Source organism: Polypterus senegalus, chromosome 3, assembly GCF_016835505.1.
Source record: "Polypterus senegalus isolate Bchr_013 chromosome 3, ASM1683550v1, whole genome shotgun sequence".
Taxonomy (NCBI): domain Eukaryota; kingdom Metazoa; phylum Chordata; class Cladistia; order Polypteriformes; family Polypteridae; genus Polypterus; species Polypterus senegalus.
The window spans coordinates 31,236,138-31,308,226 of record NC_053156.1 but is presented as its reverse complement, the minus strand read 5'-3'; the positions used below and the strand labels follow the sequence as shown (position 1 = coordinate 31,308,226).

General features: G+C 39.3%; 2 protein-coding genes across 2 annotated transcripts in view; both read right to left on the bottom strand.

The window, feature by feature from the left end:
- LOC120524988 overlaps nucleotides 1-2,978 on the bottom strand; it is an 11,959-nt gene extending 8,981 nt beyond the window's left edge. Inside the window, exon 1 of the mRNA XM_039746906.1 lies at nucleotides 2,607-2,978. Coding sequence (XP_039602840.1) covers nucleotides 2,607-2,969 — 363 coding nt within the window. The 5' untranslated portion in view covers nucleotides 2,970-2,978. The remainder of the gene's footprint in view (nucleotides 1-2,606) is intronic.
- A 29,482-nt stretch (nucleotides 2,979-32,460) lies between these two features.
- On the bottom strand, nucleotides 32,461-59,254 carry LOC120526449 (endonuclease domain-containing 1 protein-like). Its single transcript, XM_039749615.1, has 2 exons — nucleotides 58,892-59,254; nucleotides 32,461-33,045 (listed from the first exon to the last, which is right to left on the bottom strand). The coding sequence occupies exons 1-2, from the start codon at nucleotides 59,252-59,254 to the stop codon at nucleotides 32,461-32,463; spliced, it is 948 nt and encodes a 315-aa protein (XP_039605549.1).
- Between the last annotated feature and the right edge of the window lie 12,835 nt (nucleotides 59,255-72,089).

The following is a 72,089-nucleotide window of genomic DNA, read 5'->3' as shown; positions in this document are numbered from 1 at the left end:
TTTATATAATCTGTAAAACATTTCCAATTAGTACATTAGTGTGTTATTCAGTGTGTATTTATGTCTCCATGTTCTGGTATTAATAAAAATAATATATAAATAAAACATGCTTTTTGGGAGACACTTCAGAGTAATCTTTATAAATATAATCTTTATATTTGCACTGTCAAATATACTGCAATAATGGCTGCATCCCCAGGAACTTTCTAATAAAGAAATGATTAGAAGATTTCTATCAGCTGAGTTCCATTTATTCTGATATTACATTAGCTTAAACACAAAATTAAATGCGACAAATACAAGAAAACTGCAACACTAAACCACCATGCAGTATGTTTATTTGACAATACTACTACAACTATAGATATATTATAACCCATGGCATCATATAAGGCAAGTTTATGCATCTGTGGGTTTAGCAGGGTACTGCTGCTGGTCTGTGCCCTACTTCTTGGAGAAAGATGCTCTTTCTTATGAATTTAATGGATAAGAGGGCCCCAAATATGGTGAAATTGTCTGCTTTCAATCATTGCAAGACTACAACAGGGTCTTTACCTGATCTGCTATCATCTGATTTCTATGTTTCTTTAATTCTTCAGACAGATGGATGTAAAACCAGCCAGGGTGCCATGTTTAGTCTGATTGTTGACAGCGTCAAGCATTCTTTGATGTACCCAAGTCAGAGACTGGTGGGCTGGGACACCAATGGAATCGGAGACTCTTGTTATTAAATGGGCAGTGACCCAACTATACTATTACCTGCTGGGTTGGGAATTTGCCCAAGTGATGAACCATGCAAATAAAGATTTTAACAATAGGGTTATCCGATGCTTCCTGGACCCACAGACCTACAGGTTTGTTGTCACCCATTGCAAGGGCTCCCTCCATGCCAACACAGATGCCCTGTCCTGTATCCACGACCTTAGGAGCTTTCCGTATATGTGGGTGGTTTTTTCTCAAAATATTTCTGTTCTCTTATCATACACATTATGTTAGTTAGCCACTCAAACTTTGCCACATATACTGTACAGTATGTGTGTGTGTGTACAGTATGTGCATATACTCTGTGATGGACTGGCTCTGTGTTCACTAAAACAATACAGATGTTTTATTTAAATCATCTGTACTGTTCTTGTTCTGAGGATGCATTGAAAGGCTCCAGCCTCCAATATACTTGAATTGGAGTAAGGGGGTCTGTGAATGTCCTATTGTATTTATTTAATTTACAGTGTCTATTAACAGCATTTCCCCCCTTGGAAATGTTCACATTTTATTGTTATACAACATTGAATCAATAGTGGATTTAATTTGCCTTTTTTGACAATAATCAACAGAAAACAGACTCTGATTGTGTGACTACTAGAAGACACCCAAAACCCCAGGCACAAGTCCCAGTTTAATAAAATGGGTTATTTTCATTAATATCTTACACAAAGATTCCAAAAGTGCCATCAACTCAAAACAACAATTCCTCTCTCTCTTTGTCTGTTTCACTCTTTCTTCTCCTCCTCTACACCTCTACTATCCTTCACACCTGACTCCAACTTGCCTGGAAGAGGTTGAATGGTTTGTTTTATCTCACACCCAGGACTACTCCCAGTGCTAGGGCATAGCCCAATGGAAGCACTTTCAGGTCAATTGAAAATCCCATAAATTACAAAGTGTAACTTCCTGCAGCACCCCCTGGTGGCACCCATGGACACCAGCGGGGCTGCCGCCACTGGACTAATGTTCCCAGCATTCCCTGTGGGTATTTGAATGGGTACCAAAGCCCAGGGATGCTGCCAACTAGTAGGTCAGGGGAGCATACAACTTTGAAACACAGCCTCCTCCGATGTCTCTGTTATACTGACCTCCTGGGGAATTAGGCCAATCCTGGACAGGACACTAACCCATGTGCTGTCCTTACAGTATTTTAAACTAGTCAAGCGTTTATCACACATAAAGCATGCTAATTCTTGAATCATGTATTGCAAATGTGAAAAATAATTACAAAGTACTCAGGGCAGGGAATATACATGTGAAATAGTGTAGATGTTACTAAAGAAAAAAAAAACACTATTGTTTCTTCAAGAAGTTTTTTTCATGGTGTTATTACTACTGACTACTGACTGTTGTGAGTTGTGCTCAATGCCAGCAGCAGCCAATGTGATTTAATGCAAATAAATATTTCTATGCTGACGTTCACTTCAGTCCACTCATATGTGTAATAAATTCCTTTGTGCCAAGCTCACTCTACATGCATGCGTGTGTTTGGACATGATTTAAGATGTAACGTGAATAATACCCACTAAGCACTACTGCAATCAGCTAGCATGCAGAATGTATGTAGTATCTGATAGATATGGAGGTACTGGACATACTTAAGAAGAATTGATACATTTTTGTAAAAAAGATTTATGCTAAAGGAAAGGAAATCAATCAACCATTCAATGAGTCCATCAATTTATTTATCAATCAGAACACTTTTCATTCAGTCTTAGTTTGAAGGCCATTATAATATCAAGTTTCTCTTCTACTGCATAGTAATCAGTATGATGCTTTTATTTTCTATCAGTTTAAACAATGGAGTAATGTTTTCTAAAGAAGCTTAGTTACAGACTTACCTGAGGTTCCAAACGAAAGTAACCTAGTCGTTTACCACAAGGTTTGCCTTTTTCTACCAGGTAAGCAGAGTAGAGAGGAATTCTCCGGCCCCTGTCGTATAAAGTGGCAAAATAATACTGGTTGCCTTTTGGTATCTTCTGGCAGATATAAGCGGGTGAACTTTGCTGATAGGCAGCTAGACATTGGGGTGCATTGCTGTCTGGGAGAGGCTCTTCTGGAACAGGCAAGGCAGTCTTCTCAAAGCCAGTTGGGGGTTTTCCTCCAAAGAAGTAATCAATACAAGAGGAGAAGTCATTCATCACCTCTGCTGTGCCTGAGGCAACTAAGGCAACAGCCACAATGAGAAGATAAAGTGGCTGCATGGTGCTGCTTCAGCTAAAAGGAAGGATCTGTTCTGGAGGCAGTAAATGGTTTTTCTTTTATATACTGTACGCTGAGAGGAGCTTCTGCTGTGACGTAAACTGATCTTCATTTGCAAAAGGAAGGTGTGAAACAAGTGGATAAGTACAAAAAACAAAAATACCCATGCCTGAGGCGAAGCACCCAAAAATGCAAAACAGGAATCAATTTTTGTTTAAATCATCAATTAAATCATTTCCAATTATTTAATTATATTTAGTGTGTATTTATGTCTCCATGTTCTGGTGTTAATAAAAAATAATACATAAATAAAATGCACTTTTTCGGAGTTACTTCAGAGTATTCTTTATACTACTGTCAAATTGCAATAACTGCAGCATTTCTCAGAACCTTTTAATAAGGAAATGATTAGAAGATTCAAATCAGTTGAATTCCATTTTTTTCTGATAATACCTTGTCTTAAATACAAAATGTAATGCAACAAGTACAGGAAAACTACCACATTAAAACACCATGTAGGAAAGACTTAAAACTTGCATTAATGTAATCTCTATCAAATTAAATTGGAATATATTGTATTAGCTAGCATTAGGTTCTGACAGTGTTAAACCATTAAAAACTTATGCCTGAATTTTATTTTTTTTTCTTATTTTATGGAAAGCCACCATTATTTACCAGCCCTAATTAAGGAATGTGAAAAGTGATTTGGTGGACATAGAAAGGTGATTAGGTGAAGGTCATTCTTTGGGTCAGGAAGGTAAATATGTTTTGGTTTTAAAAAATAATGGAGGTAGGTAAAGGGCAGAAAAGCAATAACATCTGAGTAAGCATGAGAATATATTGGTGATACTGGTAAAACTTTTCGAATGAAGGATGTATGTTCTTGGAGTCGAAAATGATGAAAAATGTTCATGTGCAAAAAACATACTGATAAGAATTGTAATAAATGTGAATAGTTTTCTCAATGATTGGTACTCACTTCATTGAACTGAGACGGTTTTGTGCATTTTTGCAATTAAATCTCATCCTGCTTGCTCATCCCGAGACACCAAGTGTTTCATTTGAAGTGAAAGTGAGTCCATTCTCCACAACAACCATGCAGTATACTTATTTGACAATACTACCACAACTATAAATATATTGTCATGCATGCTTGTCAGAGGGTCACCATTCAGGTTCCACCCAGGTATGTAATACCACCATGGGCAGAGAGAAGGCACTGCCACTATCAGCGTCGTCTGCCTTTGTTTCTAAAGTGCTGAGAAACCTTAAAGGCCCAGATACCCAGAAGGAGACATCACTTGTTGATTGAAGAACAGAGGAGATGGAGCTCCTGCAATCCCAGAGAAAGAACCCAAAAGAAGCCTTAGTAGGTAGTGTCTGTATTTATTAGAACTCCTGAGGGTGATATTTTTTTGCCATTGAGCGCTGTTTAATTTTTGTTTTCTCAAGTAAATGAGGAAAGCCAGGTTGGCACCCTAACCTTTGTCTTGCCTTTTGATTCATCATTCCCTTGACTTATTTGATACTGATAGCAGAAAAAAGACTTTAATGTCAAACAACAGTCCTCTGCAAAGTGGTCTAAATTAACTAATAACGGATGATTACAAAGGGAGGCATGGCAATGCTAAAAGGTGTGCACAAACTTGGAAAACAGATTTTCTGTTGACATCACTCACCTGCGAACTTGCTTGAAGTGGAATAATGAATAAGAACCTCAGAGATGAATATCCAAGGTATATTCACAAACTTAAGAGGACTGCTGCATAGACAGCAACAGGAAACTCAGCCCTATGGAGATGTTCACTGATGGGCCAGGCAGGGAGGTATGTGCCATTACTGGGTTTGATCAAAAAGGGAATGACTTACAGTATTTCTCATGTCTTGTAGCTACCTGTACCTTGTAGCAAGAAAGTGGCATACTATCTGCTGGACTTCCAAATCCCCAGACAAGATGGCGATGATACACTGAGGGTGGGACTATTATCAAAGTCCTTGGTCCAACATTGGCAGATGTTGAGCAAATGTGAAGAACCCTGGGAACATCGTAATGACAACTTGATCCCAGATCTGTTACTTCCTGAGCCAAATACCAGTGACGAAACCTATCAAAGACATTTTGTTGGTGACTGAGTTTTGAACATATGTAATATTAAAGAACGGGATTCCAGCAGCCATTACTATATGCACTTCAGAACAGGTCATCCACCTAAAGCTAAACATGTTCAGGCCCAGCTAGTACTTGGATGGGAGACCAACCAGGAATAGCTTGGGTTGCTGCCGGAACAGGTTTTGACGAGGCAAGTAGGGGTCACTTACCCTGTGGTCTGAATGTGTATCCCAATGCCCCAGTTCAGTGATGGGGACTCTGTGCTGTAAAAATGATGCTATCCTTCGGATCAGATATAAAACTGTGGTCCTCAACCTTGGTGGTCATAAAAGATCTATGGGCATCCTTTGTAAAGGGTAGGGTGTATCCCGATGTCCTGGCTAAATTGCCCACCTAAGCCTAGTCATTCTGAATAATCTCCTGTCTCTAACTGGCTAACTATCTCTCACCCCTTTGGTACCTAATAGCTCAGCGTTTCTCAACCTTTAATTATTTGTTACCCGAGTTTTCATAACAGTTTTAATCGCGCCCCCCTAACATTTTTTTGAAACCCTGATAAAATGTATTCCTATATTTTTTGCTGCTGATACACCGCTACAAGTTTAAAAATTCCTTACAAATAGCGAAATTACGCCACATATGGCAACACTGCCCACCTCTTCTTATTTCTCGCGCTTTCACGGAAAGTTTCAATCTTTGCCGAGATCTTTACTAGAGATGCACCTGCTAGTATAAATGTAAACTTCGTCTTGCCGAGGCCATATTTTAGCCTGGTTGTTTGACTTAAGTACTGGATATTGTTCGTAGCAACTCGAATATATGTTGTAGAAACCACACATTTTTAAGCTCACCACCATGGGTACATTTTTAATTGGGCGCAAGCGAGCATCGGACAATTGTGAAGCATCAACAAGCGTGGAGAAGAGCATCGTTGCGAAGGTTAAATCAAGAAAATATTCTGAAGAGTATTTAAATCTAACTCTATATTTATTTTTTTAGTATCGGAATGTAATTTAAGTTAATTTGTTTTAGTTTTAATAGATGTATTTTTTATATTTTCGATTCTTGTTTTCTTTGTGCCCCCTTTTTTGTTACTTTTTGCCCCACAGTTTGAGAACCGCTGCAATAGCTCATGTGTAGTCAGCGTACTGGTGCAAAAATAGCCAACATCGCATCATTCAGGAGGATGCAACACATTAGTGGTGGTTGTAGTGGCTCCCCACTCACTATATAAAGTGCCCTGAGTAGTGAATAAAGTGTCAAATATAAATCTAAAGAATTATTATTATTATTATTAATGATGCTGGGTTGGTCATGTGAAACACCACCAAAATTAAAACTGGATATGAGGTATGACTTGAACCTGGAATTAATAATAATAATAATAATAATGATACATTTTATTTATATAGCGCCTTTCCCATGCTCAAGGCACTTACAGAATAAAAGAAAGAACAGCAGGGTATACAGTATATAGCATAGTACAAAGCAAATAAATAAATAAGAAGATTAAGACAGTAAATTCAGAGAAAGCCTAACACACACCATAATTGATGGTCTAGCACACACACATACAGGTTACATGAGCATCTTGACAGAGAGGTAAACTGAGAGAAGGGGAATGAAGTCAAGTAGAGCTAAAAGCCTTCCTGAACAGATGAGTTTTGAGCTGTTTTTTAAAAGAATTCATGGAGTCAGCTGACCTGAGTAATTTCGGTAGGTCATTCCAGAGTCTGGGCGCTATACAGCTGAAGGCCCTGTCACCCATGGAGTGTAGATTAGTGTGGGGCACAACAAGATTTCTAGAATCAGAGGACTTTGTGGGCGGGCAGACACATAGTGATGGAGAAGGTCACTGATGTAGTTTGGCGCGAGGTTATTTAAGGCTTTGTAGGTTATTAATAGGATTTTATATTCGATTCTGTAAGACACAGGGAGCCAGTGAAGACGGAGCAGGATGGGTGTGATGTGCTCGCTGCTGCTGGTTCGAGTAAGGACTCTTGCAGCTGAGTTTTGAATAAGCTGGAGCTGTGATATAAGATTAGAAGGGGCACCTGCCAGCAGCGAGTTACAATAATCTATGCGGGATGTGATAAAAGCATGGACAAGTTTCTCAGCATTAGAAAAGGAGAGGAAGGAGCGAACACGGGATATTATAGCCTGTGTAGTTGTGTCAAGGGATTGGGGCTCAGTTAGTGGTCATAGAGGTTAAAAAATATAAAACATAAAATTACTGAAAGCATAAGTATTCACGGTCGGCACAGTGGTACAGTGGTAGTACTGCTGCCTGGCAGTAAGGAGACCTGGGTTCTCCTTGTGTCTGCATGGGTTTCCTCCGGGTGCTCCGGTTTCCTCCCACAGTCCAAAGATATGCAGGTTAGGTGCATTGGCGGTCCTAAATTGTCCCTGTGTGCTTGATGTGTAGGTGTGTGTGTGTGTGCTCTGCAGTGGGCTGGTGCCCTGCCCAGGATTTGTTCCTACCTTGCTCCCTTTGTTGGCTGGGATTGGCTCCAGCAAACTCCCGTGACCCTGTGTTAGGATATAGCGGGTTGGAGAATGACTGACTGATTGACATAAGTATTCACACCTAAATCCTCAATGGTGCAGGCATTTGGGTTTAGAAGTTTCAAAATTAGTTCAATGTTAATCACCCATGTGGTAATTCAGCTGGCTGTTGTATAAATGCACTTGTATTTGGTAGAGCCTGTATAGTGGGCTAATCTACAGAATGACAAAAGAACACTTCAAGTAACTCCATGAAAAGGGATTGAAAAGCACAAATCAGGGGATGGAGTCAAGATAATATCAAAGTCATTGAATTACCCTTAAAGTCCAGTTAAATCAATCATTATGAAATGGAAAGAATATGAATATGACACACCTGTAAATCTCCTGGAGCATGTCTGAGTGATCATTCAAGGAGAAAATGGGTGAGGAAGGCCACCAAAACACCTGTGAGATTTCTGAAGGAGTTACAAGCTACATCGATGTAGATTGGAAAGACTTTTCAGACAGTTCTTGCTTCAGGGCTTCACCAGTTGCAAGTTTATGGGAGAGTAAGAAAGACTAAAAATGCATAGGACATCTTGGCTAGAGTTTGCCAGAAGATACACAGGGGACTCTAAAGGCAGCTGGAATAAGGTTCTACGTGTTTTGGCCAACTAAATAAATGTGATGATTAAACACTGCTGTTATTAAAAAACACCATGCTGACTGTGAAGCATGATGGTGGCAGTGTCATACTGTGGAGATACTTCTCTGCAGCAGGCCCTAGAAGGTTTCCAAGGGGAAAATGAATGCTACGAAATACAGGGAAATCTTGGAGGAAAAGCTGATGGAGTCTGAATGTCACCTGCATCTGAGGAGAAGATTTGTTTCCCAACAAGACAACAACTATAGGATAGAGCCAAAAATATGCAGGCTTGGCTTAAAAACAACAATGTTAATTTCCTGGAGTGGACAAGTCAGAGTCCACATCTCAATCCAACTAAGTGTTTGAGGCTGGACATCACAAAGGTTGTACACTCACAATCACCTTGTAGAATGGGGAGTCCAGATGTGCAAAGCTGACAGAGAGAGACCTGTACAAACCGACTCAGTTGTACACGCAGACTCTACTGAATACTGACTTTAAGGGGGTGAATACTTTGGTGACAAATATTTTCAATTTTATTGTAAATAATTTAGACCACTTTGTGGAGAAGCCAAATTAAAACCTCTGTGATTTAATGTTGTATAAAAATAAAATATGAAAACTTCCAAGTGATGAATACTCTTTATAGGAATTGTAATGTATCCATAGATTTTTTTTATCTTCTGTGATGGGTTGTGTGCAAAAACTATGCCACAAAACAGGCACTTGGGCTCAGCAAAGTTATTAACAAAAAAGAGTAAGTGTACTAGAAATGCACACAGGCACACAGTCAGGGGACAGTAGACCCTGTGAGTTTACAAGATGTTCCCCAACTGCAACAGCATGGAAGAGACAGAGAAAGTGGCAATGTGGGAGGAAGGCACTAGTGTTTTCCATAATACTCATAAGGGCAGGTAGACCCATCAGTTGCTAGAGATATAATGCTAATTTTGTGTAAGGCCAGTAAAGGTTGACAGGAATACATTCTAGTCAATAGAAGGAATCACTATAATAAGACGGAGAAGCTTCTATCTGTGGCACCTCTGCAAGAGAACCACCTCTTTCAACCTTCACAAACATATGCAGTTTTTAATATCTGGAAAAAATTTGGAATTAACTTGCTTAGAGATCTTTATATAGACAACGTCATTGCATCCTATGAACAAATTCAAATTTTCCAAATTTAACATTCCAGCTACACATTTCTTTCACTATCTTCAAATCAGGAACTTTGTTAAACAGAACCTTCCAGATTTTCCTCGTCTTGCACCCTCAACCATGCAGGAAAAAATATTGCTCAATCTCAGGGACTTAGACTCCATCTCTACAATATATAAAATCATTTTAAAATCCCTCCCTTTCAAAGATACAAGAGGACACTGGGAAAAAGATCTCTCAATTAATATATCAGAAAAGGAGTGGAAAGTAGCAATGCAGAGAATTCACTCGAGCTCCATATGCGCAAAGCATACAATTATACAACTCAAAATTATATATCGAGCACATCTGTCTCGACTAAAACTCTCCAAAATGTTTCCAGGGCATGATCCAACCTGCAAACGTTGCAATCAAGCCCCAGCCTCACTAGGTCACATGTTCTGGGCCTGCACCAAATTAACATTTTTCTGGACAAAAATTTTTAATTACCTGTCAGACAGCCTTGGACTCACAATTCTCCTAACCCATTAACAGCTGTGTTTGTTGTTCTTTCAGAGGGGCTTAAAGTGGAGAAAGACAAACAAATTGTGATTGCATTCACTACACTGTTGGCACGCAGACTTATTCTGATAAACTGGAAGAACCCAAACTCTCCTCTTTTAAGTCAGTGGGAAACCGATGTGTTATATTATTTGAAATTGGAAAAAATCAAATACTCAGTTAGAGGATCTGTACAGATTTTTTTTAAAAACATGGCAGGATCTAATCAGTAATATTTTAAAATAAGCTCATAAAGCACAGAGAATTTATTAATTTAGGTATGTTTACAAGCCTTAAATTTAACGTTGTTTGGCTTGCTCTCTCTCTCAGGGGTGGGGATCAATCTGTTCTTAACTCAATTTTTCTTTTTGTAAAATCTTGATTGCTTTGTATGGATTGTAATAAAATGAATAAAAATAAAAATAAAAAAAAAAAAGAAGAAGGAATAACTCCACTGCAGGTTAGCAGAAGTGGGATCTTGTTTCCTTTTTTAAGGAGGAGGCTAGGAGGACTGACAAAGTGCCAACTCATTAGTTAGCAGCGCACAGTCCTGAGATGAAAGAAAACTAATAAAACTAGCAAATTAGGGGAACAAATTAATGTGGTCTGAAGAAGCCACCAGAAGGTACTCTGATGCATTGACCCTGAAACATCATAGATATCAAATCAAACTGTGCAAGTACTACAGGATTTGGTTAAAAGTGGCTGTGTGAAGCTTGAAGCCACCTCAAATTATAGACCACAGAGCTTAAAGCCGTGATCGGACCTGGGGTTAGGGCTTACTGACTGGATTAAAAGAAGGAAGAATAAGTACAGAAGAAGAGAAGGAAGGTAAGAGAAGGGAGTGCTTTATATGTTGCAGAGGTGGGGAAATGGCCAAAGAACTCTTTGTGGTAGAAAAGGAGTTAACACCCAAAAATATAGGCTTAGGCAGGCTGTAGTTGTTTTCCTATTGTTACTTTGTCTTAGTTCAAATTTACCACTTCTGTGTAATTTTTCTTCCTTGTTATTTAGTTTAGGTTTAGAAGGTAATTATTGAGGTCCCCTCCATTTACAATCCTAATACGTTTCTTAAAGTGTTAGACAACATTAACAATGGCAATCAAATGAGGGAAAATTCCTATTACTGAACTGACCATATAAGCATAGGGATATATAAACTCAGATCTGAAGAAACCCAGTATTGTTGGCTTAATGCATCAGAACAGCAGTCAAAGTGGGGACCAGATAACACACATTGGGAAGGTAATACAGCGCAATCCAAAAAGTATTCACTCAAGGTTAGTCTGAAGCCTGTGATTCATATTGTGAGTTGTGATTTGGTCAGGACAGTAAAACGCTGCTAAGAGCTCTTAGAGGGTCTTAAAAAACCTTGAGGAAACAGATGTAGTTGCTTTATTAGTATTAATGCAATTTGGAATTAATTTCATCTAGTTTAAAGTGAAGTATGTTGTATCTGTTGATTTGCTTCCTTCTAGTGAAGTTTCAAAGCTGTATGTTGTATTTGTAGCGCACATATTTAGGGGTTCATTTGTGCGTTCACTCCCAGCACCCCCTTTTTTCCTTGGTAGTGTTAATTAAAAGCAGAGGAACTTGTGTACAGTTGTAACAGTACTACATAAAAGTAAACCTGCAATAAGTTTATTGTAAGTTTTCTCCAAGCCTTTTTTCTAATTTTACTTTTTATCTGAATTGAATGTTTTCTGAAATCACAACATCACACTTTGGTGACATTACTGGGGGGAAGTGTAGGTGGATCATTGTGTCACAGGTACCATTTAAGCAGAAGGAATGTAACAGCTTGATGCCAGATCATTTTTTTACAAAGTATTACAAGAGCAGAGACTACCAATTTATAGAAATATCCATCCATTTTCAAACATACTTAATCCCTTGCAGGGTTACAACGAACCTGAGCCTAACCCAGCAAGCATTGTGTGCAATAGAGTATCACACACGTGTGCATGGGAGGCAGCTTAAGGGCTTCAAGGTAGCTGAATGCGCTAACTCTTTCTCTTGCTTTTCTAAAGACCGTTTATGGGTAATTCCACCTGGCCCTGATGACGTCATTCCTCGTTCCGGTCCCTTTGATGTCACTTTTAGGTGAGAGTCTAAGGATTAGGACCTTCCGGTTCCTGCCCCTTTGATGTCACTACCTATACTGACTTTTAAAGCCGCCATTTCCTCCATCCCCTCAGTTCTGTTCTGGACTCCAATCTGTACCCATCATTACAAACCTTTAAGCCATTTTGCAGCCAGGGAATAATATGCGGGTGGCTGCCCCAAACCTTTCTGTGGCTTCTTTGATTTTGTGACAGGAGGAACAATCTCTGGGCGAAGTGCTAGTCCATAATAAGTTGAACACACATGTGCACAAGCCAATTTACCATCACCAATCGTTTTTTTTTTACCGTGTGAGGAAACTGGAGAACACACATGGAAAATATAAAAATTCCATGCAGGGAAGACCTAGGATGTGAACCCTGGTCTTATTACTGCAAGGCAGCAGTGCTACCACTGAGCCACCCCTAGTTGAAAGCATTTTATCAAAAGATGTTGAAAAATATATCAAATTAAAGGAAACAAATGAAAGGAAACAGTAATTTGTTTAATGTTTTGTTGCAAAAAGAATAGAGCAGTTCAAGATTTTATCCTTAACTATTTAGTGAACTGATTTAGTTTTAATTGTTCAAATTTCCTTCAAGGAAGCCCAAGTGCCAGTGTTAGTTGAGAATTATATTTAGCTTATTTCTGTAGCTGTTCTGTTTCTTATAGATTTACTGTACCTGCCCTTTTTGTGGGTTCTGATAGTTTGCCAATAGATTTTCTGATATGAGAGATCACATTGTTTAGTTCCTGTAATTCAGATCTAGCATTTGTATTGGAGTCCTAATAATTTCAGGATGAACCAAATGTTCCTGCCAAAGACAGCTAAGTGAATTTGCATTTTTAGGCCCCAACTTTCAACACGAATGCCAATGTGAGGTGTTGCAGACAGGGTGATATATTTTAAGCCACAAGCTTGCTACTTCCTTTCCCACCTCTGAACCTTGCTACTTCATTTCTCACTTCTGAACCAGAGTGAGGGGCCTTTTCTGATCTTGACTGTAAAACAGTATATTGTGACAGCGTAGAGCAACTCTGGAGATGATTCTGTATCCAGAATATAACATCAAGACATTCAAAAGAAGTATTAGGAAGATAATTATTAATGGTAACATTATGGTTAAGATTAGGGTGGGGGGAGAGTTATCTGACTCAAGATAGGTAAACCAGGTGACAAATGCCTGCAATCCAATTGGCTGTCCTGGGGACCTACTGAATAGAGGAGCTGCGGACCTCTTCAGCTGGACCCATATCCAAGGAGTACTTATGGTATCACTCTATCCTACCAGAAAGAAATCCCATGTCATTTCTGTTCCCACAGAGCCCCTCCCGTCCGCCAAATTCTACATTTCAAAAGCAGCTTCTATGGGACCTTTAACTATTTCAACAAAAGCTCAAGCTGACTAGTGATACGAGGTGCTTATGCTCCCATAAAGCTCAAACCCCAGGCAAAACTCTGTGATGTGTGCTGTCTCACCAATCCCTCCTCCTTCTGCTCTCGTTCATAATATATACTGTATATATGTATGGTCACAACCACAATCACTGTCTGTCTCTCCTGTAGTCTAAAGTAAAAGGGACATGGGAGAAAGATTAGAAGCTTAACTGTCATTTCATCCACAGCCAGTAAGATCTCAACATGCTCTGGAAGTGGTGTGACACCATCAAAGATTTGCCTTCCAACTGGCCTGATCTGGTTGATCTGCCATATAACTCAATTGCAGACAGTCATCCTTAGTGACCAGGCCAAGGGAGCCAATACATCTGTAGCCACTAAAACTAAACTGTTTTCAGTAAGACAAAAAACAGACAATGTGGTTATATATTTCTACTCAACCCTTTTTGATATCTCTCTTTTGTGGTGTAAAAGTGCCCAGGAAAGGCATTTTAACCTCTGAAGTTTTTTCTATATTGGTAGATAAGTTAATACTGGAAATGCCTAAACTGTTAGCCTTGATTCACACATAAGTCATGCAATATTTATCTGTTGCTTGTCGATAAATGGTGAATGGTAGACTTGGAGAAGTTTGCAGAATATTGGGACGCATCGTCAGTAGTGTTCCTCTGGCTCATGGTGTGTTTCGGCCTTTCACACTATACACCCTCACCAGAGGCTATAGGGTAATCAGCCCTAAGCTTGTGTCCCATGCCCAATTAGTCATGAGAGTGGTTTTGATGTCAAATGACTGACATCTCATGAACCTATGTATAGCAGCTTAAGCTTGTTACTTGGGGGCCCAGCAGGGGAAATTCCTCTTCATCCAAAGCCACTGACTACTTCTTTCCGCTGCCTCTGATGCAGCTTTGATGGCTGTGCGCTGGCTCTGGCTCCTAATACCCAGGTCTCTCAGCAGTTTGATGGTAGATGTTGCCACAAACCCTCTGCATCCAACTTCCGCTGGGCGAACTTCCATGGTCCAGCCGCGATGTTGCTCTTCAGCAGCTAACTCAGAATATCTCAACACTCACAAAGGCTACCTCAACTTCGATAGCATACCAGAGGCTAGAAGTGCTATGTAAAAAACCTTCTTCCATCTTCAAATGATGCAGAAACAGAGCCCAAGAGTTATGCACAAATGTCTCAGTTCATGGAGTGAGCATTCAATTAAACAATTAATTTGCTTTTATGATTTTTTCTGACTACATCAGCTTATATAATATATCAAATCCTCGAACTCTTAACCAATCAACTAACACCACCAGTAATTTCTGACTCTTGTTGATTCTCCCATTATTCTAAACACCGCTTCATTAAGAAGGGTGTTTAGCAGATTGTCCCATTGATCTTAGCATCACTCTATAGAAGGGGTGTTTGGGCTTTTCCATCAGTTTATCCCTGATTTCTGGAGGGGTGTTCATTACTCATTTACCTCATGCACTTAAGCTTTAAGTTACATTTAGTTAACCCTTGATTACATTCAGTCCTTTTCCTCATGTTTAATAACTTATTACCTTATAGCTTCATATGTTTATGTATGTATACTTGTAAAGATTATCTTATATTAACTATAACTAAAAATTTCATATAGTTCATATATAGTTCACTAGCAGAATACCTGCGCTTCGCAGCGGAGAAGTAGTGTGTTAAAGAAGTTATGAAAAAGAAAAGCAAACATTTTAAAAATAACGTAAGATGATTGTTAATGTCATTGTTTTGTCATTGATATGGGTGTTGTTGTCATATCTATCTATTTATATATATATATATTTATATATATCTGTATATATATATATATATCTGTATATATATATATATATATATATATATATATATATATATATATATATATATATATAGCAAAATACCTGATTGGCACGGAGAAGTAAAAAGAAAAGGAAACATTTTAATAATAACGTAACATGATTGACAATGTAATTGTTTTGTCATTGTCATGAGTGTTGCTGGCATATATATATATATATATATATATACACACAGACACATATATAAACATATATATACATTGTCACACACGCGCGCATGGGAGGCAGCTAAAGGGCTCGAGTGAAGGCAGTTCTGAGCCATGCCGGGATGTGGCAGAGCGCACTAACTCTCTTTCTCACTTCCCTGTAGACCTAACCGGGAGGTTCCACCTGTCTCTCTGGGCGTCACTTCTGGGACCGAGCCAATGGAGACAGACCTTGCCAGCTCCGGCCCCTGATGTCACATCCGGGACTAAACCAATGAACAATGAACCGTGCCCGACCCTTATGACCTCACTTCCTGTCTCCCCTTTAAAAGCCTTCCCTTTTCCCTTCTGAGTCAGTCTTGTTTTGGACTCTGTTGTAAGCACTACAGTGCTGGTATTTGAAAAGAAAACGAAGTTGCAGCCAGGATACCAAATTACATGGGTGGCTGCCCCAAACCTTTTTCTGTCTTTGACTCGTTTTGTGACAGTGGCGTAGTCGGCAGGATGGAGAAGTCCCAGAAGAGAAGGGGACAGGACCTGCAAAACACCCAGGTGGGAGCGTACCGGGGCCGAGTATTCAGGCGGGGAGGGTGCCCCGTGGTTCGGCGAGACCCGGTGCGGGCTCCGCTCCCAGCACGCAGAACTAGGCCGTCTAGAGAGGCCAGGGTGTGCGGGTGGGGCTCACCAATGGGCTGCCCTGGAGGTGGGATACAAGAGGGACTCAGTATGCTCTCTTGGGGGAGAGTGCCTGCCCCCCAGTGAAACCACAGCCCCTTTACCACCTTGGGGTGCCCCAGACTGGCAGGTGAGTAAAATAGCAAGTGGAGGTTGGACCCTGAGAGGCCGACCAGTAAACAAGCCTGGTCCTTATGGGCAAAAGTATGGCAGTGGCTACGGCCCTTGGAAAACAAGCCCTACCAGGTCATTGAGCAGGTAGCGTGCTATCTGCTCCTGAAAGCACTTCCCCAGGGCTTCACCCAGCGGTCTGGGGCGTGCAGTTTAAGAACATGTCTGAGCTCATAGAGCTTCTGGAAACACAGAGGCGGCCTCACACTCTGGGAGAGCAGAACCGTCCTTCTGCCAAACTCAGCCGGGTATGTCCCAAGACCTAGCCCCTCCCTGTATAACCGGAGCTTGCATCGGCGTCCGCGGCTGGCACGCAAAACCGCTTGGAGGCGAGGAGGAATGCAGGTGGAGGGGAGGAGGGCTTGGTGTGCTCTGACAAACCCGCTGACGGTCCCGCATACAGGCGTGGTGATCGTTAGCGGGTTTAAAACTTCCGCTTGCGATTCCGGCAGCAACATTTCCATTGTTGCCCGCCGCTTTGTGCTACAGCGACAATGGCTAAAATTCAAGACCAGTATAACCTGTGTCCACGGGAAACCAGCTGGTACAGCACCGCCGCTGTGTCATTAGCTACGGAGGATCAGTCCAGAAAGTAACCGTGGCAATCCTTCCTGATCCTCCGCACCCGGTGATACTAGGGCGGGACTGGTCTGACATTAAAAGCGGTGAGACACATACCACTCCGGGGTTAAGTTGGGCCTCGTTATGGGACGGAGATGAACCGTCTCAAGCTGCCTCCACGCCGTGTAATCAGCCGGCAGAGAGGTGAAGCAGCCGTCCTGGCTGGCGTGGCAACTCCGGGCCGTCGCAGGCTGACCGTCATCCACCAGCGCCAGGCGGAGCGGGGAGAAACCACGCCCATTGAGGTCGGCGCTGACCCTCTCTCCGTGTTGCGGTTTCAATTTAAAAGGCGCCGGCTTCTTTCAAAGGGAGCAATGGAATGACGACTCCCTGAAGTTTGTAAAAAATGCAGTGGTCCTTGTCAATGGCCAGCGCACTAGTCAGTCGATGCCCCAGGGCCCCTACTTTTTGTTAGATAATGACCTCCTTTACCGTGTAGCAATGCATGGCGGGCAGGAGGCGAGGCTGCTGCTAGTGCAGCGTACCTTCCGGCGGCAGGTCTGCGAGCTAGCACACGCCCACCTCCTAGGTGGCCACCTGGGCACCGAAAAACTCTGGAGCGGATCAAGCTCGGTTTTACTGGCCAGGAATTAATGAGGAGGTTAAATGCTTTTGCGCTTCCTGCCGGAGTGTCAACTGCGACAGATTCCTAGGAGGGACCGTGCTCCTCTTGTTCCTATTCCCTTGATTGGCGTTCCCTTCCACAGAATGGGGTCGACCTGGTGGGACCTCTAGAGCCCTCAGCCGAGGACACAAGTACATTTTAGTCCTCGTGGATTATGCTACGATACCCGAAGCTGTTCCGTTGCGCTCAGCTACCTCTAAAGCCATCGCACGGAATTACTAGGGGTATTCGCGTGGGGATCCCCAAAGAAGTCTTGACAGACCAGGGGACCCCTTCACCTCGGAGCGTTCAAGGAGACTGCCAGATTACTGAAAATAAAGCATTTAAAACCTCGGTGTATCATCCTCAAACCGACGGATTAGTAGAGAGGTTTAATCAAACTCTCAAGCAAATGCTACGTAAGGTGGTCAGCGAGGATGGAAGGAACTGGGATCAGCTCCTCCCCTCGTCCTTTTGCCTATCGGAAGTCCCACAAGCCTCCACGGGGTTCTCCCCTTTGAACTACTGTATGGCGACAACCTCGGGGCATATTGGATATTTTGAAAGAAGGCTGGGAAGAAGAGGCTCTTCCCACCACTAACATACTGGAGTATATGGCGCAGTTCTGCGATAGATTTGGAAAGATTGGCCTGTCCTTAAAAGTCACATGGAGGAGGCTCAAGCAGCACAGGTTAGCTACTACAACCGCGACGTCTCTTGGGAGTTCCACCCGGAGATCGGGTCATGGTCCTAGTGCCTACCTCCCACTCTAAGTTGCTTGCCCACTGGCAGGGCCCCTCTGAGTTAAGGAGAGGAAGGGACTGGTCGACTATTTGGTGAGTCAACCCAATCGCCGGCCAAAGGCGCGGTATATCATGTGAACCTGCTGAAACCGTGGAAGGACAGGGACCCTGATCCCTCCTCCGGCCAGCCCGCTCACTCTTCTCACACACACACGACCTTAACTTTGGCGCAGACTTGAGACCCAGGCAGCGGCAGGAGCTGGAAACAGTTATCCGGACCGTTCGAGAGGTAGTCAGTGAACACCCGGAAGGACCTCTCTGATTGAGCACAACATTGTGACAGAGCCGGGGTTGTTGTCGAGAACGCCGTACCGTCTTCCCGAGGCAAAAAGGCTGAAGTGGAGCTGAGATCAAGCGCATGCTGGAACTAGGTGTAATTGAGGAGAGTTATAGTCCCTGGTCCAGCCCCATTGTGCTCGTCGGTAAGCCTGGCGGGAGTTGGAGGTTCTGCAATGACTTCCGTCGGCAACCAAGTCTCCCAATTTGATGCCTATCCAATGCCACGCGTGGGCGACCTCCTCGAGAGGCTTGGACAGGCTCAATACCTGACCACACTTGACATGACAAAGGGTACTGGCAGGTTCCTTTAACGGACTCAGAAGGAAAAACGCGTTTAGTACCCCTAGCGGACACTGGCAGTATCGTGTCCTTCCATTTGGGTTACGGGGCTCCAGCAACCTTTCAGCGTCTGGTGGACAAAGTGCTTGACCTCATAACTCATACAGTGCTGCCTACCTAGATGGCGTGGTCATCTATTCCAGCACATGGAAGGAACACCTACAGCATGTCCAAGCGGTATTACGGACACTTGGTGAGGCGGGCTCGGATTAATCCCAAGAAATGTTTCTTTGGATTAAGCGAGGCCAAATATTTAGGCTACCTGGTGGGTGGGGTACCGTAAGGCCACAGTGCTCCAAAATTGATGCCATTCTGAAATGGCCCGTCCATGAACCAAGCGGCAGGTCCAAGCCTTTCGGGTTAGCGGGTACTACCGCCCGGTTTGTACCCGGTTTTGGAGAAAGCGCCCTTGACTGATTTAACAAAGAAGAGGGCCCGAACATTGTGGTATGGACTGCAAAACAGGCGCTGCATTTGGTGACTTGAAGAAGGCCCTTACGTCCGCACCTATTTTGATGGCACCTAACTTTTCTTTGCCTTTCATCCTCCAGGCGGACGCCGGACACAGGCCTGGGAGCCGTGCTGAGCCAAAGTGTCGATGGTGTGAACACCCGTCATGTTCCTGAGCGGAAACTGTTGGACCGGAGACCAGGTATGCGGCGGTGGAGAGGAGGCTCTGGCGATTAAATGGGCGATCACTCAGCTGAGGTACTACCTGTTGGGCGTGAGTTCACCCTTGTCACGGACCATGCACCTCTACAGTGGATGGCCCTGCACAAGGAGTCGAATCAGCGGGTCACCCGGTGGTTTCTTGACCTGCAGCCGTACAAGTTTTCGCCGTTCATCGTCGGGTGCTCTCCATGCCAGCGCCGATGCTCTCTCGGGTTTCGACCTCTCGGTTAAGGTCGCCCGACCCGGGGTCTGGGCTGAGGGGGCCTTGTCACACACGCGCATGGGAGGCAGCTAAAGGGCTCGAGTGAAGGCAGTTCTGAGCCATGCCGGGATGTGGCAGAGCGCACTAACTCTCTTTCTCACTTCCCTGTAGACCTAACCCGGGAGGTTCCACCTGTCTCTCTGGGCGTCACTTCTGGGACCGAGCCAATGGAGACAGACCTTGCCAGCTCCGGCCCCTGATGTCACATCCGGGACTAAACCAATGAACAATGAACACGTGCCCGACCCTTATGACCTCACTTCCTGTCTCCCCCTTTAAAAGCCTTCCCTTTTCCCTTCTGAGTCAGTCTTGTTTTGGACTCTGTTGTAAGCACTACAGTGCTGGTATTTGAAAAGAAAACGAAGTTGCAGCCAGGATACCAAATTACATGGGTGGCTGCCCCAAACCTTTTTCTGTCTTTGACTCGTTTTGTGACAACATATATACACATATATATATATATACATATATACACATACTGTATATATACACACACACATATATACATACTGTATATACACATATACATATCTACATATATATGTATATACACATATATATACAAATCTACATATATATATTCACATATATATATTAGGGGTGGGACGAGGCTGTGTAAGAATTAATCTTGATTAATCGTATGTAATCGCACACACAAATTTGCCCCAAATCGCAAATGTTTTTTTTTTTTTTTAATTTAAAAGGGTTTTAGTGGGTGACAGAATCAAATAATAGACATGGACATGAATATTGTAAACTGAAGCTGTTTTAATTTCTGAAAAAAAAGCCTTTAAACTGCATTTGAATTCAAAACAGAAACAAAAATATCATCCCTGGTTAAAATTGGGCAGACTTAAAATAAAGTGGTAGTTTAAGTACTTTAAGTAGATTTTCAGAATAGCATTGTCTTTAAATAATAATAACCAAAATTTCAACATAAAGTGCAGTTTTTCTTCTTAAAAAAATAAGTCAGAAACATAAAAGGTAATTTGACCAACTTAATCTTTAAACTCTGAGTAACATTAGCCAAAATTATTTTGTACATTAGGCTAAAACAGTGTGATCATTGAACATTTTGTAATTTGATGTAATTAGAATTACTAACGGTCCGCGAAGTCCAATGATCCCCAGTAAGAGCCACAAAGTCCGCTTTTCTGTAATGCATCTAATTTTGCTTGCTTTTCAGTGTGCACAAAACCATGCTTTTATCAAGGCTTCGCTCGGGTAGTGAAATGATCAGTCTTAGGAGCGCTTTATTCCGACTCTAACATTTTTGTAGCTGTGATGTGTGCATCAGTGTAATGGATGTACCAGGAAATCATGCATTGACAAAAGTTCCCGTTTGCTTGGAATTGAAAGTGTGATTAAATACGTTATTTTTAACGCGTTATGGAGTACATGCATCGAAGCTTCTCAGCTGTGCTTGTGCTAATAAAGGGAAACATTTTAAAATTAACGTAACATGATTCTGAGTTAACCGAATATTTTTTCATACGTCCCAAACCAAGGAGATGCGAAGGTAAAATGAATTGGGTAGGGCGCGTACATAATCAGTGCATCCCATCTCGGGAATCGAACCTCGAATGTCGGCATTAGAGACGAAGACTCTACAATTGCATCACAGCGTGTGGCTTGTCTATGCGGAGTATGTACTGTAGATCGGGGTATATATATACATTTATATATATATACCCGCGTATCGCAGTGGAGAAGTAGAAGTTATGAAAAAGAAAAGGGAACATTTTAAAAATAACGTAACATGATTGTCAATATACAGTAATTGTTTTGTGAGTGTTATTGAATGTTGCTGTCATCAAGGATTTGATTATCATTATTTCTTTCAATCAGGGTCGTATTTGTATGATGTGTTCATGTTACATTCCGTGTTTGTCAATCGTTGTAAAGATAAGAGGTTTCATTCATCGATTAGTTTCTTACTGCATCAATAAACAGCTCGTCTTCCTCTTTATCTGAGACGTGACAAACTGCATGCACGGGTTTTTTTTACACTGTCTTCCTTTAGCGGGACATTCACTTTTTCCACCGTGTGCTTTGTTTCCGCAGTAGCACTCTTATAAAATATGATTGTATGTATCAGAGGCTTCATATTTTTTTGCTGCCTTCTCAATTGTGTAATTCGGTTTTTGTTCAGCACTCTTTGGAACTGTTGCTTTTTGTCTGTGCACTGCGTCAGTTCCGCGTGAGCTGCTTGGTGTTCTTGCATCGAAGGTTCCCAGCTGTACTGGTGCCATCTTGTGTAATGTCAGCTAAGACCCGGCACTTAAAAGTTTCTCTCGCAGTTTCAATGAGTCTGTGCCAAACACCACCCTGACCATCTCATCTTCCTCTGCATAAGCACAGTCCTTCACACGTGAATATTTACCGGCAGTGTTTGTATTGGATTGCCGCTGATGGACGGCCTTATATGGGCAGGCACTAAATTACAAACGCTAGTGGCAGCCTGTCTATGAACTTAATTTAATATAAACTTACGGTTCACGCCGTGCTTTGCTTCCGCAGTAGCTGTACTTATGAATATGCTTGTATGCATCATTTGCTTCATAATGTTTTTCTGCCTTCTCAATTGTGAAATGGCATTTTGTGCTCATCGCTGTTTGGAGTTCTTCCTTGTTCTCTACGTACTTACGTAGGAGGCGTGATGATGTCACACGAAACTCCACCCCCCACGGCCATCTCCAACTCAACTCCATTACATTATATGTAGAAAAATAGGTTCCAGTTATGACCCTTACGCGTAGAATTTCGAAATGAAACCTGCCCAACTTTTGTAAGTAAGCTGTAAGGAATAAGCCTGCCAAATTTCAGCCTTCTACCTACACGGGAAGTTGGAGAATTAGTGATGAGTCAGTGAGTGAGTGAGTGAGGGCTTTGCCTTTTATTAGTATAGATAGATCCATGAACTTGTATAGGGTATACCACAATGATCTATTCTGGGCCTGCAGTTATTTTCAATCTGCATGCTTCCATTAGGCCAGATTATCTGTAAACACAAGATGAACTACCATAGCTATGCAGATGATACACACCTATCTATAGCACCTGATGACCCTGGGCTCTTTCATCCACTTCTAGAACTGATTTTATAATACCATTAATTGTATTTAAAGCTTTAAATAATATTGTTCCTTCCTATATTTTGGAGTGCCTGTCTCCCTACATTCCAAGTTGTCACCTTAGATCTTCTATTAGTGTTCTGCTTATTATTCTAGGAGCCAAGCATAAAAGAAGTGATGAGGCAACCTTTTGCTGTTATGCACCAAAAACCAGACTTTTTCTTTTTCAGGACCTGGTCAGAGGTCTCTCCCATGGAACATGGACAACTCACCTAGTTTGAATGAATGTTGTTACGATGTGAGGTAAGACTATTCAGAGTTACGGGTGCATTACGTCTACCCTTTTTAAGTTAGCCCATGATGTTTAATGCTGTGACAGTAGAGTGTGTATTTTCTTTTTAACTGTGATATTCTCTTAAAATAGAAATTAGGGCTGAGAGTGGACAATGGGCACATTTCAGTGAAGCATCTCAAGTACTGCAGAACCCACACTAAATCACATTCACATGTTAAACACATGTGTGATTACAAATGCCCCTTTAGCCAACATAGCAGTGGAACTCAAATTCAGTTCTGGAGGCCGCTGTGATCGCTGTTTCTTTGTTTTTTTTTTCATTCCAACCATGTAAAGAATTACTTCATAGCATTGCTTGCATGTGTCTGTTTTTCTAATGTCGGCATGTTCTCAGGGGGCAGCCACTTGGGGAATACATGAATGTGCCATGGTGGGCAACATGGCAGACATGCTGGGAGACGGTTTTTAAGAAAGCGCCAAGAAAGTTGTGATGTTGATTTTGTGGGTGCCTGAGTGGCAACTACTCATTACTTGAAATATGTGGATGTAATGTTGAAGGTGAAGCAGAGTGCTACATCAAGTGGTACACCATTTAATGGGCTAGAAATTGGTGTTTTCAATGCCTAGTCTTTAGATTAAGATGTCATCTCAAAAAAGAATGGGAGACTGTTATGGGCTAGAAATTGGTGTTTAAAAATAGACATTTCTGTGTGTTGCTCTTAGGAAAAAAACATGTAAATAGTAAATGTTAAAGCTAATTAATGAAGATGTAATAGGCTCCTTGATAAGTGAAAAGGTAAATTTCCTGAATAATTCTGTTACTGGTTATTGTTGATGTCTGTCTATAAGACATAGATATATACCTGTCTTGCAAAAGAGTCACCTGCTTTGATTGATGTCTCACCAACATGCAGCATTGTGATAACAGAACTGGCTCCTTCTTTAAATGATGTTTGTATTTACTTGGTCTGAAAATTAACGTGTTTTGGGGACATCTGTCTCTAATCAATATATAGTGTTATATCTACTTATTGATAGCAGCAACAATATTGTTTAGTCAATGGATCTGTGTAAGCACTATTGTTAAGCAAATAAATTGGTATGTTCCTTTGTTAAACCAATTATCATGTTGACCTAGGCAGAGATTGAAGCAGTTATATATCTCTAGGCAAATCAGAATCAAGTGAAGTTTGGTCAGAGATGTCTAACGTCTGCATGCTTCTTTTTTGCTTTTAGCACCTTACAACTGTGGCTACAACCTGTAGCCACAGTGGCTGGTACCTTGCCCAGGTTACCCAAGACCCAAATAATGTATATAAGCCCCCAAATCTAGTCAGAAGGGGCTGCTTTTCTGAAACTCTTGATCTAGAAGAAATGCTTGCCTGATTTTGTTGGAGGCTGCTAAAATATTTCTATTCTCAGAAGGAAGCAGGAGATTGTAGGACAGTGGACTTTTCTGAAGATGCTTTTTTTTAGCCCAGTTTGAACTTTCAAGAAAGGGAAAATTTTATTATGTTAGTCTGATTTTCTTTCTTTTTTTTTTTGTATTTACAATTATGTTTACTGATTACTTCTTTTGACATTTACAGTGGATTCAGAAAATTATTCTGACCCGTTCACTTTTTTATATTTTGTTATGTTGCTGTGTCGTGCCCAAATCATTTAAGTTATTTTTTCCCACATCAACCAACACTCAATATTCCAAAATGGCAAAGCATAAACAGCAAATTATATATATTACATTGATGCAAGTATTCAAATTCTTTGCTATGACACTTTGGCCCAGTTGGATTCCATTTTATTGATCTCCACTGAGATGTTTCTACAACTTGTTTGGAGTTCACCTTCGGCCAATTCAAGTCTGCACGTGATTAGGAAAAGCATACACCTGTCTTTAGAAGGTCCTACTGTTAACCTAAAACAAGGCTATGAGGCTGAAGGAATTTCATTCAGAGCTTTGAGACAGGCATAGATCTGTTGAAGGCTGCAGCATTGAAGCTTCCAAAGAGTACAGTTGTCTTCCTAATTTTTAAATGTAAGAAGTTTGGAACAACCACAAATGTTCCTAGAGCTGGCCACCTGGCCAAATTGAGCAATTGTGGGAAAAAGGGACTTGGTAAGAGAAGTGCCAAAGAATAAGATGGTCACTATGCTTCAGAGAACCTGTGTGGAGATGGGAGAATCTTCCAGAAGGACAAGAACTACCACTGCAATACTCCACTGTGGGAATGATAGAAGCATCTTATCAGTAAAAGACACTCGAAAGCCTACATGGAGTTTGCAAAACAGCAACTAAAGAACTCTCAGACTGTTCGAAACAAGATTCTATGGTCTGATGAAATTAAGATTAGCATCATATCTGGAGGAAACCAGGCACAATACTATTCCAATTGTTAAGCTTGGTAGTGGCAGCATCATAATGTGGGATTGTATTTAATAAGGAAGACTAGAAAGGGCTGAGGGAAAACTGCACAGATGAAAGCACAAAGATATCCTTAATGAAAACCTGCTCTGGAATGCTCTGGACCTCTGTCTGAGCTGAAGGTTTGCATTCTGATACGACAATGTCCCTAAGCACAAAGCAAACACAATGCAAGAGTGGCTTATCGAGGACTCCAGGAATGTTCTTCTGTGGCCCATATATCATTTGTAATGAAGGGCATGCAGGAACTGCCGTCCCTGCCAGGATGGACCCCCCTCCCTTACTTGGCTGGAAGGACCAAGTGGCAAATGGACATTAAGAGTGGAAGCTTGTTCAATGCCTTAGCCAGGAGTCTGGCAGAAAATGCCAGTACAGAATTGAGTGTGCTCGCATCCTGGAAGGGTTGGAAGGACAAGGGGAGATAGCCTGTAATCCTGGCAGGGGCCACAACACTCTAGATGGCATCACAGTGCAGAAAATAGAGTTATAGGAGGTAGTAATGCATTAGATAGTGGTATTTCAAGATGTTCTGGTCTGACCTTGACATTTTGAAAATAACTGGTAAAATCTAAATGATGAGTTAATCCAAGCTGTACGGTGTTTTCTTGCCAAATCTCAGCTTGACGACTTTTTGGAAAAAATTAGTGATCAAAAAACAATGAGTTAAACTTAGCTGAATGGTCTGTTTTTGTCAAAACTGTTCATATATATATTCATATACTAGCACCTACAGTATATCCACTGTAACTATTGCAAGTTGACACAGTTTCTACATTCATAACATAATAAATACTGATCACACCAATGTTGGTTTCATCAATACAAGTTTATTTAATGCAAAGCTATTGCTTTTGATAAAAACAGTATTTTGATTGCTAACAATATCACTCTATAAAAGCACTTAAAATGTTTCTACGAGAAAAGAAAATTACACAATTCCATTTCTTGGTTAAGCATGTCCCATAATGGGTAGGTGAATGGATACAAATATCAGCATCAGGTGATTCCCAGGTTCCATTTTAGTGACAAAAGATCCCAGTCACTTCAGTAAACAATTTCCTTTAAACAGGAAGGAGCAGCATAAGACCAGGAAGAAGGCCTCTCAGTGTGAGGTGAGTACTGCCACTGGGCTACTGCAGAATTGGGTTAGTTTCTAAAAGAAAGTAATCATTTACAAATTACTAAATTCTTCTCTAAAATTGCAATTGGAGAGCTTCATCCATTATTTCTTGGTAAAAGTAACCACATTGCTATTTACTTTATTTTACTCTCTATACTACCTAGGGAATCCATTCCCGGACGGGTTTATCCATTCCTGGGAATTTGGGAATCCCGCATGTCATTCCCGGGAATCCCGAGCTTCCCAGGATGACACAGTGCACGGGCATCTCACATGTGAATGGTTTTAAAACGACCAACACTTATTTTTAATAAAACTACTGCAGTATGTTGACACCAATAAAAGACTAACCTTATCTACAAGCAGTTAATGCTGTCATATAAGTACATGTATATAGTTCAGGGGTGCCCAATGTGCGATCGAATGGTAGATCGCAAAGGTAGTGCAGGTAGATCGTGTTGTATTCAAAAACGTTTTTTTTAAACATTAGTCTATCATATATCCTCCCTATGGCATTTGCCACTTGATTGACATACTGGGCAGCCAGTCTGAGATCTCCTTTCTTCAAAGACACTGGTCATCCTGCACTCACGATCAAACGCGTGAGCTACCACAAAACTCCGGCTGTGATCTAGTTAGCCTCCCAATTTATATCGACTGAAGAAGTGATTTTAAAAAAATTGTTTGGGGAGGGTATGGGCTGGATGTGGAATTAGAAGAGGATTTTTTTCTCTCACAATGTCACAATTGAAGTGCGTTTGTCTGATCTGTCAATCTATCATTGCTAATCCAAAGAAGGAAAATGTGGAAAGGCAATTTCGAACTGTTCATAAAAACTATGAAACTGACTTCCTTCCGAAAAGCGACCTGAGAAAGAGAAAAGAGAGGGAACTAAAATCGCAGTTAATCGGACAGCCGTCATTTTTCACTCAGCTGAATTCAAAAGCTCCTTGACTGCATTATTCGGCTCTACTTATTTATGCGAGTCAGCCTTTTCCCACATGAAGATTATTAAATCCAAATACTGTAGTGACCATAAATGTATTGCATTGTTATTGTGCCATAAAGTTTATTCAGTTATGCAAGTGTGTGTATATATATATATATATATATATATATATACACACTTTTTATTGTAGGTAGATCATTTCGACCTGGTTATTGTAAAAGTTGCTCGCAAGCCGAAAAACTGTGGGCACCCCTGATCTAGTTAGTTGCGGTAATAAGAGCGTAGAAAGCATAACTTGTCCAGTGTGCGGTCGTCCAGGCGAGAGAGTACTTCGTGCAGAGTACGCCAGCTGCTGAGAAAGCACGCTTTGCCTCCAATGAAGTAGGCAGCACAGTCATCAGATACTGATACACTTGTTCTAAACAACGCCCACGCTTGCCGTTGCTGAGAAACACCCCCATTTCAGCTGTTACTGATGCATCCAGTTTCTTGTCATCATTCTGTGATGGCAAGTTTCTTGGCACAGATAATGCGGATGCAACAGACTGATGCATTGCAATTTCAAGTTGCTGTTCAAAGCTGTTGTCTGACAGATGTCAATGAAGTCTTCAGTTTTCAACTATAACTCTGTTATTTCTTGATCGATTTTTACACTTTTACACGCTATATATGCAAACTTGGCCGTTCCCGGTTTCCCAGGAATTCCCATTTACCGGGAGCCCGGGATTGGATCCCCTAATACTATCTATGCAATTATATATCAACTGTAAAATATTTGAACAACACCCAAATGTCCATTTGGTGTTTAAATAAACAGAAAAAAATGCCAATAACTGCAACCGTGAATTTAGTGGTTAATAAAGTAAACAACATGCCTCACATTAGCTTTGTGACATTTCAGACATATGAATAGAGGCTGTTAAGCATTTATATTTTGTACATACACAAAGAAAGCATTTACATTTTGTAATTAACTATCATACATTTAATAACAATTCAGATACCTTACTTGTATTCAGAATTCTCCATTTTCACAGGAGCACTGAAGGCAAAAAAATGTAAATGTGTGTCGAGATACAGCACTAAATTTTACAAAACATTCTGCTTACATTTCATTTGATTGGATAGCAAAATTATTTTTCTGCTTTAAATCTGTTTCCTTATTAGCTCTTCGATCCAGAGGCTATAAATCACAAAAACCAAAATAGTAACATAACTATCATATGTTTGACTACAAAGTTGCCCAAGACACAGTGTGGTTTAATTCTCTCTGTTTCTCTTTATCTGTAACTAAATTCTCTCTGCTCAACATGTTTTCTCAACACATTATAAAACTGATAAGTGTTTATCTTGTCATGTCATTTCCTAACCCACTTGGCCTGAACCAGAGTCACAGGGGGTACCACTTTAGTATCACCAATTCACCTAACCTGCATGTCTTTGGAGGAAACCCACACAGACATGTGGAGAACAGGCAAACTCCATATGGGAAGACCCAGGACATGAACGTTGGTCTCCTTATTACATGGCAGCTGAACTACCACTGCACTAGCATGCCACCCTAGCTGTTAGCTTTCAAAGTAAAACTCAAACTGTTCATTCTCTGGAAATGACAATTGTCAACCCCAGTACAATTCTAAAATAAAACAAACAATCAAAAGTGATGGTTTAGTTTGCTTGCTTTTTAGGGTAGGAGTGAACCTCATTTTTCAATTTTTGCACTGCTGCTGTTTTTACTCTCTTAGGTTTGCTGTCAGGGCTCAGCGCATTACTTTCACTGTTCCTAATACTGGGCCTGGATTTTTTTTTCTAAAAAAGCCTGTTAATCCCAGCAAGATCTCTTAGTTTCAGTGGGTGTACAGACTATACTTAATTTCCTTACTACTGGAATCTTCACTGAAAGTGGTGCAAAATCACTAATAACCATTTATGAATTCAGTATATAGTGCTTTACTTGCAGTTGCCTTGGGAAGACCCTCCTGTCTTCTCTTCCTGGTCTGACTTCTCTATTATTTATTTTTCCTGTTAGAAAAGGAACATTCATCTATATTCACATGCTGCCCCCTAGTGGCTGCAGTTGTTCATTTTAGAACAGGGCTGCTTAAGTATGGTCCTGGAGGACCACATTGACAGCAGTTTTTGTTTTTTTCCACACCAATTTCTTAATTAGGAGTCAATTATTGCTGCTGAACCAATTACAGCTTAAGCAACATATTTTGCATTATTATAGAGAACTCATTCTTAAATGTTTCTTTTAGCTATAGTGCCTGTCTGAAATTGCTTCCCATTTTATTAACTAGCTGCCAAGCAAAAGTGAGATGTAAATGACAAAAGAACAAGCAGCGCAATATCTAACATCTTCTCATTTCATCATGGAGGATCTGTTTTAATATTTGCACATTTACATTTATATTGATTTTTTTAGCAGAAGCTTTTATCCAAAAGATTATGAAAGATGTTGACATAATTGAGTACACATCAGTCTACAAGATTGTTTTAGGAACAAGTGCTATGACACAAGGGTACAAAACAGAACTAATCTGCTCTGGGCCACAAATCATTTAGATCAGGGGTCTCCAGCTCCAGTCCTGGAGAGCCACTGTGGCTGCAGGTTTTCATTCTAACCCTTTTCCTTATTAGTGACCAGATTTTGCTGCTAATTAACTATTTGCCTTAACTTTAATTGATTCACAACTTAAGACTTAGGCCCCTTAATTATTTCTTTTTTCCAAACAATATTAAGACTCAAAATGAACCAACACATCAACAACAAACTGTGTCCATCACTCAATAACTGAAAATAAAGAAAGCTGAAGGCTTCAGTAATTGATCTGCTCAGGTCCACAAAACATTTTGACAGCGCTCTTAAAAAACAAAATCAACAGTTTTAGAAATGTCTGCCATGGCAGAATGAGCACCATGGAATTAACTAATGGGTTTAATTAGCAACAAGAATTGGCTTCAAATTAAGAAACTGAATGAAGTGAAGTTGGTTGGAGTTTGAGGCCCAAACTTAGTCAAATTTTAAAACATCAAATTTATATTTAGGTGATGTTTAAGTTAAAAAGAACCAATTCAGCTGTCAGAGTCTCAAGAAAAGTCAATCAAAATAAATGGAAATAGTTAATTAGCAGCAAAAACTGGTCACTAATTAAGAAAAGAGTTAGAATGAAAACCTGCAGTCACAGCAGCTCTCCAGGACTGGTCAAGGCTGGGGGTCTGTCAAAGGGCAGGGCCTATTGGAGACAGACCCTTGATTTTGATGATATCCTTAGGAAGGAAAAATCAGCTACTGAACATAGGAACGACTTTACATTTCAGAATGAAAGCTATAGAATTAAACAATAATTTCCATTAACAAGCAAGGAAATGTCTGTAGCCACTGCACCCCACTAGGACCAGACCTTGGCACCCTTGTTTTAAGCAACACCAGTAAATAAAACATTGCCCAGGTTGTTTCAGTAGTTGATAATTTAAAATTAGTTTTTAATAATATTGGAAAACAGATCTGACTAAATGAACACAAACACTTCCAGAAGCAAATCTCAATCACTGGAACATATATGTTTATAACTACCCAGAACCATATCTGTATGGCAAGAATGAACTTCTCTTTTGAGATTTCTGCTTGGCCTACTCTCACTTATATGAATTTTAGGGTTGATACCTTTTAAAAGTGAAGGATTATTATTGTCTGTCTTATTTTTTGTCTCCTGGATGTTCTATATTCCTCAAAATAATATGAGACAATGCAAAAGAATTCATATGGAGTGGTTGGGAGATGGATATGATGAAGCCAATGTGTTGACTTTTCCACATCATATAGGAGTGTCCATGCTTGCCATGCAAAGATTGATTGATTCCACGACATTGTAAGTCTCTCATTTTTGGTCAAGCAGTGTGGCATAACAATAGCTATGGGACTGGAATCCAATTCACAAGCTTACTTAATCAGTGTCCACTTTTGACTGACTGTGTGTCCCTGAACAGTCACTTTACCTGTCTATGCTCCAATTATGAAAAACATCTAAGCCAGGGGTGTCAATTTCAGATCAGTAAACAGTTCTACTACAGATTTGTACATGTAAAGTGCCTTGTTTGCTATGTGGACAAGGAGATCAAGGCAATCTGGAGATTTGTACTTGTAAATCTATACATTCCTTGACGTTTCTCACATTAGAATTATATTCTATTCTACCTTCATATTATGCTTTGTTTTGTATGGTGCTCTTGCTTGTTCTGTGTGGAGTTTCCATGTTCTGCCTTCTGGAAGGGGCTTTTCTTCCATATTCCTAAGATGTTCCTGTTAAGTCAATTGACAATGGATTTGTTGCACATCCCAGCTGATTTTAATCTTGTACCTGATGATTTCAGAAAAGGCTAAATATTGAATAAGCAGGTTCAAGTAACAGAGTTATGATTGGATGGATGAAGTTGTCTTGATGTAACAGGGAGACAAGAGCATTTCTTATGGGGGGCATACTGGTCGATTATTTTAGGCCAAAGAAGGATTTATACTGGCACGACAGCAAACATTTTCTATTCATTTTAGCGATTAAACGAGACAAAGCACATTAATATTTTGATTAAATCATTTTGCAAAGAAGTCTGTGAAAAAGCCATGTCTTGTATACATTGTAAGCAAGCACTAATTGCTTTGAGCAATGTTTATTTTTTTTTTTATCTATTTAAGGTGAACACTTTTACTTTTATTGTGGTTCTTATGATAGACTTGGACAAGAGTCTAAGTCTAACAACCTTCAATTAGTTTTATCTCGTGATTGTACAAATTGCTCAATCTTTCTTCCAATTGGTTCACTACCATGGTTTCCATTTTCTCGCTGTTGTCATTAGGGAGAAGTACTCCAACTGAATGCATTGTCTGTCCCGTGTTACTAACACAGCAGTATGCACTCCAGATGTACCTGGGCACATAGACACGGTTTTTCAGTTTTTTGTCATTGCTGGGGACAGCTCCTGTGATCACATACATCTGCTCACAACTTTTTCGCATTACTTCTTTTATTTCCTCTTCATGACCTTTCCATGCTTTGCTGAGAACCTTGCTTATCGCAACGATGTTAGTGAAAGTGTTAGTGGCATTGCAGAATTCCTTCTGACTGTGGTGTTGTGGGGGATTTAAATAAATATGGTCATAATTATGCTTCCCTGCATCCTTGTAGTCATCTTCAATGGCCTGGCTTTGCATAAGTTTATTTTTTTCTTGATATTCCTTAACTTTGCCACTGCAATTCTTTCCTTTGTTGTATTCCTCTATAATTTTTATAGCATCAGCCTCTCGTTGTGACTCAGCAGAAAGTTCCCGGTGTACAAGCTGAAATGAAAAGAAGCAGAATAATTTAATTGCCATTTTCTCACTTGTATTTATATCAAAGGCTAGTGTGGTAGTATCTGTCTCATGAATGCAATATCCTGGTCACTATCTGAGTGGACTTTGTATATGGCTAAAGGGCAATACTGAAATTGTCAAAATCGGTTGATTCAGCCAACAGCACCCCTGGAGCAATTTTCAGGTTAAGGGCCTTGCTCAAGGGCCCAGCAAAGTAGGATGCCCTCTGGCAGTCACAAGATTTGAACCAACAACCTCCCAGACACCAGCAGAGATCCTTAGCCTCAGAGTCACCACTCCGCCTGTCAGACTAACAGTCACATCATGTCTGATGACTTTTTGATTATCAAACATATTATCAGCTTTACTGATTTCAGAGAACATTAATTTTCTTATCAGTAACCTCTCTTTAAACTCATTCCTTTAACAAAAGCAGGACTTAAGTCTCGTCACCTCCACATAACACTAATGACCACCTGCAGAATGATATCTATACTAATAAAAGGCAAAGTCCTCACTCACTCACTCACTGACTCACTCACTCACTCACTGACTCATCACTAATTCTCCAACTTCCCGTGTAGGTAGAAGGCTGAAGTTTGGCAGGCTCATTCCTTACAGCTTACTTACAAAAGTTGGGCAGGTTTCATTTCGAAATTCTACGCGTAATGGTCATAACTGGAAGGTATTTTTCTCCATTTACTGTAATGGAGTTGAGCTCGAAAGCCGTGGGGGCGGAGTTTCGTGTGACATCATCATGCCTCTCACGTAATCACGTGAACTGACTGTCAACACAGTACGTAGAAAACAAGGAAGAGCTCCAAAAAGCGCTGAAGAAAACATGCATTATATAATTGAGAAGGCAGCGAAACAATAAGAAGCGAGCGAGTGACATATAAAACCATATTCATGAGTGCTGCTACCTCGGAAAGAAAGCAACGTGTAAACCTAAACTTTAAATTAAGTTCATAGACAGGCTGCCGCTGCCGTTTCTCATGCCCACGGGTAATGCGGGATACAAGTTTAATGAGAGGACGCAGGGTATAAACGAGAGTTTTGATCACTTTGTAACTAAGTTAAAATTGCAGGTGAAGGGGTGTGCTTATGCAAATTTCGAGAGGCTGTGTTTGTGGGGGATTGACAGTTAAGGCGGGTGGGGGAGTCACGTCATCATCTCCCCTCCCATTCACCTCATTTTGCTCTGAGCTGAGCTCCGCGGCTAACGCTGTCTTTCGAAGCAACTTCCGTCACACTGCCACCAAATACTCACAGAAAAATCCACAAGTTAATACACACGCTGTCTCTAGAGTTTCTCCACACTGAATCCTCCAGGCACTACTTACAAAAGGTCACATTGACAATCGTGTTACGTTATTTTTAAAATCTTTCCTTTTCTTAGCACAAGCACAGCTGAGAAGCTTCGATGCATGTGCTCCATAACGCATTAAAAAATAATGAATTTAATCACACTTTGCATTACAAGCAAAGGGGAGCTTTTGTCAATGCATGATTTCCTGGTACACCGATTACATTGATCAGCGCATCCCGATTCATTTTATCTTTGCACCACCTTGGTTTGAGAAGAAGTATGAAAAAATATGAGATTAACACAGAAAAACAGATCACCAATTCAAGCTTTATGAATAATCGATTCGCCATCAATAATTGTTTTGGTAAAGCCATCCTCCTTCCATTTTATAATTTTTCCGCCACAAGCCATGATTAAATGAACGGTAAAAAAGTAAGAGCAAAGCGAGGGTGACTTATTTAGGCAGGCATATATATGACAGCAACACTCATGACAATGTCAATCATGTTACGATATTATTAAAATGTTTCCTTTTCTTTTTCATTACTTCTTTAACACACATTACTTTATATATATATATGAATGACCTCCAAAGAGTGCTGAGACTTTTGATATCGTGAACGTGTCTGCAAAAACTGGGGTCTCTTGCCCAGCAAAAGTCGAGCAGCCGGCGCGCGTGCATAGCTGTGCCGGCCCTTGAGACGCTGACTGCGCTTCTGCCTTAAGTTAAAGTGAGCACTTTTAATTTTATATTCTATAGCCCAGACAAGTGCAAACACAGGACCCGTTTTCTACACCGCGGCAAAATAATATTAAGGCACTTCGCACTTTCTTTTGCACATATACGATTATGAGGTCGTCAGCTCGGATTATGAAGACACGCACACGAGTGGAGGACTGACAGTGCCATCACAGCCAATTAATGGCGGGACGTCTCACCAGTCTACACAAGACCCACCGCGACTGTCCCCAAAAGGCGCTCATATCGTCAGCGAACACATCTATCTATACTATATAAAAGAAAAAGGCAACTTTCCTTTCTTTACACCTTTTTTCCTTTTATCCCAAACCTAAGCCTTTCTTTCTTAACACTGCAGAGGACACAAAACTAATTTTCTTTAATTGCTGGTAATGCCGGTAAGGCACATTACCAGAGGCAGAAATTTGAACGTTCACATAGAAAATGTAATTTTTATACCACAGCCGTCGTGTAGCGCCTTTCAAAAGGGATCAACTACCGAGAGATGATCCATATACATTTTAGCTGCTGTTAGTACTACTTACCTGTTCTGTTACACCGTCTCTAAAATGTAGTTTACCCGCAACCACTCCAGTAGTGCTCAATGTACCTGTACTTCTTAAAACGTTAATGTTTTACTGTTTAATAACTTATAGACTATATTTTATTATTTTTCCCTTGCACTCAGTGACCAAAGCTATACACACACATATAGACAAATACATATATATACACATATATATACCTGTTTGTATGTTTGTATGTATGTGTATATATATATATATATATATATACACACCTATCTACATTATATATATATATATATATATAGTATATACACACACACACACACATATATATAATTTGTGTGTGTGTATGTATGTATGTGTGTATATATGATGTAGATATACTATCTATATATATATATATATATCTATACTAATAAAAGGCAAAGCCCTCACTCACTCACTCACTCACTCATCACTAATTCTCCAACTTCCCGTGTGGGTGGAAGGCTGAAATTTGGCAGGTTCATTCCTTACAGCTTCCTTACAAAAGTTGGGCAGGTTTTATATCGAAATTCTACGCGTAATGGTCATAACTGGAAGCTGTTTTCTCCATTTACTGTAATGGAGATGAGCTTCAACGCCGTGGGAGTTTCGTGTGACATCATCACGCCTCCCACGTAATCACGCAGTACATAGAAAACCAGGAAGACCTCAAAAAGCGCTGAAGAAAACATGCATTATATAATTGAGAAGGCAGCGAAACAATAAGAAGCGCGAGTGACATATACAACCATATTCATGAGTTCTGCTACTTCGGAAACAAAGCACGATGTAAACCTACACTTTAAATTAAGTTCATAGACAGGCTGCGCTGGCGTTTGTAATTTAGTGCCTGCCCATATAAGGCCGTCCGTCAGCGGCAATCCAATAGCAAACTGCCACGGGTAAATATTCACGGGTGAAGGACTGTGCTTATGGAGAGGAAGATGAGATGGTCAGGGTGGTGTTTGACACAAACTCAGCGAAACTGCGAGAGAAAGTTTTAAGTGCCAGGACTAAGGTAACATTAAATACAGCCATGGACATAGCACGAGATGGCACCAGCACAGCTGGGAACCTTCGATGCATGTACACCGAGTGGCTCACGTGAACTGGCGCAGTGCACAGATAAAAGCAACAGTTCCAAAGAGCTGAACAAAACCGAATTACACAATTGAAAAGGCAGCAAAAATATGAAGCGTCTGATACATACAAGCATATTCATAAATCCAACTACTGCGGAAACAAAGCACACGTTGGAAAAAGTCAATGTCCCGCTAAAGGAAGACAGTGTAAAAAACCCGTGCATGCAGTGTGTCAGGTCTCAGATAAAGAAGAAGACGAGCTGTTTATTGATGCAGTAAGAAACGAATCGATGAATGAAACCTGTCATCTTTACAGCGATTGACAAACACGGAATGTAACTTGAACACAACACATCCTACAAATACGAACCTGATTGAAAGAAATAATGATAATCAAATCCTTGATGACAGCAACACTCAGTAACACTCACAAAACAAATACTGTATATTGACAGTCATGTTACGTTATTTTTAAAATGTTCCCTTTTCTTTTCTAGCTTTTTAACACACTACTTCTCCTGCGATACGGGTATATATATATGTATATATATATTCCGATCTACATACTCGAATAATGGATACTTTATTCGCCATCAATGATTGTTTTGGTAAAGCCATACTCAGTGTATTCATTAGATGAGCGGTAAAAAGTAAGAGCGAGGGAGGATGACTTATTGAGGCATGCAGGCTGTAGTGCGCGTCAACTCTATCTGAATTGCGCGATCACATTTGAAAAATATATCTTTTCAAGTTCTATTTAGTCCATATGTGTCAAACTCAAGGGCCACGGGCCACATCCGCCCGTGTGTAATTATATCCGCCCGAGATCATTTTATATACTGTATTATTGTTATTAATGGCCCAGGTATATGAAGCGCTGGTAACACAATAAACTACAGATCCCATAATGCAGCGCTTCAGCTGCCTTGCCGAACACTTACCGCGTTAATCAAGTCTAGCTGCAAGTTATTGCGAAGCTAGCTCACGCGATGCTGGAGAGAAAAGTTAATTCTGAAAATAGAGCCTTTAAAAGCGATGGGAGGCTGAGTATATGTTTACTGAACCCGTGTGTCTCATTTGTGGAGCTAATGTGGCTGTAATTACAGAATTTAATCTAAGACGGCACTATGAGACAAAACATCAGGGTAACCTGAATGCAATGCAGAAGATACAGAAAGCAGAAGAATTAAATAAGAATCTGACACTTCAGCGGACGTTTTACCCGTGCACAATCACAAAGTGATTTCAAGTGAAGCTGCTTTTATGGGAGACACAAATGCACCAGTGCAATTTGCCCCACTTTCCCTGTTGCCAAGTAATGTTAAACCAAGTCGTCACTACGGTGTTCCCAAATACGCACTTTGCTGATAAACTGAGCGCACTGAGTTTGCACGGCGCTTTGGTGACTTTGAAGAACAAAAAAGTCCGTCTACATGCGGCTCGAACCTTGTGCATGTTTGGTAGCACATATCTGTGTGAGAAGCTCTTCTCAGTGATAAAGACTAACAAAACAGCACACAGGAGTCGCCTCACTGATGAGCACCTGCAATCCATCCTGAGAATCTCCACAACACAGAACCTCACACCAAACAGAAACGAACCTGTTGCCAAAAAAAGATGCCAGGCGTCCAGCTCTAAAATGACATATGAGCAAAGACAACTGAATGATTTGATTTGTTATTGCTGAAAGGAACACATTTTATTTATATTTCCAGGTTTTGTTATGCAGCATGTTCATATTTGAATTTGTATAATTTTGACAGGATATATTTTTATGGAGAGCAAAATATTATAAGTTGTTTAAGGTTTGAGTTGATTTATTCACAAATAATATTCCTGTCTGTTTTTACCATTCCTACCAAAGATATTTCTGTCGACTAAATAAAAATTCCTTCTATTTAAAATTTAAATAGAACTTGAACAAATACGATAGTTCATAATATCCACGCAGACTTGCACGTAAGAGCGCGGAGTTATCCGTTTTAACAAGCAGCGTATTGCACTGATCTGAAATAGCTGTGTGTGTATATATGTAGATATGTATGTATATGTATATATGTTTATATATGTGTGTGTGTATATATATATATATATATATATATATATATATATATATATATGTATTTGTGTGTATATATGTAGATATATATATATGTATGTATATATGTGTGTGTGTATATTTATGTGTATATGTATAGATATGTATATATATATGTTTGTGTGTGTGTGTGTGTGTGTGTAAATATATATATATATATATATATATATATATATGACAGCAACACTCATCACTCACAACAGTGACAAAAGAATTACATTGACAATCATGTTACGTTATTTTCAAAATGTTTCCTTTTCTTTTTCATTGCTTCTTTAACACACTACTTCTCCGCTGCGAAGCGCTGGGTATTTTGCTAGTATATATATATATATATGTGTGTATATATGATGTAGATAGGTATGTATATATATATATATTATATGTATATATGTATGTATATGTAGACTCAAACTCATTATGACAGCAGCAATCCAAGCTGTGAGAAAACAGGAAAAAGGAGGCGTGTCAGACGTCGTGGTACATTTTCTGATGCAGCTAGACGAAAACAACTTTGTGATGCTGCCACCAAATACACAAAACAATTACTTTAACAATCATGTTACATTATTTTTAAAATGTTTCCTTTTCTTTTTCATAACTTCTTTAACACACGACATCGCTGCGAATCGCGGGTATTTTGCTATATATATATATCACAGTGACACTCATTTTTATAGTGCTATCGCTAGTAAACGTTTCGAGTATTAACAATGCACACTAGTGTAACACATTAGGAGAGCAACGTGATTTACAGAAAGTTTTCTTAACATGTGTTACACTTGTCAATGAGCAACCATTCACACATTTACACACATTCAAAATGTTAGCATTATAAAAATTGCTAGACTTAGTGTTAGTAAATGAAATCACCAAGTGTTAGCTGTTTCACAGTAAGTAACAACAATAACGTTCATAAAGCAACTGCTACATCAATGAAGCAAAGTTTGCAAAGCTTGTATTTTTACAACTCAGTTTTTCTGCAGTCATGTCCTCGTCCCGGAGTGTCACTCTTTTACTGTTCCGAAAAACAACGTGATGGTCCATCCTCTTCTGATGCCATGCAGTGTAACTTCAAGGCCGTCGGTCGATATGTTGTGAGGAGGACTGTTCGCAGGTGTCGTAATTTTAAGTTTGTGACTGCTATTTGTTACCACAGAATTAAAAAATACCTTATTTTCCCTCATTTTATTCTTCAATCAAAAATCAAAATCTGAAAATTCCTTTCATTTTTGTATTTTCATTTTTGCTTCTAAAATGACATTTCAAATACCAAAAACTACACAGACCAAAATCACACATACTTTTCTGAATTTATTTGTGATTCAAATAATGAAAGCGTAATAGCTCAAAAACAAAAAAATCCAACGCATTTTCATTGTCTGAAACTGGAGGTGGTTCTTCTTCTGCGCAATTTTTGACGACACGTGCGAATAGTCCTCCTCACAACACATGGACTGACTGCCTGAAGTTACACTAAATGGCATCAGCAGAGGATGGACCATTAATGTTGTTTTTCGGAACAGTAAAAGAGTGACACTCCGGGACGAGGACATGACTGCAGAAAAACCGATTCGCATCTTTCAGGTAAAAATACAAGCTTTGCAAACTTTGCTTCATTGATGTAGCAGTTCATTTAGGAACGTTATTGTTATTACTTACTGTGAAACAGCTAACATTTGGTGATTTCATTTACTAACACTAAGTCTGGCAATTTTTATAATGCTAGCATTTTGAATGTGTGTAAATGTGTGAATGGTTGCTCATTGACAAGTGTAACACATGTTAAGAAAACTTTCTGTAAATCATGTTGCTCTCCTAACATGTTATATTTGTGCGCACTGTTAATACTCGAAGGGTAGCCAGTAAAAGTCAATGAGCAACCATTGAAAATGCTAGCACTATAAAAATAACAATAACGTTCATAAAAGAACTGCTACATCAATGAAGTAAAGATTGTAAAGCTTGTATTTTTACCTGAAAGATGTGATTCAGTTTTTCTGCAGTCATGTCCTCGTCCCGGAGTGTCACTCTTTTACTGTTCCCAAAAACAATGTAATGGTCCATCCTCTGCTAATGCCATGCAGTGTAACTTCAATGCCATCGATCAATGTGTTGTGAGGAGGACTGTTTGCACGTGTCGTCAAAAATCGCGCAGAAGAAGAAGTACCTCCGGTTTCAGGCAACGAAAATGCGTCGGTTTTGTTGTTTTTGAGCTATAACACTTTCATTATTTGAATCACAAATAAATCCAGAAAAGTATGTGTAGTTTTAAGTTTATGACTGCTATTTGTAACCACAGAATTAAAAAATACCTTGTTTTCCCTCATTTTATTCTTTGATCAAAAATCTAAATCTGAACATTACTTTCATTTTCGTTTTTTTAATTTATGCTTCTGAAATGAAATTTCAAATACCAAAAAGTACACGGACCATTTTTGTACATTCTGATTTGCTTTTGTGTATTCAATTTGCTTTTACATTTTCTGATTTGTGTTTGTGTTTCCATTTTGTTTTTGTGTTTTCTGATTTGTTTTTGCATGATTTAATTTGTTTTTGTGCATTGCACTTCAGGGCCAACTTATATATTTGAGTTAATAGTTCAAGAAGCTGCATGCATGTTTGTACATAAAGTACACCAAGCCTGCAAGGAGAACATTAACATACTGTCTTTGCAGCAAGCTTTTCAATATTCTAAAGGCCAATATGTTATTTCGTCCACAAGATGTAAGCAAAACATTGTCCCAAGAATTATTTGTGTTTAAAATTCCATATTTCATCAAAACAGTTTAAACTGAGGAGTTAACCATTTTTACGTAGACTACGGAAGCCAAGAGACGGTACAAGTTAATGCCAAAGAGGTCAAGTTCTAAGAGGAAAAGTGTAGTGATTTAGTTAAATAAATGAAGAGGTTACCATTTGTGTTACAATCCTTTTTCACATATGAAATAATGTTTAATGTTTTGTGAACAAATATTTCAAAGGGAAGGGCTTTCTGACAGGATGGAGAAGTTAACCTGGCAATGTTCTGACATTAGTATGTTGAAGAGGTTTAAATAACAAGTTGCTCATTACCTTTCATTCTCTCTGTGTCTTCTTGGACTTAATCATTTAATTTTTTATTAATAAATTACATGCTTATTGTAAATTAGTCTGCATTTTACAATCAATAAATCAAATTATATTTTGGCTTTTATTTTTGCTATTGGTGGTTTACTTCAAATATACAGAGGTGACTCTGACCTTTTAGGACACGTGTAGATTAATGTCCACCATACTGTGGGTTGGTATTAAAATGATTTCCTTTGTATTAGTAATATTGGTCTCTATCAACGTCCCATAACATTGTGGCTCTCATGAAATATTGCTCCATCTGGAAAATTTCTTTTGGCTGTCCATGTCTGTATTGCTTTTCATGAACTTAGTTTAAGTTAAACAGTTGAAACTGCAGGCATATTTTCATAAACCTAACCTGTGATGCCATGCTAAGTATTTATTCATTTGAAAAAGTAATAATTCAATGTCTGCGGTGGGATGGATGGATAATTCAATGTGTGTAAAGAAATTAATTTGGCATTGATCTAAACACATGGATTAAGTTTTCTGTTATGTGGTGCAATTACCAATTTTTATGAGGGGGTCCCCATAAATTCAAGCAATCACTCAATAGCATGGGAGTAAAGTGCAGTTCTAAAGGTTTTGGATATCTACAGACTTATTGATCAGTCTGGCAAATGGCATTTGTGTTGAGTGTGTATTTCTGACATTTATTCTGTAATTGTGAGTATGACTTTGGCATTTTTTTTTCTCCAAGCTGAAAAAAGAATGTCAGATCTTATAGAACATCAAAACAATGATGACTGAGTTTTTACAGATAGACTGACTGATCAATAGAGGGTTTCTCAGTACACACACCATTACACAGCAACATTAAACTAAAAATCTAAGGTGCCACCGGGAAAGCACCAGGAAAAAAAATGTTCAGAGCAGTGGTGTACACAAAACTTCACTTTGCACCATGATAGTGCACCTCCACACCCTGCATTGTAAATGAGTTTTTCATCAAAAACAATGTGGTTGTTGCTTAACACCAAGGGTGGCCAAAGTCATTCCTGGAGGGCCGCAGTGGCTGCAGGTTTGTGTACCAACCCAGTTCCTTAATTAGACAACAATCCATGCCAATAATTTCATTTCATGGCTTGTTAGTGCTTTAATTCTGCAATTTCAGGTCATTCTCATATCCTAGATTTTTGTTCCTTTCTAAGGATATCATCCAAATGATTTGAAGTCTAAAAAGGACGAGTAATTCTCGGACCTTCAATATTTTCTCTTCACTTTCCTTCCAAATATTTAATTAAACCAAATAATGCACAATAAATACACGCAGGTGTAAATGTAAACAAGCTAAATGGAGGAATGCTGGTTTCTTTTTCCATTTGCATCTTTTTGCTAATAAGGAGCAATTAAAAACCAAGAATATAGCTGTTTAAGACTAAAATAAGCAATACGGGTTTAAATTATTAATGAATGAAACAGAAGTGAACTAAAATGAAGCAGAAGTGTTACTTGAGAAATAAGTGCTTCTTATTAAGCAGTTGGGTTGGAACAAAACCTGCAGCCCTCCAGGAACAACTTTGCCCACCCCCTGCTTCACACCAAACTGAATTCTCCATATTTTGCTCCCTCTGGCTTCTTTTTGTTCCTGAAATTAAAACTGAGACTGAAGGAAAAATGATTTCCTACTGTGGAAGAAATCCAGAAAAGTGGAGAAGGACAAACAAACTGCGATTGTCTTCACTACACTTTTGGCACACAGACTTATTTTGCTAAACTGAAAGAATCCAAAAGAGAAACTCTTCTCTTTTATGTCACTGGGTAACTGATGTTATGTTATTTGAAATTGGAAAAAATCTAATTCTCACTTAGAGGATCTGTGCAGAACTTTTTCAAAACCTGGCAGGATCTAATCAATAATATTTTAGAATAAGCCCTTAAAGCGCAGAGGAAGCAGATTTTCTTCCCATTTCTATTTCTTCTCCATTTATCTTTATCCACCTATTAAACTCATCAATTTATTTATTTTTACTAGCTTTAAGTTTTACTCCGTTGGCCATGCTGTCTTTCTCAGGGGTGGGGGTTGATTTGTTTTCAATCCTATTTTTTATAAAAATGGATCTATTTGTATGGAATGATTACAATAAAATCAATAAAAGTTTTTTTTTTAAAAAAAGCAATCCAGAAAAGAACAGCAGAAGGCTCTAGACATAGTAATGAAAAAATGAGTGCAGGAAATTTTTCCAGGAATGAAAGAAATGTATTGCATCTCAAGAGGATTATTTTGACGATGACTAAAACAAAACTGCTGTATGTTGCATAATAAAGTTTTTTGGGAAAGGTGCTCTATAAATAAAAATGTATTATTCATTTATTTAACAATTCCAGCAATTTTTGGTCCCCATCTCATATACTGGCTATGTGTTTGTTGTATTTATTTCTTGACATTGCATAAGTTGTGAATGTTGATAAGACATAATAGGTCAGTTCCAGTGTACCTGAGAGTACCATACTAGCTGCAGATCAAGACCAGACTACATGCTACAGTACTAATAAGAAACAATCCTCAGGTCTACAGTATGTACTGTTACAGTGTACATTGGAACAACATCAATACCATTTCTAACTAATACACAGTCTTATTTTTGAAGAGAAGGCGTCACATAGAGAAAGGTCAGTGAAGTTCTTCAGGGGTCTGTCCTTGGACCACTACTTTTTCTGAGTTATTTTAATGACATTGATTCTGCTATAGTTAGTCAGTCAGTCAGTCCTTACCGAACCCGCTATATTCTAACACAGGGTCACAGGGTTCTTCTGGAGTCAATCCCAACCAGCACAGGGCACAAGACAGGAACAAATCCCCAGGCAGGGTGCCAGCCCACCGCAGGGTACAACACACACCAAGTACTCACTAGGGACAATTTAGGATCACCCTAATGCACCTAACCTGCATGTTAGGACAAATATATGCAGCGACCATCCTTTACCTGAAATAAAGTGACCACTGCATCCTGCCACTGGTTCTGAGGAGGAGCTTCCCCCTGGAATGCCCTCAGAAACAGGGCGATGGGCATTTTGCTAGAAAGCAAACTCTTCTGCAGGGGTTAGGTCTGAACTGCATGGACCTCCACCTGTTTTTTGCTTGTCTGCTTTCTTATTAGCTTTAAAATTAATGTTTTTTATCTCTACTAATAAAAGGCAAAGCCCTCACTGACTGACTGACTGACTGACTGACTCACTCATCACTAATTCTCCAACTTCCCATGTAGGTAGAAGGCTGAAATTTGGCAGATTTATTCCTTACAGCTTACTTACAAAAGTTGGGCAGGTTTCATTTCGAAATTCTACGCGTAATGGTCATAACTGGAACCTACTTTTTTGTCCATATACTGCAATAGCCTGCAGCTCACTCGCTATGTGAGGCGGAGTTGCGCCATCACAACTCCCACGTAATTGAGTGCCTGCCCATATAAGGTCGTCCATCAGCGGCAATCCAATAGAAACACTCTGCCGCTTAATATTCACGGGTTGTGCTTATGCAGACGAAGATGAGATGGTCAGGGTGGTGTTTGGCACAAACTCAGCGAAACTGCGAAAGAAACTTTTAAGTGCCGGGTCTTAGCCAACATTAAATAAAGCTGTGGACATCGCACAAAATGGTACAAGCACAGCTGAGAACCTTCGAAGCATGTACACCGAGTGGCTCACGTGAACTGACTGTGAACGCAGTACGCAGACAAAAAGCAACAGCTCCAAAGAGCCCTGAACAAAAACCGCATTACACAATTGAAAAGGCAGCAAAAAAATATGAAGCGAGTGACGCATACAAGCATATTCATAAGTGCAGCTATGTCAATGTTCAGCTAAAAAACCCGTGTATGCAGTGTGTCACGTCTCAGATAAAGAGGAAGATGAGCTGTTTATTGATGCAGTGAGAAACAAATCGATGAATGAAACCTGTTATCTTTACAACGGTTGACAAACGCGGAATGTAAATTGAACGTCACACATCCACCAAATACAAACCTGATTGAAAGAAATAATGCTAATCAAATCCTTAATGACAGCAACAGTCTTAACAGTCACAAAACAATTACATTGACAATCATGTTATTTCATTTTTAAAATGTTCCCTTTTCTTTTTCATAACTTCATAACGAAGCGCGGGTATTTTGCTATAAATATATATATATATATTTATCTACAATCTACATACTGTCAAATAAACAGACCACACGGTGTGGCGCAACACTAGAGGCTTCGCCTCTAGAGCTGACGTCTGAGGTTCGATTTCCAAGAGGGGGTACAGTGAGTGTGTACGCCTGATGAGCCCAGAATTAGGGTGAAACACATGTCACATACTCTTTGCATCATTTGACAGTAAAATTATTTCTATATATATATATATATACACACACATACACACATATATATATATACACATACATATATATCAGTGCTTCTCGATTCATTTTACCCTCGCACCCCCTATGACGGACGAGACCGACTTTGCACCCCCTTGGTTTGAGAAATATGAAAAAATATGAGGTTAACGGAGAAAGACAGATCACCAATTGAAGCTTTATGAATAATGGATACCTTATTCGCCATCAATAATTGTTTTGGTAAAGTCATACTCAATCCTCCTTCCATTTTCAAATTTTTACGCGACTAACCATGGTTAAATTAACGGTGAAAAAGTAAGAGCAAAGCACCGGAGACTTATTGAGGCAGGCAGGCAAGAGCACACAGGCTCGATGTGCTGCGCGTCAAGTTGATCTAAAATGCGCGCTCAGATTCGAAAAAATATTTTCAAGTTCTATTTGTATATAAGTAGGTTCTATTTAGTCGACACAGATATTTTGGTAGGAATGTAAGTCGAATTTAGTCTTTATGCAATGATGACTAAATTTAACTTACATTCCCAACAAATATATTTCTGTCGACTAAATAAAAATTACTTATATTTAAAATTTAAATAGAAGTTCAACACATACGATAGTTCATAATACCCACGCAGCACTAAGTGCACGTAAGAGCAGAAGTCATCCGTTTTAACAAGCAGCGTATTGCACTGATACGAAATAGCCTGCCCATTTAATTATTTAGGAATGGACAGATAATTAAGAATTTGTACAAATAATGTTTTTCATTTTTCTTCCTTGATGGATTCTGGCACCCCAGCAACAGTTGCTCGCACCCCAAAGGGTATATATATATATGTGTGTTTATGTATGTGTGTATATATGTAGATATGTGTATATATATATATATATATGTATATATGTGGATGTATGTGTGTATATATCTATACTAATAAAAGGCAAAGCCCTCACTCACTCACTCACTGACTTACTCACTCACTCACTCACTCACTCACTCACTCACTCACTCACTCACTCATTCACTCACTCACTGACTCATCACTAATTCTCCAACTTCCCGTGTAGGTAGAAGGCTGAAATTTGGCAGGCTCATTCCTTACATATACTACCATATTCATGAGTGCTGCTACCTCGGAAAGAAAGCAAGGTGTAAACCTAAACTTTAAATTAAGTTCATAGACAAGCTACCGCTGGCGTTTCACATGCCCAGAGATAATGCGGGATACAAGTTTAATGAGAGGACACAGGATATAAACGAGAGTTTTGATCACTTTGTAACTAAGTTAAAATTGTAGGTGAAGCGGTGTGCTTATGCAAATTCCGAGAGACTGTGTTTGTGGGTGATTGACAGTTAAGGCGGGTGGGGGAGTCACGTCATCATCTCCCCTCCCATTCATCTTATTTCACTCAGAGCTGAGCTCCGCGGCTAACGCCGTCTTCCGAAGCAACTTCGTCAGACTGCCACCAAATACTCACAGAAAAATCCACAAGTTAATACACACGCTGTCTCTAGAGTTTCTACACACTGAATCCTCCAGGCACTACTTACAAAAGGTCACATTGACAATCGCGTTACGTTATTTTTAAAATCTTTCCTTTTCTTAGCACAAGCACAGCTGAGAAGCTTCGATGCATGTGCTCCATAACACGTTAAAAAATAATGCATTTAATCACACTTTGCATTACAAGCAAAGGGGAGCTTTTGTCAATGCATGATTTCCTGGTACACAGATTACATTGATCAGCGCATCCCGATTCATTTTACCCTCGCACCACCTTAGTTTGAGAAGAAGTCTGAAAAAATATGAGGTTAACACAGAAAAACATCACCAATTCAAGCTTTATGAAAAATCGATTCGCCATCAATAATTGTTTTGGTAAAGCCATCCTCCTTCCATTTTATAATTTTTCCACCACTAGCCATGATTAAATGAACGGTAAAAAAGTAAGAGCAAAGCGAGGGTGACTTATTTAGGCAGGCATATATATGACAGCAACACTCATGACAATGTCAATCATGTTACGTTATTATTAAAATGTTTCCTTTTCTTTTCATTACTTCTTTAACACACTACTTCTCCGCTGCGAGGCGCGGGTATTTTGCTATATATATATATATGAATGACCTCCAAAGAGCGCTGAGACTTTTGATATCATGAACGTATCTGCAAAACTGGGGTCTCCTGCCCAGCAAAAGCTGTGCCGGCCTTTGAGACGCTGACTGCGCTTCTGCCTTAAGTCAAAGTGAACACTTTTAATTTTTTTCATCCTCCCCCTGCGCTATAGCCCAGACAAGTGCAAACACGGGACCCCTTTTCTACACCACGGCAAAATAATATTAAGGCGATTCACACTTTCTTTTGCACGTATACGATTATGAGGTCCTCAGCTCGGATTATGAAGACACGCACACGAGTAGAGGACTGACACTGCCATCACAGCCGATTAATGGCGGGACGTCTCACCAGTCTACACAAGACCCACCGCGACTGTCCCCAAAAGGCGATCATAACGTCAGCGAACACATCTCTCTATACTATATAAAAGAAAAAGGCAACTTTCCTTTCTTTACACCTTTTTTCCTTTTATCCCAAACCAAAGCCTTTCTCTCTTAACACTGCAGAGGACACAAAACTAATTTTCTTTAAATGCTGGTAAGACACATTACCAGAGGCACAAATTTGAAGGTTCACATAGAAAACTGTACTTCTTAAAACGTTAATGTTTTACTGTTTAATAACTTATAGACTATAATTTATTATTTTTCCCTTGCACTGAGTGACCAAACCTATACACACACATATAGACACATACAAACATACACACAAGTATATGTATGTGTATATATATACACACACACACACACACATACATACATACACACATATATATAATTTGTGTGTGTGTATGTATGTATGTGTGTGTATATATGATGTAGATAGGTATGTATGTATATATATATATATATATATATATATGTGTGTATGTAGATATGTATATAGATATGTAGATATGAAGATATATATGTATGTATGTATGTATGTGTGTATGTATGTATGTGTGTGTGTGTGTGTGTGTATATATATGACAGCAGCAATCCAAGCTGTGAGAAAACAGTAAAAAGGAGGAGTGTCAGACGTTGTGGTACATTTTCTGATGCAGCTACCGAAAACAACTTCGTGACGCTGCCACCAAATACACAAAACAATTACTTTGACAATCATGTTACATTATTTTTAAAATGTTTCCTTTTCTTTTTCATAACTTCTTTAACACATGACATCGCTGCGAAGCGCGGGTATTTTGCTATATATATATATATATATATATGACAGCGACACTCATAACAGTGACAAAACAATTACATTGACAATTGTGTTACGTCATTTTCAAAATGTTTCCTTTTCTTTTTCGTACCTTCTTTAACACACTACTTCTCCGCTGCGAAGCGCGGGTATTCTGCGTGGTGGTACCTTGGTATACGTCTGCTTTGGAATAAGTCCAACTTGGTATACGTCCTGTTTGGACACAAAAAATTTTGCTTGGTATACGACCTTTGTTTGGAATACGACTTGCGTGCTAATCTTGTTTACCTCTCTCGAGATAAAGCCACGGCTGCCCACGAGCATTAGTGCGCCAGTTGCTAGCATTCAGTGAACAACTCGCGCTATAACTCTCTTTGAACTTTCACGTGTGTGGTATAGCGGGTCCACAGCTCCTGTCAAAGTTCAGCTAGAATATAAATAATCACCGCAATTGCAGCTTGGTGAGGGGGCGTGGTGGTTATGTGGCTGAAGGTTGTCAGGGCGATTCTCACCAAAGTGCACTTGTGAGGGACCGTCCGCATTCATGATTGTTCCTGGGGCTGCTTATCTTGATAAACAGAAGTCAGTCAGCTAGCAGGGGAGTAAAAAGAAAGAAGCATGGGGTAGGGCCGCCAGGTAAAAAAGCACCGGGCTTCTTCTTGTTTTTTTTGTTTTTTTTTAAAGAATGCTTCCTGCTGAATTTTAACTTTGTGGTTTTTAAAAAGACTTTTTTCTATTGTTTTTAACCTCCACATTTCACTTCTGATTTTATGGATTATTTATTGGAACTTTGGAGACTGCACTTTAATTTGAACACCTTGTTTTGTTAATTGTTTTAATAAAAGCACTTTGTACTTTTTCACCATCCCCTTGCTTTGATATTACCGATGAGCTAGGGTTCAAGGGCTCCCCGGCAACAGATGGGAGCATACAGCAAACCTGCATCGTCACAACGTGATTTTGTGTTTTTTTTTCATGTAAATTTGAATTGATTGTTGAAAAGTATGAAGGTGGCATGCGTATACGGGACATGGCTGTTGCATACCATTTGCCGAGAACGACGGTATCTACGATTGTGAAAAACAAAGATGTTATTAAAAAGTAAAGTGAGGTAAAATTTTCATTTATTTCATCTAATTGCTTTTGTATTTATGTATTTTAGTATTAAGCAGTGTTTAAATTATTTTATACAACCCCATCAATGTATAATATGCCAATAGCAATAGGATTTTTTTTTTTCATGGGAACGGATTAATCATTTTCCCATTATTTCTTATGGGAAAAATTTGTTTGGTATACGTCCTGTTTGGTATAAGTCAAAGGGTCTGGAACGAATTAAGGATGTATACCAAGGTTCCACTGTATATATATGTATATATGTATGTGTTGTGAACTGGGACCCGGACACAGGCAGACGGACAACATAGTTCCACCACACACTGTTTATTTACACTACTATATACAAATTACGTGCACCACAAACCCCAGTGCCTCTTGCACCGATTCCCCAAAGTCCAGGCCACACTCTCAGTCACTGTGCCTCTCTTCAGCTCTGTCCTCTTCCACCCGACATCTACTAATGACTGGAGGGAGGCGGCCCCTTATATGGGAACCCGGATGGGCTCCAGCTGCTTCCCGGCAATCAATCGTAGCCACACCGCAGTGTGGCGGGTGTCCCTTTTCGTCTTCCCCCCAGCACTTCCTGGTGTGGCAGAAGTGCTGGGTTCCAGGGTTCCTTGCCTGGCGGTGGCAACGGGTCCCTACAGGGCTGGGCTTCCAAGCCCTGTACCCGAGGCCCCCAACAAAACCAGGGCGGATGCCCCCTCGCGGTCTGGAGGAGGCACAAGCCCTCCTCTGGTCCTCCTGGGCGTCCCGACCGGGTCCCACACGGGATATTCTGGCATCGGGGCACCGCCTGGCGGTGGCCACGGGTCCCTACAGGGCTGGGCTTCCAAGCCCTGAACGCGAGGCCCCCAACATAACCAGGACGGACGCCCCCTTGCGGTCTGGAGGAGGCACAAGCCCTCATCTGGTCCTCCTGGGCGTCTCGGCTGGGCTCCAGTCCCGGCCGGGGACCACAGTGTTTATATATATATGTGTATATGTATATATATATATATGTATATATGTATGTGTATATATATACAGTATATGTGTATATGTATATATCTGTTTATATATGTGTGTGTGTATATACATATATGTGTGTGTACGTATGTATATTTGTATATGTATATGTATGTGTGTATATATGTAGATATGTATATATATGTATATATGTATTGTCAGGGATGCCAGGGGCAATGACCCGGCCTGGACACCGTGAGGGACCAGAAGAGAGTCAAGGCCCACCCTGGATCACGTGGGGGCCGCCTTCCTGGTTGCTCTGGGGGCCACGGGTTGAGGGGATGAAGCCCCACCCTGTAGGGGCCCGTGGTCACCGCCAGGAGGCACCCCAATGCCTTGAGGACCTGTTACCTCAGCACTTCTGTCACACCAGGAAGTGCTGGGGGGAAGAATAAGGACGATACCCGGAGAGCTGCCGGGAGAACAGCTGGCACTTCGGCCACGTTGGGGCGTGGCCAATGGGGGAGTGTCTGAAGCACATGGAGCTCATCTGGGTCATGTGTAAAAGGGGCCGTCTCCCTTCACTCGAGGCTAGAGTCGGGTGGAAGGAGGACAAGGCAAGAGAGGAGAGTGGAGGCGGCCCGAAGAAGAGGCATTTGTGGCCAGGACTGTGTTTGGGGTGTTTTGTGCACTAGTGGACTGGGTCTGAGCGACCATATTTGTAAATAGTTGTAAATAAAATGTGTGGTGGTTTGATGAACAACATGTCCGCCTGTTTGTGTCCGGGTCGGCTCCACAGTATATGCAGTATATGTGGATGTATGTGTATATATATATATATATATATATATGTATATATGTATGTGTGTATATATATATGTGTATATATGTAGATATGTATGTATATGTATATATGTTTATATGTGTGTGTATATATATATATATGACATCAACACTCATAACAGTGACAAAACAATTACATTGACAATCATGTTACGTTATTTTCAAAATGTTTCCTTTTCTTTTTAATTACTTCTTTAACACACTACTTCTCTGCTGTGAAGCGTGCGTATTTTGCTAGTATTATATATGATTTTTTATGTCAACAATTCTTTAAACAGTTATATACCAATATTTACCAGTTTGAAGTATATTCTTGTACTTCACTTTAAACTGTTCCCATATTCTCCTTGTGCTCATATTTGATCTGGAATTATGACATATTAAATAATAATTAATCTGACACATAGGAAATGAAACGCTGCATTCAGTAAGTACTGTACAATGCACACTACTTAGTGTTTAATTTGTCGGCCACTTTTTGCCAGCCATCTTTTCTGGTTTGGGCTGCTTTTGCAGTGTTATCCCTTGTGCATATTAAATCTTGAAATTCTTCATATCCTTCAAATAAAAGGTCCTGCTCCGCATGTGTGAAAAAAAAAATGCGCCCGTTCTTTCGTCATTTTGTTACAGCCTATCAAAGACTTGCTGATCATGTTTTCTAGACTCAATATATATGGGCTTTTCAATCAGCGCCGGCGCGCGCATTCATCTCAGGTGATTAGATCCAGCTAGACCAATATACTACATGGCTGAGTTTGAAAAAACGACTTATCCCGGATGAGTTTCACTGGTATTAACTCCTCCAAGATAAGGCATCTGATCTCGCATGATTTAAGCGATGTACGGAAAATACCCCCTTGCAAACAGATAAATATTTTGATTCAGTATCACACTATACTTTAGTTGAAATGTAAATATAAATTTTGATTTCTATTCTTTTGCAATGGCATATTTATGGTTTTTCATATCCATAACAGTCTGTCTGATTTGTGCAGAATTGATTTTGTAACATTACTCATTGCTCATGTCTTTTTCTGTTTGAGTTTCAGGTAGCCAATCTCTCCCTGAGATTTTACAATTCGATGATTTACAAATTTAGGCAAGAAAATGATTCTCATGAAACTGAAAGAAAAAATACAAGGCCACAGTAATTTTTTTTTTCTGTTTCTAATTAGCTTTTTCAAAATTTCTTACCATTTCATGTAATAATGGACCAATATAAAAAATATGTGGAGCAAAAATGATGTAATCAGATGTAATCAGCTACAAAAAATAAGGAAAATAAATAATAGAAATCTGATCTGCTGTAAATGCTCACAGAAAGAGAGAGAAGACATTCAAAAGAAGAGGAAATAGAGTAGGAAAGACCATTCCAGGTTGACAGGAAAGAAGAAGAAGAACAATTTATTTCTTGTATTGTCCAAAATCACACAAGGTATACCTCAATGAGCTTTAACAGGCTCTGTTTTTTGACTGCCAAAGCCTTGACTCACTACAAAGACAAGAAAAAAACTCCCCTTGTACGGAAATGAAATGGAAGAAATCTTGGGAAGGGTGAGTCAGAAAGAGACCCCCATCCAAGTAGGTTGGGTGTGCAATGAGTATCACAAAATGGCATAAATACAACACACAGAACAGAACACAAGTAATCCTCTGAACTCTGGAGAGGGGGGCAGAACAGAAGGACTCAAATTATTAAAGGCAGTAGAGGCAAAGTAAAGAAACATTATTATATTATTGTATATATGAAGTAAATTTTACATACATAAGCTTGTGTGGTAACATATAAAACAAATTCTAAATACATAAAGTCATTGCCAAGTCAAACTTTAAATTAAGTATAAAGTCAAATTCGATGTTCATTGCCTCCATAATGTAGGCTTAAACACAGACAATAATCCAACAATAACAATTATAAATAAATAATCCTGAAACTGGTGTAGTTTAACAGACATAGACGCAGCAAAATAAAACATCACGGCAAAAGGACTACAACTCTAGGCTTTGAATACACTTCTAAAGGCTGATTTTGTTCAAACTATAAAAATCTTTCAGATAGGCTCACGTTGAAACTTGTGTATTTATTTATTTACCAATTGATTGATTGATTGGCTATATTATCTATCCTGTGTCTCTGTATTCTTGGTTTTTATATTTCTGCTGCTTTATGTATCTGAATTTTCCCCAAGAGATTAATAAAGTTTATCTAATCTAATTAAAACCAAGGGCTGAGGCTGACATTTACACTTGGGGCTGGAAGGAAGGCGAACCAAAAAAAAATAACCATACTAATTTAAATTGCATCCCAAAAAGTCAAATATCATAAATTGATTGTAATACTGTATAAAGTTACAATATTAAGTAAATCTCACATTAACATGTTTAAAACTTCAAAATTACGAAAAGTACACAATATATTTGAATTATTTTTTAAAGATATGTAAATGCCCCACACTGTAAACAATTTGAAGTCAGCATGAATCTAGTATTCATGGTTTTCTATTATTATTCTTTTATTATTTTTGTAGATTTAGAATAAATATTGGTACCCATTCGTATTGGATTTGAATTACTTGCAAAATTAATTTGAACAGTCAAAAATAATATGAGCCAAAAAAAAAAAAAGAGAATTTAGATTGTTTTTACTGTAGTTTGAGTCCTCAGTATGGACCAGTATGAACTTTCAAACTCATTTCAACTGCAACTTTTCTCTGGGGTTTAACTTTAGGTTTGCAGAAACGCAGTTGCCTATATGCTCCTGTAGATGGTGCATATGTATACAACTACATTCTGGCTATTTGGAGTTGATTTTGACACTTATTGAGTGAAAACATTTCTAGTGAATCCCATAGAAGCCGCAATATCATGTTGTGAATTTGTTAAGGTACATTAATACACACCACAATCAAATCTATGCAGTAGCCCTAAAAGAAAGCAGTTACTTAACAGAACCTTATTCCTGTCACTATGGAAACATGTTTCACTGGGTTATTTTCCAATAATGATTGTTTTTCTTCAAATGTATTGTGATATTTAACATTTATAATTGTGCTAATTTTGCAAAGATATTGCCTGTCACAGCACAAACCACAAACACACATGGTTTTGTCATCTAGTGACAAATGGGAAAAGTCGCATAGTATGCATTCATGGATGAGGAGCTGAACCAATGTTAAGCTTATACATTTCATCTTCATCATGTGATTCAGTACAAATATTTAAATGCCCATACTGGTGGCTCAAAGCTACTCTTCTTGTCCCACAGTGTCAGGTGATTCATATTTGATTATCTAGCCTGCATGTTCTCCACATGTACACTTGAACTGATTGGCATGAGTAAGTGTGTAAAACTGAAGAAGATCACCTGTTTTACACCTGAATACTGGATATGCGGGGTTAGAGTTAGGGTTAAAAGTAACAAAAATACATTTATTCCTGCTTGTGCTGTGGAATAAATTACATCTATTCACCAGATTCTTGTCCTTGACATGACACTGCTCTTCAAAGCACTGATATCTATGCACCCAATTATTTTGTGTTTTAAGTTTGTAATTAATTTAGATGGCTTTGCAGAGATCTGCTTTCATTTTGACATTAAAGAATCCTTTTCTGCTGAAGCCAAATAACTCCACTGTGATTCAATTTTATTGAACAATAAAATGTCACAACTTCAAAGAGGGTGAATAATATTTTCAAGCATTGTAAAATTGGGCAGAAAGAAGCACAAACTGAGGGATTGCTTTAGGAATGTGAATGTATTAGTGATAGTAAATAAATTAATACGTTGACATCTGGAATAAAAGAATAGGCTGTGGTGATTTTTTCAATAAATTATAGCTGAACTGAGCTGTTGTGCTGCTAAGAAATAAAAAGTAATAAGTAATAACTGAAATGTCAGTCAGCTAATATTCAGAAAACAAAGTATATAACTATTCATAAATTACTAAATATCAAAGAAACTCGCAACTAGTAGTGGGGTTTAGCCTTACCTGTTTGTCATGCATACACACCTTCTCCCATGCACCTCTCCTGTCTGTTTGCTGGCCACCTTCCTAACATCAACAGACTTTGACGTCTACTTCAGGCTGTAAATACAATGAGCCCTGGCAAGGAGCTCTCTGATAGTTTAAACTAGTGAAACCCGTAGCACACGTGGACCAAGCTGATTCTATGGTAATACACCGCAGAGGCATCAAATACTTCCAAAGAATTACTCAGTAGGGGACTAGAATGGAAGTAGTGGAGCTATCATTTTGGAAAAAAACTATCACTTCCCCCAGAATGTATTGCTGTAGTGTGATTACTACTGACTGCTGACTGACTATTGTAAGCTGCTACTGTGTTCCATTTGAACTGGGAAGTCAGAATTTCCGAGTTCCTGGTAAGAAGTTTCAACTGGAATACCCCCACAAGTTTGATTTCCTACTCGGAAAGTCAAGCGAGCCTCACCAATTCAGACCTCTGAATCCTGGATGACTGTACCGCACTTCTGTCAATTTGTGTCTCATTAATACTAGAATTACCAAAGCATATGAAAAAACTCGTAATCCCGGCCCACCTTAAATCCGTTCGCACCTATCCATTCAGCGTCATTTGTTTTGTAAATGCATCAATAAGCACAAGCAGCAAGCAGCCTGCTATCCCACCCCCACCCCCACCAACGCAGGAAGGGCAAAAAGCTCTCTCAGCTCAAGCCTTGATTATCTGGGGGTGATGTAACTGGAGTTGTATTGGGTAAATAATATATCGTTATTTTCAGGACATGCATTTCATGTGCGCTCCATGTCTACAAAGATTTATGTAAGTGTAGGATGATAGGAAATGCAAACACATACCTAAAAGGCAAACTTTTTTAATGTTTTAGTACTAACGACAAAATTTTGACAAGAAGTGTATAATAAGTGAAGATTGAAGTCCAAATATCAAATAAACACTTTCACAAAAGGTACAACTACAGTATAACAAAACAAGTGCGCTTTTATTCAAGACTATAACTGAAGAAAAAGAAATCAGGTTAGTGTACTTCATTGTCATAACTGCTTTGGTAGTACAGTGGTAAGAACTGCTGACTCAAGCGAGGTTGCAAGTTCGAGCCATGACACGTCCCAAAATAAACGTGTTGAATACTGAGCTGCTCTTATTGTTACTATTATACAATAAAAACATACATTTAATCTGAGTCTGTAACAGCCAGTGTAAATGTATGGTGCTTGTAAAGGTTAGCGTTTTTTTTTATTATTCAGTATTATTCTCTTAGTCACATTTATGTTCCCCCTGATCTGACACTGCTATTTTCAAATAAAGATGTGCTATAACAGAGGGAAACTCAGATGAGGATAAGGGTTCTACATCGGAGAACAGAAGCCCCTCCCTGCAAGAAACATCCACTCACATATAAGAACAACGCAGCTGCACCAGGCATAAACGAGAAAGATGGCACCGTTTGGATGTTGCAACAGGTTGGCCGTCTTCCTTTCAGTCAGCCTGTTGTATCCACTTGTTCTATAGTTGTCTGCATTCCAAAAGAGCAAGAACTACAGCTTTTCCTGGAGGCTTCCGTATCGGTTTTATGAATGTTTAACTGGAACGCTGTCAACTTGGGTTTGACATCACCCCCAGGTCCGACATCTGACTTTTAAAGTAAATGGAATGCAGCATGCACTCATTGCCAGAAGCAGCCAAATTGACTTACTGTAAATTAATTTTTCATGCTAATATATCATTTCTTTGCAAGCACATGTGTAATGCATTCGCTTGTACAGACCTCGGACTACATGAATGCATATGTTGAGGCATGAATAAAAATACAATGTGAGTTATGCACACTAAGCACTAGTCAGGGTTGAGGGTATGTAGTATCTGACTGATATGGAGATACCAGACATACTAACTTACTGACCCAGCAAAACCTTCTCATAAATGAATCAATTTTTCTTCTCACATATTTTTGCCTTACAGGAAACATTTGAGTTTGCTTCAAAAGCACCCTCTAACAACCCCAACTGATGTATACAGTATCTGATTGATATGGAGATGCTGGACATGATTATTTACCTACCTAGTATAACTGTTGCTTAAAGGAATAGATAAACAAGTCTGCTGTGAAGAATAATTTTCACTGAGTAAGAACACTAACAACAAGAACTCTCTATAAGTCATACATTTTCCCCCTTTTCTCCAGGAGATTCATACTGAAGGAAAGAAAATCAACCAACCAGTCAGTGAACTAATCAGTCAATCAATTAATCAAACAATAAAACATTCTGCTGTCTTGGCTTGAAGGCTATTATGACAGAAGATTTCTCTTCTGTTGCACACTATGCAATATGACATTTTTATATTATTTTTAGCTAAACAAAGTCAAGTAATGTTTGCTCCAAAGACAGTTTCAAACTAACCTGAGGTTCCACACGGATGTAACCAAATTGCGTATCATAAGCTGGATTTTTTTCTACCAGGTAGGCAGAGAAGAGAGGAATTCTCCGGCCCCTGTCATACAAAGTGGCAAAGTAAGACTGGTTTCCGTTTGGTATCTTCTGGCAGATATAACCGGGTGACCTTTGCTGATAGGCAGCTAGACAGTCGGGTGCACTGTCATCTGGGTGGCGCTCTTCTGGAATAGGGAAAGCAGCCTCCTCAAAGCCAGTTGGGGGTTTTTCCCCAAAAAAGAAATTAATACAAGAGGAGAAGTCATTCATCACCTCTGCTGTTCCTGTGGCAACTAAGGCAACAGCCACAATGAGAAGATAAAGTGGCTGCATGGTGCTTCTTCAGCTAAAAGGAAGGATCTGTTCTGCAGGCAGTAGATGGTCCTTTTATATACACTGAGAGGATCTCCTGCTGTGACATAAACTGATCTTCATTTACAAAAGGAAGTTGTGAAAGAAGTACAAAAAAATGTATGAGGCAAACCCCCAATATACAGGAATGCAAAAGAAGGCTTCATTTTTACTTAAATTATCTCTAAGGTCCTTTGGTGTGTTTGATATTTATGGTAATTTTTACTTAAATTATCTGTAAGGTTCCTTGGTGTGTTTGATGTTTATCGTAATTTTGCTTTTGGGAGATTTGGGGAATTTAAGGAATGAATACTTTTTTATGGGTGTATATACAGTATGCATAGAGATTTTTTTGTATGCTACTGTGATGGTTTATGTGATAGAAATTACCACACAAAATGTGCACTGAGCTCAGCAAGCTTTAAAAAGAATAATTGCACTAGTGATGCACACAATCAGGGGACAGTTTTTCCAAAATTTTAACAGACAGAGACACCACTAAAGGAGAGAGAGAAAGAAAGAGTTGCAATGTAGGAGGGAACCAGTACTATATTTCCAAATGACTCTAAAATGAAGGTGCTAGTGTGTGCGAAGTGGAGAGTTGACGTAGGAAAAGTTTTTTTTTCAGAAGTGATACCAATAGATATAAATTTATTTTTGAAAATTTAGGACTTACTATATCCCTGTACCCAATCAATAAAATTATTTTCTGAGGGTAATGGGTTAGGTTTCAGTTTCTCTTAAAACAAGATTAAATACTGTACTCTCATATTCTCTACCACTTCAGTTTGCACTCCTTCATTTTCACAAGATTCCAAAGCCATTAAATTATTGTCACCCATGATGATACAAGGTTCCGTGTATCTTGCTCACCTTAAGGTTGACAGTAATACCTCCTTGGACAGCAAACAACCTCAGGGAAGCAGAAATGGAATGATGTTGCTTATGGGAATGAGGAGACCAGGAGAACTGGCCAAAGGGCTATGAGATACCCTATCTGTCAGGTGGCATTCCTATAGTCCTGGAGGGAAGAGGGAAGGAATCTAATCAGACCATGGAAGACTCACGGGGCACTCTGACTTGTTGACCCTGAGACTTCATAGATACAAATTTGCCTGTTCAGCTGATAATAGGCTTGACTACAAGATACTGGGTGAAGCTTGAAGCCATCTCATATTAAGGCCCACTGATCTTAAGGCTTTGGTGGAAACTGAGGTTAGGGCTTACTGGCAGGATTAACATAAATGAGAAGAGACAGACAATCGGAGAAGGGAGTACTTTATCTACTTGAGAGGTGGGCCAGTGGCCAAGGAACTCCTTGTGGTAGAAGAGTGAACACCAGCAAACATGGACTTAGAGGGGTTGTAGAGTTACTTTCCTATTTCAACTTTATCCCAGTCCAAATTTGGCATATTTGTGCAATTTGGCATCCTTGGCAATTAGTTCTTGTTTAGAGAGTAAAGAAGGTTGTCTTCTTTAACAGTCATAAAATGTTTCTGAAATTTCTACATACTGTATATTGAACTGAACTGATAAGCACATGGCTGTATAAGTCGATTGTGAGAAAGCACAAAATTTTTGGCTAAATGAAGCAGACAAATGGTCAAAGTGGGGACCAGGGGCCTCATATATAAACGATGCATATGCACAAAAATGTTGCGTACGCCCGTTTCCACTCTCAAATCGTGATGTATAAAACCTAAACTTGCCCTAAAGCCACGCACATTTTCATGCTAGCTCAATTCTTGGTGTACGCAAGTTCTCTGCTCGGTTTTGCAAACTGACGGCACCCAGCGTCAAAACAGTGCTTTTGTTCCAGTGTGGTTTCCCTTTCTTTTTTAGATCCACATCCCTGACGCGGCTTTATCATACACACTGAAATTTAACGCATATTGTTTATTAGTTTAAGGCATCTGATTGTAATTAATCTGTAACAATATAATGGTCTACGGAATGGCCAAACTATTCCAAATACCATAGCTGCTTTAGCGTTGTTACTCTCACTGCACCTTCTTCTTCTTTCAGCTGCTCCCGTTAGGGGTTGCCACAGCGGATCATCTTTTTCCATATTACTCTCACTGCATCACTCAGAGTATTTATAAGACTGTATCTGAGTGTGGAATCACAGCCCTACAGCAGCTGATCAGAAAGAGAATTATCGGTATACAGCATCAAGCACACGTTGCCTCAGCCATGCGCACAGTCTATTGAACTGCTCTTTTCAGAGCCTTTCCAGTACGGACCTCGCGGTTCAAAAACAGTTTAATCCCAAGAGCTCTAAATGCACTCAATCAGTCCATCAAGTGCTTCTTGTAGAACTGTTTGTACTGTACTTACCTCACTGTAAACTTGTGATACAGTTATAATATTGCACAACCTGAGCCACTTTATAAAGTGCGTATTTACATATGATGACAAAATAATTTTTAAGATGAACTGCAGCAAAATATGTTTATTACATTATACAGATAAAATGTTAACATCATTTAAATAATCTATATTGTTAATAATTTTACATGTGAGGACAGGGTGTCGCAGCACTAGCTATTTCAGGGATTGTTCCTGCCTTGCACTGTATTCTTGCTGGGAATGGAGCGACACTGGATGGATAGATGGATAGAATAATTAAGCATGTACTATGAAGATATTTCAATGTTCCTTAAAAGTTTTGAAGAAGTGGTGTTCCAAGCTTACAGATGACCTGACATTTATTAAAGAGCTGAATGTATGGCAATTGGGTAGTTGGAGAAAGAAAAGAAAGAAAAGGAAAGACGAGAATTGGGGGTTAGTACATTTCAAAGAAACAGTACTGCTGTAATAAATTATTTCAGCAAGCATCTTGCGGGCGGCAGGAACAATCTCTGGACGGGGCGCCAGCTTGTCACTATCACTGCGCCACTGTGTTCCCATGTTTAATAACATGCTTTAATTCCTATCATCATGAAAATGACATCAAGTATACATCTCAGTATTTAAATTATTCATAGAGCTGTAATATCACAAATGTAATGGATTCTGTGTCCTGTTGGAGGAAGAGAAAACCCGTTTAAGAAGCACGTTGTGATTCACACACATAGAACAGATAGAACAACACATACAAAACAAAGCATTTAACTTGCTGCTCTAGTTACAATGGTATTTGGAAAACTAGTAAATTAAATGATTTTAAGATGAAGTTTATAATGTTCTACTTTAATGACAAAATAAACTACATGATTAAAGTGGAAAGTTCGAGATTAAAGTTAACATTTCAAGCTTTTTTTGCCACGGTGTGCCTTTTTTTTTTCTTTTCTCTGTACCCTAATAAGCTTCCATATGACACTCAGACGTTGGGATGTAACTCACCTTTTCACAGCAACTTTGATATCTGACAACTTAGTTTTTATTTCGGGTTCTGTGCGACTTTATGAACTTGAACTTTCGAGTTTCTCCGACACTCTATGTCACTTGATCAACTTCCTTTTGTTGTTTATACCACTGTTTAAACCAACAAATAGTATGTTTTTCCTTTCCTTCACTTAGTATTCGCTGAAATTCTTCTATTTTCCTCGTGCTTTTGCCATTGTCTTTTCACAGAACACTGAGCTTAAGAGCTATTTATATCGATTTGCATATTCAAAGAGACGTAATTCTTGGAGGAGTTGGGGAGTGGCGGCAGGCGCGAGCACATGTGTTAATTTTCATGCTGATGACTGGAATTTATGGAGCAGAAGAACGTGGAAGTTGGTGTACGCAGAGATTCATACATCTGGATTTTTTTCGTGTACGCACATTTCCGCTTTTGTCCGTACGCCAAGTTTTAGTGTGAATTCTATGCATGGCCCATGGTGAACACACCTGGGAAGGTGATACAATACAGCACAATCAAAATCATATGCAGTAGTAAAATTTGAGGTTAGTTTGAATTCTGTGTTTCATTAGATTTGTGGGAGGCTATATTTTATTGTGAATTGTGATTTCATCAGAGCAGTAAAATACTGGCAGGAACTGCTAGAGGATTTTAAAAAAGCCTTAACACATTGACTGCTGGACCATTTAATACCAGGATGCTGCAGTATAGGTCTATGCATATATAATATACAATGAAGTCTATCAAAATTTGTAATAAATGTGAAGAAATGTATTACATAGCAATGGTTTTATTATTAACAGTAACTCTTTCAAAATCTAAAGACATTGTTAATTACTTTTTTTGATCAGCAACATGACTAACAATCTGCAACTTATTTTTGTACAGTGCTCCTCACTGAGAGCATGTGCAGAGCATTCTGAACAATTCTCAGTTAAAATACAAGATTATACTAATTACTAAATAAAGAACTTGTACAAATATAAATGCATATTTTTTAAAACACACAGAGAAGAGGGTAGAAACTGATTAAATACAAATGAAAGTCAAGAATAACTGTCCATCAAATAATTGATGAATGATAGCCAATTGACAATGGAGGAGATTAAAATTGTAAAAGGGAAAGCCAAAAATAAAGTCATAGTCCTGGAGACCTCAGCCAACTGGCCACTTTCCCACTCCTGGGTCTTCTATAGTGGAATCTCTGCTGGCGCCCAATCAGATGAGAGAATCTTTTCATCTGATGATTTCAATAGTCCTCTATCAGAGATGAGTTTTCCATATGCAGGGGAGCAGCCTGCCAATAGACCAGTGGCATCAAGTAACACATCCAGATACTAAGACGAGAAACAGAATAGAGGAGGGTTAGTAATGATTTAAACATATTGTGACTCTTATATTTCTACAGAAATGGCTAACAGCAGAGATGCAGAATGCAAAGCTAGTCAGCAGCTCTAGTCAGGATGTGCTAAACTGAAGTAGTGAGTTTTCAGTCAGGATGTACAGGCTGAGACCGAAGTAACTAGAAGCTTGACCTCCCACTGTTACTTTATTAATCCTTGGAATCATAAGCAGGCTGCCATCTTGGGATGTTAATGTGCATTCCAGTTTGGAAATAATGATAAGTTGAGATAAGTAAGCATGGCCTTGGCCATTTAAGGTTTTAGAAGTTAAAAAGAGGATTTTGAAATCAGCCCTAAACTTAATAGGGAGCCGGTGAAATGTCTTAAAAAATGGTGTTATGTGTTCGTATTTACTTCTTCTTGTAATAATTCTCGAAGCAGTATTTTGAATGAACTGAAAGCTGTATAAAGAATGATTTGAAAACATTGCAGTAATCAGTTCTACTAGAAATGAATGCTTGAATTAATTTCTTAGTATCTTGCTAATTTAGAAAATGTATCAATATTTCACAATTTTTAAAATGGAAAAAACATGTTTTGGATACTTTTATAATGTGTGTTTTAAATGACACCTAAATGCATTTCTTTGTATTCACTTTCAAGTATGATCTGCTTCTTCTGGGATAATGTTAACATACTCTAATTAAATGCAGCTTCCAATCTTCCTTTGTAGAGTTATCTCTAAGAAAAGCAACAACACCTTCTTAAACAGCTCTCTAGAAAGCTTTGGGTGCTGAGCAAACTACAAACTTGAAGTGCAAAATATGTTGCCTACTGAGCAGAATTTACCATGCACAATTTTGCAATCTTAAAATCCTAAACAAATTTGCTGAAGCCTAGAAAAGATTCTTCTAAGGAGTCGAAGCAAGCAATTATCATCAAACCTGTAATTCCAGACTTTGATGGAAAGCTGTAATACTCTGTTATTTGATTGTCCTAGACACAGTGTGTGCAATTAACAGTACATATTCAGTAAGTTCTTCAATTCTGCGTCCCCGTCATACAGTGAGGTGTTTTCAATTTCAAATATATCACTATGTGCACATAGTCCAATAAAACTCATAGTTGATTGCCTCCCTCAGACCAGTGACAGTAATAAAATACCAACAATAAACAAAAAAGGTAATGAATACAAGCACAAGGAAAGAAAACAACATATACATTATATGCATTATTAATATGATACAGTTTGCGGTTTTCATTTAAACCAGCAGGCAGTTTTCACAATGGCCATATTAGTGGAACACTTTCATCCTCGTCCTTGAAGTAAATTTTTGTATTGGCATAGACATTGACCAATTTTCTTGAGCACCACATGTATTTTGTTACTCAGCACATATAGTATTCTACTTTGCCTCTAGATGTCAGGCTTTCTTTAATTTTGACACCTCATAGGCCCCAGCTTTCAACATGAATGTTAATGTGTGGAGTAGTGGCTAAGGTGATGTATTTTAACCCAAAAGGTTGCTCTTCAATTCTACTTTTGAACCACGGTAAGAGACCTTTTCTGGTTCATACTTTAAAACATTAGATTGTAATAATATAAGTTGCTTTTTAGGTGTTTTTTTGTAATTCTTTACTCACCATATACAGTTTCTTGTGTTAGGAATTTGTCATTTTTTGCACATCACAACTTACTCTAACAGAGAGATTATTGGGGTTGTAGCAATTGCAGTTTAAGGGCTTTGCTCGAGGGCCCAACAGTGTAGCATTCCTTCTGTCACTGCCAAGATTCTAACCGTCAGACTTCCAGTTACCAGCCAAGATCCTTTAGACAGAGAGCCACTCTACAGTATATACAGAATAACATCAAGCCATTCTACAGTGAATAGGTATTAGGAAGCAGATTTATTAAGTAATTTTTAAGTATAAAATGGGAGGGTAAAAAAGAAGGAGTACACAAATGACAAGACAAAACAACAAAAGCTATGACATTGTGGGCCTTCCTATACTTTTCTAGTTTTGTACTAGACTGAAGGTGTGTTGGCCATATGCAAGAGACCACCAAAATAAACAACTTCTTCCTACCTCCTCAACAGGCAAGCCCTCACCTCTGATCCTCTCCCAACTCCAAGTGGTGGAGTCCTTTAAAAAGCTACACCCAGGGTCATCTACTGTAAGGTGGCACTCCATCCTACCAAAAAGCACCTCTATGTAACCACTGCTTCCGTAGACTCCCACAACTTCTACATTTTAGAGCGAGTCTCTGTGGGACCTTTAACTGTTTTGATGGGCCACTTTTGCTCTCATACACCTGGATCATCAGGAAAAACCTTGACATTCCCTCTTTTATTCTTCTCTCCTATAAATATATATTCTGTATGTATGTATAGTCACAACTACAAGCACTTATTGTCTCTCCTGGGACATCATTTGTAAAAGTTTGCATAATTCAAGTGTAAAAATATGCGCACACCAAAAAAGCAGAAACATGTGTATGCCAAAAAAAATTAGATTTATAAAATCTGGCATACTCCGATTTCTATGCAATTTAGCATTTACAAATCACAATCAACTTGTAAATTTGCGTACATCAATATGCCATGAATGCTGCCCAGAAAACATCCCTATATGGAGCATGCTAATCAACCTCAACCATATATAATCATGATGCTGCGGAACTTCATTGGCTTGTAGACAACCCTCTCTCTCTCTCCAGACGTGTTGAGACCCCTCTACTTGCATTCAAGGGTATCTGGTTGTGTTTCACAACTGACACAGCAAAACGATGTGCAGCATTATAGCGTCCCCATCATCTAAGTGGTTACCTAGTTATCACATCAAATTTTAATGATGTTATTGCCATTCCAGTGAATAGTACAGACCATATGAAAAACTGAGGGTTCAGTCAGTTACATTACCAATAAGCCATGTACAGTACCATCACAACTATCAAAGCTACTTTGCCTAAAAATAAATAAATCAAATTATTGATACAATTCTGCTGGATAATTTATTGGCCTAAAGTCCTCAGTGTTAGTGTGTCAGAGAGAGGATGTGCAGCATTGTTCATAGTGGCACTCAGTTTTCTTTTAAGTCTCTCCTTTGCTGCTACCTCCTGGGTGTTCCATAACTGAGTCTGCCCTTTTATTTAGCTTGTTGATTCAGTGGACTTTGCTTGAATTGATGGTACCAGCCCAGCACAACACCCTGGCCATCACAGAGTCGTAAAAGATGTGAAGGATGTCACTTCTCACATTAAAGGAATGCAGTTTCTTAAGAAAAAGAGCCCGTTCTGTCCTTTCTTGTATAGTTCCTCTGCGTTCCAAGACCAGTCCAGCCAGTCATTAATGTGGACCCCAATGAATTTGAATTTCTGCAAGTAACATGACCTGGTGTTATATTTATAATTGGAGGTGTACAGAGTGAAGTTAAAAGGAGACAGGACTGTTCCTTACGGTGCCCCAGTGGTGTTCACATTCATATCAGAAACACAGTCCTTGATTCTTACAAATTGTGATCTGCCCAACAGATAGTCCATTATCCATAACACCATAGGTTCATCCACCTGCATATCACTGATTTTACCCCTTAACACAGATGGCTGGATGGTAGTGAAGGCACTGGAGCATCAAAAAAACAGAATCCTCACAGTGCTACCAGCTTTTTCCAGGGTCAGTGGTTCCAGGTTGTCTTATATATTTCAGGACGACTCTCTCAAAGGTCTTCATGATGTGAGACATAAGTACCACTGGTCTGTAGTCATAAGGTGAAGGAGAGTCTGCTTTGTTTGGGAGAGGAACAATGCAGGATGTTTTACACAGCAGTGGCACTTTCTGGAGACTTAGGGACAGACTAAACAGAAGACAGAGGACACCATAAAGTTGGACAGCACAGGATTTCCGAACTGTTGTGTGTTACAAAAAAAAAGTTGACATTTTAAAATCAAGGCAGAAAAAAATTACCTTTACTCCAATCATTACAACCTTCCCTTTGAATTCAATCGGGTATATCATCTTGAAACATTTTCTTAAAAGCTTAAATTATTATTTATCATTTGTTGACACCCCTTTAAATGGTATTTCTAATTTCAAATTGTATTTCTTATTTTTCCTTTAACATTGATGTTGCTGTTTATTTCAATTTCTGTTTTTCACTTGCTTTCTGTACATTTTGTACCATGTTTTCGTCTTATTTGTATAGTGTATTTGGACCATGCTGCATGGTGATATAAATAAAGATGATTGATTGATGTATTGATACATTGATTGATTGATTGATATGCTGGGGTGAGCATGACTTTGATAAACTTTGTAAATGTATTGTCTGGTGTACTGACCACAAAATAGTAACTTATCAGTTGTAAAACTAAAGAAGAGGTTGCTTATCTCAGGTTTGTTATATATGAAGATGGAAGATAAGTTTAAAAAATAACAGCTTCCACTTTTGCAATAACACAGAATCTAGTCCTTCACATTTCACTAACTGACCTTTTCTTCTTATAGTTGAGATGTACTAAACATTTTTAACTCAATCTTTCTCAATGCTTTCAAAACAACAAGCCCTGAATTACTAAGGAGCTAAAATGTTTCCTGAATAAGAAAAAGAGAGCATTCAAATCCAGTGACAAAGAGACTCTGAAGGAGGAAACAGCAAGTGCTTAAGAAAAAAATGAGTAAAAGATTAGCCAGGCATCAGCAAACTCCCCACCATCCACCTATGCCAAGCATTTTTCTCGCCATTGTTTGGTCTCCGTCTAACAAACCAGACAAACTACGATTCCAGATCACCTCACACAAATGTATTGTGGACTGCAAAATCGTGATTTTCACCAAAATGTGGTTAAATGATGGTATCTCAGACAATGCTATTCAGCTGGAGGGGTGTGCCACCTTCATGGCCGACAGAACAATAGACAACACCGGTAAGACCAAAGGCAGAGGTCTGTACATTTATGTGAACAATGCTTATTGTGCGGACACTATTGTAACAGAATTTCATTGCACTGCTAATCTAGAATATCTGATTATTAAATGTAGACCTTTTTACTTACCCCGGGAATTCACATCTATTATTATCAGTGCTGTGTATGTACCATTGGATGCCAATGCTAATCTTGCAATGAAAAAACTGCATGCTGCTGTTAGCAAACAACAAACAACACATCCAGATGGGGCTTTCATTACTGCAGGCAATTTCAATCATTGCAATTTTAGAACTGTATCCCCCTGTATTCCCCATCAAACATCTCCTGCCCCACCTGAAAAGATAGAAACTTACATCAGGTGTATACAAACATTGCTGAAGCCTAAAATTCCTTTTTGCCTCCGTAAATTGGATCACCACTCCCTGCTCTTACTACCCAAATACACACCACTTATCAGATGTGTGAAACCTTCAGTGAGGACGGTGAAAGTCTGGACTGAAGAGGCAGACTCTGCTTTACAGCAGATGTTTCGGCACAGAGACTGGAGCTTGTTTGCTATCAATGCCACTCGCAAGTAGACATTGAAAGGTACACCACTTCTGTTCTAGATTGCATCAACTCAAGCATTAGCAAAATCACAACACACAGATTAAGATCTTCCCTAACCATAATAAACCTTGGATGAATGGAGATGTTAGACTCCTGCTGAAAGCAAGTGATGACACTTTCGGATCTGGTGATGCTGACAGCTCAGTACATCCACAGCCAACCAGAAAAAGGGGTTAAGGAGAGCCAAGCAGAAACACAAGCAACAAACTGAGGATCAATTCAAAAGCGTCGACCCAAGACGTATGTGACAAGGCATAAAGACCATCACAGAATACAGTAAGGTAAATACAATCTCAACAACAAGCAATGTTTCCCTTCCTGAGGAGCTCAACGACTTTATGCTTGTTTTAATCAGGACAATTAACCACTTGCAGCCAAAACTCCTCCCTGAGACAACCAGGGCATACCCAGGCATGTGCTTTAGAGCAACACTGGGCAAGTGTATGAGGTCTTTAGTAACATCTTCAATTTGTCTTTGGCCTCCGACTGTTGTCCCTGGATGCCTTAAGTCCACAATGTTTGTACTGGTGCCTAAAGTATCCTCTCCAGGGAGCCCGAATGACAGCTGTCCTGTTGCACTCACCCATATCATCACCAAGTGCTTTGAGAGACTGGTTCTGGCCCAACTCAAATCCAGTGTTCTTCCCATACTAGATCTCTACCAAGTTGCCTATTGTCCAAATAGGACAATGGAGGGTGCCAAATCCTCATCTCTTCACTGTTCCTTGACACATCTGGACAACAACAACTCCTACATCAAAATGGTATTTGCTGATTTTAGCTCCGCATTTAACACTATCATCCCCTTCAGTCTGTTAAATAAACTTAGCACCTCTATTTGTAATTGGACACTGGACTTTCTTCTAGATTGTTTACTCTCTAATCGTTTGGATGTCAACTGAAACTATGTTTATGGGTGATGTCAGGATAAATGATTTCTCAGATTTGTTGTGTTACAACAATACTTAACTTCTGAGTTGCACAGTTTACATATGGTCTGTAGTTGTCCTTTACACACGCAGTGTTTCAATCTGTAGTAAATCCACACATCTGATTTAAGTGTCAAAGGCCCTGATTTCATTTGAGGAGGACACACCATTTTATGTGAGGCAGTAGTCTATTGGGCTTTTTCCGTAGAAAGCCTTAACAGGTGAATTTGTGACTTTTACTGGATCAAATGTCAAAAACTTGAGAGAGAGAGATTAACAATATCGACCTTAAGACTTTAAGAATCAATATTCAATCGTCTAAATGAAAAATAGCAATTAATCAGGAAATCAATATTTTACCCATGACTATCGATTACTGGTGTTTTGAAACAAATCTATGCTTTTTGACACTGACTTTTGGTTTTTCAATTTGACTTTGACATTCTTTTTCTCTTGACTTTAAGGTTTTACCCTTCCTTTATCCTTTGACTTTATTCTTTCGCCTGATCCTCAATCTTTAATTTTTTTGGACTGACTGCTCTTTTTACAGTCAGTACAGCTAGGAGTTCAGATATCACGAGAAGATGATAATGAAGTTATAAATAAATTTTAAGTAGGACAGCTCAAAATAGACAGAAACATTTTCAAAAATATTGTCTAAATCCCTTTTGATATTTTTATTATTATTGACTGAAACATGGCTTTCACCTGCAATACCAGACTGCGCAGTAACCCCATCTGAGTATTTCTCAGTCTTTTGGATGGAGAGAATGGCTGAATCCAGTAAAGTAAACGGTCGAGGTGTCTGTTTTATGACAAACAATAAATGTTGTGATCCCAGAAACATCTAGAGTTTTTTGTATTCTTGCTCTGCTGATCTAGAAAATCTGGCACTCATCTGCTGCCCTTATCATTTGCTGCATGAGTTTTCTGCTTTTATCATCACCTCTGTCTATGTAAAACCTCGGGGTAATGTAGATAAGGCTTTGTCTAAACTCCTCGATGCACTTAGTGAACATCTAATCAAGCACCCGGATGCCCTGTTTAATGTGGTGGGGGACTTTAACAAAGCTAACCTCAAATGGGTCATGCTGAACTTTCACCAGATGCCACATGTCCAACTACAAAGCGCTTTCACAACAGGTTGGACAATGCCACCATTTTCCTACTCGCTGAGTATAAACAACGCATCATAAGGGAGGTTTCTGTGACGAGAGAGATCAAATGCTGGTCTCCCCAATCAGAAGCCATGCTACAGGATATGCTTGACGATGTGGACTGTAACATGATCTGGTTGAGCTCTAATGATGTCAACGGGTTTGCTGCTGCAGTTGTCAGCTTTGTTGCTATATGCTAGCAGAGTCCATTGTTCCAACAAAAACAATCTTGTGTTTCCCCAATCACAAGCTATGGGTAGACGAATCAATCTGGGATGTGGTGAATGTGCGTACTGGGCTTACTATGAAGGATTGCAGACTGGAGACTATAGTGAATACAAGGCAGCCTGCAACTTTCTGAGGAAGGTTGTGAAGAAGACAAAGAGGAGGTACAAGGAGAAAGTGGAGTCTAGCTTTAATCTGGGGGACAGCAGATGATTGTGGCAGGGATTACAAACCATTACGGACTTTAGAGGTAAACCCACTGTGTGTGTTGACCCTTC

Coding starts and splice junctions, on each gene's coding strand:
- LOC120526449 (XM_039749615.1), bottom strand. CDS start 59,254: ATGCAGCCACTTTATCTTCTCATTGTGGCTGTTGCCTTAGTTGCCACA. Junction 33,046..58,891: donor ACATCCGTGTGGAACCTCAG/GTTAGTTTGAAA, acceptor TTTTCATTTCAG/CTTGTACACCGGGAACTTTC.